General features: G+C 43.1%; 2 protein-coding genes and 1 non-coding gene across 4 annotated transcripts; 2 read left to right on the top strand and 1 right to left on the bottom strand.

The window, feature by feature from the left end:
- Nucleotides 1-11,496: 11,496 nt before the first annotated feature.
- On the top strand, nucleotides 11,497-11,603 carry LOC127783411 (small nucleolar RNA R71). Its single transcript, XR_008019315.1, has one exon. It is a non-coding gene; the product is annotated as a small nucleolar RNA R71 (small nucleolar RNA).
- Nucleotides 11,604-23,159: 11,556 nt separating this feature from the next.
- On the top strand, nucleotides 23,160-48,498 carry LOC127782079 (exocyst complex component SEC8). 2 transcript variants are annotated; one of them, XM_052309145.1, is made up of 26 exons: nucleotides 23,160-23,295; nucleotides 23,373-23,585; nucleotides 23,679-23,852; nucleotides 25,463-25,567; nucleotides 25,921-26,030; nucleotides 27,369-27,536; nucleotides 27,967-28,105; nucleotides 28,201-28,307; nucleotides 28,749-29,047; nucleotides 29,139-29,305; nucleotides 30,181-30,296; nucleotides 32,872-32,939; nucleotides 35,185-35,297; nucleotides 35,386-35,435; nucleotides 37,021-37,121; nucleotides 41,374-41,486; nucleotides 41,567-41,674; nucleotides 43,749-43,940; nucleotides 45,210-45,295; nucleotides 45,841-46,036; nucleotides 46,121-46,198; nucleotides 46,613-46,714; nucleotides 47,584-47,658; nucleotides 47,822-47,917; nucleotides 47,991-48,040; nucleotides 48,126-48,498. In XM_052309145.1, exons 1-26 carry the CDS (start codon nucleotides 23,233-23,235, stop codon nucleotides 48,211-48,213), a joined length of 3,177 nt encoding a protein of 1,058 aa, XP_052165105.1. In that variant the 5' UTR covers nucleotides 23,160-23,232; the 3' UTR covers nucleotides 48,214-48,498. The 2 variants fall into 2 exon arrangements, with proteins under 2 accessions (XP_052165105.1, XP_052165104.1); XM_052309144.1 differs by having other exon boundaries at nucleotides 35,179-35,297.
- Nucleotides 48,499-49,106: 608 nt separating this feature from the next.
- On the bottom strand, nucleotides 49,107-50,102 carry LOC127782080 (uncharacterized). Its single transcript, XM_052309146.1, has one exon. It carries the CDS (start codon nucleotides 49,784-49,786, stop codon nucleotides 49,214-49,216), a length of 573 nt encoding a protein of 190 aa, XP_052165106.1. The 5' UTR covers nucleotides 49,787-50,102; the 3' UTR covers nucleotides 49,107-49,213.
- Between the last annotated feature and the right edge of the window lie 17,940 nt (nucleotides 50,103-68,042).

The following is a 68,042-nucleotide window of genomic DNA, read 5'->3' as shown; positions in this document are numbered from 1 at the left end:
GTGGAGATCAGGCGGGCAACGGCGTCTGGGTGGTGGAGATTGGGGACGGCGTGGAGAAGACAGCCGAGGCGGAGATCAGAGCCGGCGCAGAGATGGGTGACGAGGACCTCGCTGAATCAGGCGATGCAGCTCTGGCAGTGGAGATCAGGGATCCGCAGTGCTGGCGGCGGGGTAGGGTTTGGGGATTGGGAGCGGTGGCGTAGTGGCGATGGGCGAGGGGCAGGGGCGTGCTGCCGACGGGATAGCGTTTAGGGATTGGGTGTGGTGGGCCAGTGGCGCGGCGACGATGGGCGAGGGTGACGGGCGAGAATCGCGGCGCGAGAGAGAAGGGGGCGCGTGCCACACGTGAGACGGTGAGAGGGTGGGCGCAGAGCAGATGATGAGGGCAGAACTAGCTCGGATATAACCATGACTACCTTATGTATTAATCAACCAAAAGTGCATATGTTCTACATTAGATTTACTTGTTATATATTTGAATAAACGTTGCTACACAATGAGTTTTGTGTGTTTTCGTTTGCAGAGGTACTTGCTTGGGCGAAACAAAAGAGACCGAGCGTAAGAAATGCATGGATGATTGAAGAAGTTGATTGGGGATCAAATCAAGACCTTTTCCAAGTCTTCTTTCATATCACCACATCACTTTTGGTCCATAGAAGACAAGATATAAAGTTCCACACGTTTTGGATTCGGATTCGGGCCTCCTGACAGCATCAACTTCAAACGGACCTAGCCGCTGATCTAGAAGGAATTTCGGGGCCCATAGTACTTGTTGGAATGCTTATGGAGTCTACTTTCAGATGGTTTTGGTCCCACGTCAAAATTTCTACCGAGCTGCCGGGAATCTGCAAAACAAGCCACGTATCTCATCCAGTCCGAATCTAATTTGGGTTTTGGGCCTTGTAATTGTGTCATGGGCTTAGCCCAAGGGGGTGTGCACCCTAGATAACCTTTCCAATGGTTTGTATATGCCTCTTCCTGTACCTTCTATTCCTAGGGCAGATATTTCTATGGACTTTGTTTTGGGGTCGCCTAGAACTAAGAGGGGGAGGGATAGCATTTTTGTTGTGGTGGATCGTTTTTCTAAGATGGCACATTTCATACCATGTCATAAAAGTGAGGATGTTGTTCATATTGCTGATCTGTTTTTCCATGAGATTGTTAGCTTGCATGGTATGCCTTCTACTATTGTTTCAGATCGTGATGCAAAATTCTTAAGACATTTTTGGAGCACACTATGGAACAAGTTGGGTACAAAGCTATTGTTTTCTACAACATGTCATCCACAAACAGATGGCCAAACGGAGGTAGTCAACTGTACTTTGGGTACCATGTTGAGGGCTATTTTGAAGAAAAATTTGAAGATGTGGGAAGAATGTTTGCCTCATGTGGAGTTTGCATACAATCGGGCAACACATTCTACTACCAAGGTAAGTCCTTTTCAGGTAGTGTATGGTTTCAACCCTCGTGCTCCTATTGATATCTTGCCTTTATCTACTAGTGAGAGGGTTCATAACAATGCTAAGGCACGTGCTGAATTTATTTTGAAAATGCATGAGACAACCAAGCACAACATTGAAAAGATGACTGAAAAGTATAGAATTGCTGGTAGTAAAGGTAGGCAAGAAGTTAAGCTTGAACCGGGTGATTTAGTTTGGTTACACTTGAGAAAGGATAGATTTCCAGAATTGAGAAAGTCTATGTTGATGCCTCGTACTGATGGTCCTTTTAAAATTGTTGAGAAGATCAATGATAATACATATAAACTTGAGTTGCCTCCCGAGTTTGGGGTTAGTCCCACGTTTAACATTTCAGATTTGAAGCCATACTTGGGAGAAGATGATGAGCTTGAGTTGAGGACGACTTCAATTCAAGAGGGGGAGGATGATGCGGACATCACTACCTCGGATACACACAACAATCCTCCAACGGTCATTCAAGGACCGATAACAAGAGCTCGTGCGCGACAATTGAATTTAGAGGTGAGCTCGTTCCTATGTTCTTCTTTGTATGAATTCAAGAATAGATTGCTACCTAATGATTATATTGTGATTAGGAACAATGGAGGGGATAAGGAGACACTTTGAGAAGGACTTAGAGCCATGGAGGATCATCGAGGACGTCCAAGTCAAGGTGGAGGCCCAAACCAAGTCGACCTTGGGTGCAATTCGGAGTCCAGGACCAGTTTGCACTAAAACGGGAGCCCAGATCGCATACGTGCTCGGATTGGAGTGTTCTTTATATGGATGGAAAGCTAAGAAGGTAACCTTTCCAATGGTTTTGGTTCCATGTCCAAATTCTTTCTAAGTCAATGGGAATTGACCGAACAAGTTGATGTCCAGAATCTGTCCCGGTGCTGCGTCACCGTATTTGGGCCTTTGGGCCATGTATCATGTTGGAACCCATTAGGGTTGCGTCGAGAGGGGGTTGCACGACCCTAAACTCTATATATCAGTACCGCTACCATCTTTAGGTTTTTGGGGTTTTGCTTAGATTATTCTGTCAAGAACAGTTTCGCCGCTAGATCGGTTTGTAGAACCCCAAACTCGTGAGCTTAATCATTCATCTGCAATTTTGGTTGTTTTCTATCTCGTTCTTGTTTGTGTTCTTCGATTGGCAAACAGGGATTAGCCTTCTCGGCGAGGTCATCCGCGTTTCGAAACGGGTGATAACTAGAGGAAACGTGGTGCTACGATTGCGGGGCTCAAGAGCGTGCGCGTTCAAGAAGTCGGATCGATTTGTGTCGCGACTCCTCCCAAATCGTTGTTTATCAGAACCTTTCAGAAGATCGGGAACCCTAGTGCACATCAAGTGGTATCTCATCCAGTCCGAATCCAAAACGCGTGGAACTTTATATCTTGTCTTCTATGGACCAAAAGTGACGTGGTGAGATGAAAGAAAACTTGGAAAAGGTCTTGATTTGGTCCCCAATCAACTTCTTCAATCATCCATGCATTTCTTATGCTCGGTCTCTTTTGTTTCGCCCAAGCAAGTACTCCTGCAAATGAAAACACACAAAACTCATTGTGTAGCAACGTTTGTTCAAATATATAACAAGTAAATATAATGTAGAACATATGCACTTTTGGTTGATTAATACATAAGGTAGTCATGGTTATATCCGAGCTAGTTGTGCCCTCATCAGCAGAAGGGAGCGCATGGGGGGAGGAGTGCGGAGGGAATGGGGAATCATCTAGCCCATTGGATTATACGTAGATGAGTATGAGTCGACGGATTTGATGAATAAATCAGTTGGTGAATTATAGGGTAGATGAGTGGCCTACCGGACCATCATCTGCAGCTTAATATTGGTGTCCCCATTGTGCTACTTAAGAATCTCGACCCATCCTAGGGATTGTGCAATGGAACAAGACTCATAGTCACACAGCTAACTCATCGCATTATTGAAGCAAAAGTAATAACAGGGAAAGCAACATGATCCACTTCATATATTCCAAGGATAATTTCTATCTCAACTGACCCCAAGTGGCCATTTAAAATAAAACATCGTCAGTTTCCAATTCAAGTTTCGTATGCCATGACCATAAACAAAAGTCAAGGACAAACACTTAACCGAGTTGGAGTTTATCTACCAAGCCCTGTTTTCTTCCATGGACAGCTTTATATTGCCCTCTCATGTGTTACGTCACCTAAAGGACTCCGTGTCCTGATCGAGAACAACCCACCTGGATATGAAATGAAGACTTACAATGTTTCTACCGTGAAATTTTCCATGAAATAGCAAGCTAACATTAGCTCTTATTTTCCCTCTACATGTTAACCAGTGTGCTCAGGTACTCAACTACATGAAGTTAGAGTTGTACTCTCTTTTGTCTAAACAATTTGGACATGTTATGTAGAATATTCCTTGCTTATGTTATGATTTCTAATCTTATGTTACTGTCCTAGAAATTTATTCCCTTCAATTTAGTTTCCGTATCCAGGTCCATTGCTTACAATCATCAATTATACACAAGTATTTTGCTAGAAGGATTGAATTGAACATTCCTGCAGCAAAAATAAAGGGCACATCCAACATCTTTTTATTGTTCCTAGGATGGTGAAGAAAACAATTCCTTTAAGTCCCATTTAGAGGTAAGCTCTTTCCTTTCTAATGGTCCTGTATCGCACTATTAACATAACAATTTGTATGCTTATTTCTTCTACCTCATTAGTTTTTGCTTTAACTTCAGTTTTCATTTTCTAGGTGAACTCCTTATGCCTAAATAGATCATCATATGTTGTCACACAGCTGTGTTTTTTCCCGCTCATTGTGAGGAGTAACAAAGAAAAGTTTGCTATAGGGCAAGGGATCGCTTTCCTGAATATTTTGTGCAACTTTTGAATAGGCTCATCTTGGTTGTGTGTGGATTTTGTATGAAACTTTCCTGCACTTTGCTGGTAGACTTGATTAAATTATATGGCACATGATGCCCTTTGGGTCATTATTATACAATGTAAGTTGTTTGTTGCAGTTGAAAATTGCAAGATATTTTTTTACGGTGTTGCAATCTGGGTTTCATATATATTGTTTGATTTGGTTTTTCATGTTCTACACCATTTATTTCCTCCGTCAGTTTGCAGTTTTCCAAGCTACATTCTACTAACATTGAGGATATGTTTTTCTTTTCTGCTTTAACCATGGATGTCACATTGGGTTTCTCCACTGGCTATGAAACCTGAACCATGCAACCTCATGTGCCACCCCAATTTCATTGTGTATTTTGTAGTATCATAAAACACCATGGTGACCATAGATATGCATCTATATGCCATGGTTTGCAGTTGGGAATAAATGTTTTCTCGCTGATCCATGGGTCTATGTTGAACAGCAAAAGGCCATAATACGATATGCCATGACCTTGGTAGACAAATACAATTAAGATGAGAGTGTACTTTCATTTCAAATTTCAATATTACTTTCATATCTAAAGAGGTTTAAGATTAAAAATAGTTTCAATGCCCTCTTGCACCCGTGGCAACGCGTGGGATAATAACTAGTAAAATCCTTAGTTTTCGTAACCACTTTGCCGATGAACCTAAGCGCACCTAGCGTTGCTATAGGGCAACAAATCTTGCCTACTTCTGCACCACTCGATCTGTTCCTCTCGGTTCGATCCATCTGTCCGTCATCTCCATGCGCACCTTATGGCATATGTTGGTATTTCTTAACGACATTACTAGAAATATAATTCCCAGCAATGACGCAGAAATACTTCTGGTATATTATGGTTACAGAGTTCATCCGCAAACGCACGGATATACCATTGTAGCATTTCACCCGAGAGTATTCCAAGGGTATCGTATTTATTTTATCCCGTGGCAAGATCATTTAGAGAGAACTTGACTAATAATTTATATATTACTTGTGATAATCATATTCTAAGCAAGGGTTAAAATAATCCAAGGGTAGAGTGACACACAAGCATTAACTACTCATTCTCATAATATATTATCTAAGCTAAGTATTCTAATAAAAGTACAAGGCTTACAAAAGAGAAGAGAAAAGCTACTAGAGCCATACCCGAACTCTTCCGAAGGCTTCCGGACTCCTGATTTCTACTCTATTCCTATTCCACCAGCTAGATACTACTAAACTAAACTTGAGAGAAATGAGAGAGCTATTGCTTGAGGTGTGTGTGTGAAGTGAGAAGAGGAACTCCTTTTATAGCTAAACTATGACCGTTGTGACGGTTGGAATGGTCGGTAATACCCTCAAACCATCATTGGGGCTTCATCTCAACCGTCCAGCCAAGACCTGGATCCAACGAAGGCAGGGGAGGTTCGGCCGAACCCCCTGGTTTGGCCAAACCTAGGGCTGGCCCAACCAGCCCATGGTTTGGCTGGCGGCCTCCTCTGTTGTTCTTCTCTGCAGACTTGTGAATTTTGGCCCAGTTTGTCGTGTCAATTCTGAGTTCTTAACCCATTCATACATAAGTCTGGTTCTCGACATCGTCCAATTGATTTATTGTCTGAGTTGATGTCAATTCTCCTCCACTTTATTGTTATTCTCTGCAAAAGGTTAGTAGACATAATACTAGTGGAATATTATTATTCTAACATATTTATGCATTGAAAGCATCACTAGTTCTCCTCCATTTTGGTAATATTGACGGTCGAAACTGATCGATAACAACCGTCAACAAAACCCCCCAAGCTTGAACCTTTGCTCGTCCCGAGTGAAGGACGAAAGGAAACAAAGACTTGGTTGTTGATCAGGAGTTGCTAGTATGCTGCATATCTCAAAGATACAGGTGCAAGGTATATGTACTCTCTCTCAGATTAAATAATCTTTGGCACGGTGGCTTACCCTTACCCCTGATTCCCACGAGACACTGCTTTTCCTTGCCTTGAGCGGTTGAAAGACAGAACAGTAATTAGAGCACCAATCACCCAATCTTTATTCAATTCTTATTCCGGAAGTTTTCAAATGATTTTGCAAAAGAAAGCCAAGTTCCTCAAATGATTCACTCAGTCTCTCCAAGTGTATCAAAATGAATTCCTCACCAATTGTTGCCTTTTTGATTCCTACTCTAAGGTTTTAATATGTAGAGCTCGGTAGGGATCAAACATGGCATACTTGCATTCACATTTATTACTAAGTCAAAAACTTAGATTAAAGCAGATAACTAAACATACTCAAAATCAAGATTGTGCAAAAAATGTGTGTGGTATATGGTGGAAATGATATATGAAGAATAAAGAAAATGCTTCTCCTTTGTGCTTACTTTCTTATCCCAAAAATCCATTTTTTATTAATTAGGAGAGGGCATGACTACATTTTTTTTTCAACATCATGCTCATGCTTGATGGAGCATAACTTTTTTTTTCATAACCATGCCTTTCCCTCCCTTTTTTTTCAAAAGGATATTTTTTTCTTTAGAAGAAGAAAGAACATGAAAGCATGGAGAATTTATTTTGGTGGTAATATGGGAATGGAATGGAATATTACCTAGCTCCCCATGTAGGAGTTTGGCATGTGCATATATGTGGGTGTATGATCTTGATCATAGAGCATGAGAAGTATCTACACAAATCACAAGAGTTTGAAAAAGTTCAATGGAATGGCAAGTAACCAAAGTGTATATGGTTTAATCATGATAGCACATTTTTGGCTCTGGTAGGAATTATATAAATGAGGAACTCTCAATTTATCATTTTGAAAAACAAAACATCTGGAATTCAAGTCAAACTAGTATCAGAATCATAGCAACTCATATTTACTATCTCATATCTCGCAACAACTTAGACTTAGATCAGCAAGTGCAGGTCATTTACCTCAGGTTCCCGGATAATTGTTGGCTACTTATATTTGACCTTTGAGAGAGCACTTACCAAGAACCCATATATCAGAGATATAAAACAGAGCAACTATTCATCATTTCAACAAAGAGAACTAGCTTGTCTTACATAGCATGACTCAAACCTATCCTAACTTTTTGGTATTTTCTATTTTGCAAATTTTTATGTTGTTTTCATTTTTATAAGATGCAATTGGAAAGTAAATATGCAATTGAAAAGGGAAATATGCAATGTGATACAAGTTACCTCAGTGGGGGGAGAGATATCTCCCCCAAGCTTGGCTTTCGCTCAGGGTCCTTGATAAGGATTGAACCCCTAAAAACGGAAGTACGCTTGAAGGTCATCGTGCTGTTGCTGCATCATGTTGTTGAAGTTGGTGAACTGCGCATCAACAGATTGTTGCCATTCTTGCGTTTGAGCTATGTGTTCCGTGAGGTTGTACTGGGTCTCTTCCGTCTGCATATCAAGGGTGTCCATTCTCCTAGTGATTTCACCCAAGTCCCAATGAGAGGAACTTGAGCGCCATTCACTTGGAGATGGAGGCACACCACTTGATCTGGAAGGTTGGTTGTCCCCCCATTGGATGTCATGAGGCGCACACCACCGGTCATCACTGGCACTCGCCTAGGTTGAGACTCCAATGTTGTGGCGTGGAGCTTGGGTCCATCCGGGTGCGTCCCTAGTTGGCTCCCAACCTACCTCATACATCTACACGAGTGTTGAGGATGATGAACTTTCTCGTTCATTTCTTGCCATGTTGCGCGTCTCCCTGTATGCTCCACCTGCATGATATTCTTCTATGGTCTGCAAGGGAATGGTTAGTTCACGGCAGTTGTACAAATGATACCTTGTATTTGGCAACGGGATTTCATTTGTACAACCGGGGAAAAAGTAAATAAAAAATCCATCTACTCCATGTTTCAAAATATGCCATTGCACTAGATAAGCCTCATCAGTTCACGGACGAGCGGCTGAGATAAAAGCAATTTGGTCGCTAACGACCCCTAGCCCTTTTGCTATCCGAGTAATCAGAGAAGTGCACTCAACAGGAGCAGAGGACTTTATACTTTCTAACCATTACCTTATCATACATTTCACAGGAGCAATTTTGATCTTTCTAACCATGGCAAACATGATAATCAATTCATCTCCCCTAATGGGTCTCAGATCACCTCTAGGAAACAAAGTCATAGCAATCCATTTGTGCATGAGCCTAAGTATAGGATTATGGATATCATTTGTTCTAGGTTTCTTGCAAATTGGAGCACCAGAAATGTCTTCCCAAAACCTATTTTTCTCGAACCCAGAAATTCCTTTCTGGAGATTGATTTTACAGGAATCATGAAAACCAAGAAGTGTACTTAAGCCTTTCCATGTTAGTGTAAACTCCTCACGGAAAAAGCGAAAGGAAATACCATCTTCTATTTCTTTCAAAGTGCACAGAAATTGCAAGGTAAGCAAACGAGAACCAGGCTCATCTACCACAGCAAATCTCTGCCAACCAACAGCTTTCCAAATAGAACAAAATTCAATATCCATACCTATCTTTTTCAGCAGCTCCTGAGAGTATTCTCGCGTATGAGCATACTCCCGGTCGCTCAGCATGTAGTAGGCTTGTCTCTCCCGATCACTGACAATGTCGAGGTCGGTGTCGTTAAGGAGTCGTTGCGGAGCTTCGGCGTCTTCCATTAAGGCATCTGCTGATGAACGAATACTAGACTCGTCATGATGACTTGATGAAGAGCCGGACCCCTTGAACAGACGAGACAGTCGCCTCCTCATTCTGCACAATCGAGCAAGAACGGACTAACTCGGCGGGGGTTAGGAATGACAAGAATTTCACCCGCCGGTTAGTTTCATCAAAGCTACTTGTATATATGCAACTAAGTGTTTGAATTTGAATGAACTTCAGAGCAAACTTTGGAGAGAGAATGAAAATGTCTTGAAATGGGGTGGAATTCCCTCTCTCGGCCGGCTGGCTTTTATAGGGTACCCACAACGGTCAGAAATGACATGTGGGACCCACTAGCCGTTACCCTGCCAAAAGTGGAAGGGAACCGTTGCCTGGCCGGTTCGGCCAAACCCACGGTGGGCCCAACCGGCCCTACTTTCGGCCGTTGGGTTCCAACGGTCAATGTGGCCGTGGCACAACAAATTTTCGTTGAAAACTTTATTTTGGTTTGCTCTGAAAAATTCGTTTGAAGAATTTCCTCAAAATTCAAAAATCCTAAATGCAACTTTGAAATTCAAACATGTGATGATGCAAAAATTCAAATTGTTGAAAGCAAATATGCAGATACATACCAATTTTCCTGTTGGCGAAGGTCGCGTCATTTAAAGTCCGACGTGCAAGACTGTACCTCCATCCAGTTTAGTTTGCGGATTTTCTACCCGTCTCCAGAGGTGATGGAGCGGGCATCTTTGGCTTCTCCCTCCACACCTTCTTTGGTTTTGGTGCGGACGGCGGCTTCTTCTTAGCCGGCTGCTCTAGTTTCTTGGCCGGTATGGGTGGTTTTACCGGCGTCTTCCAATAACGGTTCCTGGGCATCGTTGTTTCCTTCTCCAGGAAATTTTGCATGAATTTCACCAGGCTGTCCGTCTTGGGTGGCTCCACTTCGACCTCTTGAATATTCTATGGGTTCAGCCCGTACTTTATTCTGACCATGGAGCATTGTTCCGTCCTCGGTTGAAACTCAAACTTCTCTTCCTTGCCGTTGATGTGGAAACGGATACTCCCCGTTCTGACGTCAATGTTGGCTCCCACGGTGCTAAGGAACGGGCGTCCCAGGATGAGCGGCGTCTCTTTTCCCGTGTCCATGTCCAGCACCACAAAGTCAACCGGGATGAAGAAATCCCGTATCTTGACTGGCACATCATCCGCTATCCCTGCCGGGTAACGGACAGACGAATCAGCCAGTTGAAGGCGCATTGGTGTTGGTGCCAACACCGTGAAGTTGAGCTTGTCGAAGACGTCTTTTGGCATGATGCTGACACTAGCTCCAAGGTCGCACAAGGCCTGGTCGAACTGTTGTGCCCCGATCAAGCAGGTGATCGTAGGACACCCCGGATCTTTCTTCTTCTCCAGGAGCTCGTGGAGTATCACAGGTTGCTGCATTGTTCCGTCAGCTTGATCACCTCCGTTGTTGGGAGCGATCTCTTGTTGTTGAGTATGTCCTTGAGATAACTAGCGTATGTTGGCACTTGCATGGCGTCCAACAACGGCACGTTGATGTGGATCTTCTGGATTACTTCAACAAAACGAGCGAATTGCTCGTCCACTGACGGTTTCCTACTCCGTTGAGGGAACGGCAGCAACCGTGTGTCGCAGCACTCTTGCGGCACTGTCTTTTCTGGCTGAACTTCCTTGTCAGCCGAGTCATTAGATGGCGCTTCTTTTGATATCCCATTAGTTCCTGCAGGGTTAGGATACGACGGATCACGAGTGGACTTACCTCCCCTCGTCGTGATCGCCTTGACATTTTCAAGGGAGGAGTTGGGTTGCCCCAGAATCCTCCCAGTTTCATTTGCAAGGACTAAGGATGCCAACTGAGCTAGCTGGGTTTCTATCATTTTGTTAAAGCTCAGCTGATTTTGAAAAGCAAAAGCAAAGCCATCTAACTTGACATTTATGTTTTCTAGGACCTTGTCATTGGCCGCAAGCTTTTTGCTTAACGCATCAGTGGTTTTAGCTTGCGCAAAAACGAGATCCTTCAAGGAGGGCTGGTTTGAAAAGTTACCGTTGTTGTTACCTCCTTGATAATATGGGCGTGGTTGGTTCCACCCCTGACCTCTTTGTGGACGCTACCCGTTGTTGTTGTCCATGTACATCGCCTCCTCACGGGTTTCCGGGCAGTCATTCCCAGAATGACCCATGTTGCACAGACCTCACATGTGACGTGAGAGTCCAAGGCCTTGACGGTGCCTTGTGGCCGTTTCTCGTGGTCATCCAGTCGCTTCATGAGGAGGTCCAGCTTGGCAGCAAGTAACTCTATCTCCTTGACGGTGTGCATGCCTCGCTGACGGGTCTGGAGTCGTTTCTCGCTCCAACCCATATTGGAGACCATCTTCTCTATTAGATCAATGGATCCTTGAACCGTTTTAGAGAAGAAAGCCCCTCCAGCTGCCGCGTCGAGGTGATCGCGGGACATCAGGGTGAGTTCATTATAAAAGTTCTGCAGGATCAGCCAGTCGTCCATCCCATGATGAGGACAGGCGGCCACGTACTCCTGCAGACGCTCCCATCCTTCTGGAATAGACTCATCTCTTGTCTGCTGGAAACTGGAAATCCTTCCACGAAGGGCATTGGTTTTGCCCATCGGGAAGAATTTCGAGAGGAATGCCGTAGAGTATTTATCCCAGGTGTTGACAGCAGCACGGTTGGCATAGAACCACTGCTTCGCTCTCCCGAGAAGGGAGAACGGAAACAATCGTAGCCTGACGGCATCGGGACTGATGTCCTTGATGGTGTACATGCTACAGATCTCCAAGAATTGTTGTAGATGAGCATAGGCATCCTTATTAGGCTTGCCACAGAACGGGCTAGCCTGCGCCATCGTGATGAGGCTAGACTTCAAGTAGAAATCTACGTCCCCTATGTTAACCTGCGGCCCAATGGCCACATTGTCAGCAGAGGGAGCAGCGAACTCGCGGAGAGTCTTGTTAGCCATAGTCTTGAAGGTTGGTGGCGCTGGTACGACTGGTTTCTCTGTCGATAGGGTTTTCTACGGAGCAGCGACTCGCGGCCAGACGCTCCGGAATTGCTCAACGCCGATCACCTCGCCAGCAGACTGGTCAGGCGAGTGGAGGACCAAAAATTCGGTCTGATACTCAACCAAACACCTCGAAATCAGCCAGCCAGTCGGACTCCTGCAAGAGGAAATTGGTTCTGAGTGATGATGAGGGCGATGATGCTGGAAAATCTGGTAATAAAGAGGTGACTGGAAAACAACCAAGGCAAACCAATCCGAAGAAGAAAACGTCCAGTTGTCCCATGCCAAAAATCAGGAAATCTTCCAGGTACGAATCATTTGGCCATCTTCCTCGTATTGCTGCTCACCCACTGTTGAAATAACACTAATGGCATAACTCAAATTCGTAGGAAGCCATCTGATATAGATCCTTCCGGAAAAGACTCGGAGCCGACTGACATGGAGACAAGCCCTTCAAAAGAAACCAGGCCAACTGCAGAGGATTGTTCGAGTGACAAACAACCGGCAACCGACAATGTAGAAGCTAGCAATGAGCCCCCGACTGGGAACCAGTCGGCCGAAGCTGGAGCCGATGCTAATCAGGAGCCCCCGACTGGAAACCAGTCGGGTACAGAACCAAATAGAGATATTCCCGAAGTAGAAGCTCAAACGAATAGCCCTCCTAGAAAGGATGCCAGTGCTGATCCAGGGCCCAGCTCTCCTGTCAAAGTACAAGAGCCTGCTCGTCCTCGACCGAAAATTATTACAGGTAAACACATCCTCCGAACCTGTTTTGATCTGACAGACTTTCTTTTATTGTTTCACCTTTATTCATGAATGCCCAAGGCCTAATGATCAGCGACGAAGAAGAGATCCTTCGAATACAGTCAGCTGAAGATTCTCGCCCACCCATTTTAGTCAAGTGGTAGGATGACGACATGCAACCTCAGGGAATTGTAATAAACAAGCAAAAAGTAAGACGAGGAAGTATGCCTGCTGAAAAAGGCACGCAGCCAAGCCACTCGCATCATAAATGTAAGTCTCCTCATGCATAGCTTCAACCATCCTGTTTACTTCTTTGCTCAAATACCAACGAATTCGTATTGCAGAGAATCCATCTCAGGAACGAAGCGAAGACTGTGACTCTTGAGAGGTTAGTTCCCCATCTTGGAACCCTTGAGGCCACCAGAAATCAGCTGCACGAAGCTAAAGAGCTTGCCAGAAAAACTGAGCATGATCTACGGGACCGAATCGCCGAGCTTCAAGATTCCAACTTTGAGCTGAGTGGTTCGTCAAAAGGTAAATACAATCTCTATCCAACTTACTTATGCTGCCACTCTTGCAATATCAATTAACAAGAAGCAATACAGTGCAAGTTGCTAAGATATCTGAATTGGAAAAACGGATCCAAGTTCTGGAGAATGACAAGGCCGAATTGGCGAGACAAAGGGACTCGGCTCTGAAAGACGTCGAAGGTACTGATGACTAATACTCCAGAAACTATTCCTTTCCTTGTACCCACTCATTGATATAAATCTATTTATGCAGATCGCAAAATCAAGTCTCAGGCTCAATTCGATGTCTTGGTCAACAAAATCAAGAGGCTTGAAGGGGCTAGGGATGAAGTCGCCAATGCTGCTACCCCACTCGTCCAAGCCATGTTCTTCAATAACAATGGTCCGAGTACATTTGATGCTTCCGAAATCTTCAACAAGCTGAGAATTACTCCGGATACATACTTTAAGAATATCAAAAAGGCTGGAAGTATGGGAGCAAGCCTGGCGTTGGCAATGACCAAGTCTTTATACCCGAATATCGACATTGACGCCATTGATGGCTTTGCAGACGGGACGAGCGAAGAGGCCACCCTTGACCTCATCAACGATGCGCAGAAAGCCACCGATAAGATTGCCGTTGATGTAGTTGAGAGATTCCAGGACAAAGACCTTCGGCCGACTGGATCTGATAACTCCGATGATGAAAAAACTGATACTGATTGATGTCATATCATAACAATGATTCTGATGATGATGATGATGGAGGCACAATTTGTACAATACTGATGAATTTATGTTGTGCTTGATATTTCAAACTTAGCTCCTGATTTCTTAAAAGCTTTTGTCAAACCTTATTGAGCTTAAAACCAGTAAAAGTTATTAAAAAACTTTCAGTTCTCATTGACTAAGCCAAAAAATCAAGTACGGCAATGATAAATCAAGTAAGCAAATTGAATTGATAAAAATCACACTCCATTATTATTATAGTAGCCCCCGACTGATAACTCAAGGAGAAACTTGATGTTAGCAGTCAAAGAGGGAAATACAAAAATAATGCCTAAGTATAAAAACGACGAAGATGTTCAATATTCCAAGAGTTGTCAATAGGAGTACCGTCTTCACGCTTGAGTCGGTAAGAACCTGGCCGAGTGACTTCGGAGATTATGAATGGTCCTTCCCACAAGGAAGATAACTTGTGCCGATCCCGTGTAGTTTGAAATTTTCTCAGAACCAGGTCGCCGACTAAACAAGCTCGTGATCGAACGTTGTGATTATGATAACGGCGCAACCCTTGCAAGTACCGAGCCGACTGAATTAAGGCTGCTTCGCGGGATTCTTCCAGTCGGTTCAGATCATCTACTCGGTCTTCTCCGTAGCGCTCCGCGCTGAAGTTGTGAAAACGTAAAGATTCAAATTCCACCTCACTGGGCAACATTGCTTCCGCTCCATAGACTAGGAAAAATGACGACTAGCCCGTGGCCCGACTGGGAGTGGTGCGCAAGGACCAAAGTACAGATGGCAGCTGTTCTACCCACTTGCCAGCATAGGGATTCAGTCAGTCGAAAACTCGTGCCTTTATTCCTTGGAGCACCATGCCATTGGCGTGTTTGACTTGTCCATTGCTCATAGGGTGCGCTACGGAGGCATAACAAATTTTAATGCCGAAGTCTTCACAAAAGTCTTTAAATACTCCGCCAGTGAATTGAGTGCCATTATCAGTGATGATTCGATTAGGTACCCCAAACCGGTGCACAATGTTGATGAAAAAATCTCTAGCTTTGCCTGCCGTGATTGTGATGACCGGTTTAGCTTCAATCCACTTGGAAAATTTGTCAACAGCCACAAAGAGGTGAGTATAACCACCGACTACCTTTTTGAACGGGCCGACCATGTCAAGCCCCCAAACCGCAAACGGCCAAGACAACAGGATGGTCTGCAACGGTAGATGAATTTGTCTGGCGAAAAATTGACAACCTTCACATGTCCGCACAATCTTGTCAGCGTTGGACACAGCTGTGGGCCAGAAAAAACCTTGCCGGTAAGCCTTGCCAACAATGGTTCGTGCGGCAGCATGGTTGCCACAGATGCCTGAATATATATCCTTTAACAATTGTCCCCACTGTTTTCTTCAACAGCTTGAAAAAGGGCATCCCCCGCTCGCCGAGTCGCGAAACAAACCGGCTGAGCACCGCCATGCAACCAGTCAGTTTTTGAACATCTTTCTGGGAACTTGGCGGCTTCATGTTGAGGATGGCATTGATTTTCTCCGAGTTGGCTTGTATGCCTCTATGAGACACCATAAATCCAAGCAGCTTCCCTGACGGTACTCCAAAGATGCACTTTTCAGGGTTTAGTTTCATCCTGAAAGCGCAGATGCTCGCAAAGGTTTCTTCTAGATCTGTGATCAAATCATCCTTCTACTTGGTCTTGACGACTACATCATCCACATAAGCTTCAATGTTGCGGCCGATCTGAGGTGAAAAGCATCTCTGGATCATGCGTTGATAACTTGCTCCTGCGTTCTTTAATCCGAAAGGCATGGTGATCTAGCAGTAGGCCCCGAAGGGCGTAATGAATGAAGTCTTTAAGCAGTCGGATTCCTTTAGTCGGATCTTATAATATCCTGAATAGCAATCCAAAAAGCTGAGTAGCTCGCAACCGGCGGTTGAGTCAACTACCTGGTCAATGCGAGGCAACCCGAAGGGATCTTTGGGACAAGACTTGTTGAGATCGGTGTAATCAACACACGTACGCCATTGTCCCGTCTTCTTCCGAACAAGGACTGGGTTGGCCAGTCGGGATGGACTTCCTTAATGAAGCCTGCTGCTAACAGCTTGGTCAGTTCCTCCCTGATCGCATCCTTCCTATCCTGTGCGAAGCGGCGGGAGTCGTTGCTTGATTGGTTTAGCGTCTTCCTTAACATGTAAAGAGTGCTCAATCACCTCTCTAAGAATACCAGGCATATCAGATGGTTTCCACGCAAAGATATCTTTATTATTTTGAAGAAAGGTGATGAGCGCGCTTTCCTATTTACAATCTAACTCAGCGCCTATTACAGCAGTCTTAGTAGGATCAGAAGGATCTAGAGGAATTTTCTTGGTCTTGGCGTCGCTTTCTCCGCTCTTTGGCATCTTGGTCACAGGCACTTCTCCTTCGCTTGCTGTGGATGCAGCTAGTTGGATTTCTTCTCGGGCGAGCGTGATCTCACGGGTCTGGGCCATCTCGCAGCTTTCCTTGTCGCATGTGACGGCTTGCTTGATGTCGCTCCGCAGGGATATGACTCCTCGAGGACCAGGCATCTTCATCATCATGTAGGTATAGTGCGGGACAGCCATAAACTTGGCTAACGCCGGGTGTCCGAGTATGGCATGACACGCTGTCTCGAAATCAGCAACTTCGAAGCAAACGTTTTCTGTGCGGAAGTTCTCCCGGGTGCCGAAGGTAACCGGAAGAGTGATTTGGCCGAGTGGTGTAGCGGATAGCCCTAGAATGACTCCGTGAAAGGGCGCATTACTCAGCTTTAATTCCGTGCGAGGGATCTGCATGTCATCCAGAGTTTTAGCGAAAAGGATGTTGACTGCACTACCACCATCGATGAGGGATCTGCGAAGCTTGACGTTGCGAACCATTGAGTCTAGTACCAGGGGGTACCGCCCCGGGTGGACCACTCGGTCAGGATGATCCGAGCGGTCAAACTTGATTGTTGTTTCCGACCACCGAAGATATTGGGGCGTGTCGGGCTGAACAGCGTTAATCTCCCGTTCGGTCAGCTTTTGCTTTCTCTTAGATTCATAAGCAGGGGTCCGCCAAAGATGTGATTGAGTTCCTTGCGATGGTCTTGAAAACCTGTCGGGACATCATCGTCATCGTCCTTCTTCTTTGACGTGCTTTGATCTCCGTCAGAGGCCTTTTGTGCGTTCTTGGCGTATTGTTCTGCAAATTGTTTGTAGATGAAGCAATCTTTGGCCGCGTGATTGGAGTTGGGATGATGCGGACATTAGGAGTTTATGATCTTGTCAAAAGTGTTGACGCGCGAACGTTGTCGGGAGGAAGGTGTAGTAGTTGCAACAAGTTCCTCGGGCTTACGCTTACGGTCCTTGTGATTGGTACTTCCACTCCCTCCTGTAGTCGCCGTATCTTTCTTCGGCTTTCCAAGTGGTGCCCGACTGCTTGGACGCGATAATGGCTTCTTCGGCTTTGGCATACTCGTTGGTTTTTTCGAAAATCTGCTTGACCATCTTGGGGGGTTTGCGCCCGAACTTGCTGACTAGATCTTCGTGACGAATTCCCTTGGTGAAAGCAGCAATGATGATGTCATCAGTAATGTCGGAGATCTTGTTGCGTTGCTCAGAAAAGCGTCGGATGTAATCTCGAAGGGATTCTCCAGACTTCTGAATGACGTTGTAGAGATCAAACTGTGTACCAGGGCATTCAAAGGTGCCCTGGAAGTTGGCGATGAAGTGGTCGCGAAGTTCCGCCCATGATCCGATTGTGCCATAGGGTAACCCATGAAGCCAGGACCGGGCAGAATCCGCTAAAGCCACAAGCAAGTAGTTTGCCATGGCTTTGCTGTCTCCTCCTGCTGCGTGAATTGCGAGACCGTAGACGGTGAGCCAAGACTCCGGGTTAGTGGTGCTGTCATACTTCTCGATTCCAGTTGGCTTGAAGCCGGCTGGCCAATCCACTCGACGCAGGTCGCTTGTAAAGGCAGCGACTCCATCCACATCGTCGTTGTAGTGATCCAGTGAATGGTGGGGGGCGTAGCCTCGTGCCACACGGCGCTGGTTGATTGTATCACGAAGATCGACAGGGTGCCTGCGAGTTGGGGAGCGTGGCCGTTCAACTCGACGCTCTCTGTGTCGTTCGGGAGGCGAGTGAACAGATCGCTCGTCGTGACCCCTGCTCCTGCGATTGGATCCCGCGCCGGCGATGCTGAGGCTCGACTGGTGATAATCTTTAGATCGAAGATGGGGAACTCGGCTGCCAGTCGGCGTGCGGATGCTTGCGGAGTTAACCGGGACCGAGGCGGCGATCATGGTCTTGGTCTGGTTCAAGATGTTGACGACGTGATTAGCTTGGTTGAGTACGTCTTCCTTGAGGAGGGTGTCGAGGAGGGTGATCGCTGCAACCGTGTTCTGTTGAGGGGTGCGAAAGACCGCAGTTCCCTCGACGTCTTGCTGCCCGATAAGTTCTCGTGCTCGTCGCCCGGCGTCCAAGGCCCGTTGTCGTCGGTTCTTAGCCTCCTTTGCAGCCCGCTCGCGTTCCTATTGCTCACGCTGCAGCCGTTCTCGCTCTTGCGCTTGGCGCTCCTCTTCCAGTCAGCGTCGTTCGACTTTCTGTTGTACGCATAGCTCTTCTGCTTCTCGGGCTTTGTGTTGTTCCTCTGTCTCGTTGTCAGCCATGAAGACGCCGAAGTAGAGAGGGGTGTAGTTATCTTCAAAGCCCTCGTCGAAGTCGTCGAGGTTGCGGTTGTCGTAGCGATAGCCGAAGTCGTCATACTCCACGATCTCTGTTGGTCGTGAGTCGACGCCGGGGGAGCTGAGGTAGCCGTCCAGTTGGTCCGTCGAAACCGTGCCGAGTGGCTGGAGTATGTCGCCGACTTCCCTAGAGCTAGGCCGGACTAGGGCTGAAGCCGGATCCCGCCTAGGCCTACGGGGAGAAGACGCCCTTGTAGTGAAGACAGCAGCCAAATCGTCGGGGAGTTTCATCAGGATTGGCGGATAGGCCCCATCGTCTTGATCAGGTCGTGTTGGAGTAGATTGGATCTCGTCCGAGTGGTTTGAAGCCAATTCGGCGGAGATGACCTTGGGGTAGACCTCGGCCGAGTTCGGGATACCGAACGGAGCGGAGATCTGGCCTCTTCCCGACTGGTTCGAATCTGAGTCGAGGAGAGAAATCTTGCCGAAGTCGTTGGTGATGAAGTTGAGGCTACCGAACCGGAATGCCTGCCCAGGAGGGAAGACGAAGTCGTCGATGCCGGAGACGGAACCCATCGCTCTAGTCGGCGAAGAACTTGATGCTACCCCTACCTGGCGCGCCAACTGTCAAAACAAGATTTCGGCAATACTAAAAGGGGGTGGCTATCAAGTTGGAAAAGTGGATGGGTTTAGAGACAAGGAATTTTATACAGGTTTAGGCCTTCTTAATCAAGAAGTAATACCCTACTCCTGTCCGGGGATTGATCCGCCGAGTGTATTATTGATCATATGATCTGGGAGAAAATCGTGCCCCTAGAGGCACTCGGACCCCTCCTTATATAGGGGAAGGGGTCCGTATTACAAAATACAGTCCATATCCTTAACGGAATATATAGTTACAGATAAAATACAATCGTAACCGACTAAGATCTCGGATATTTCCTTGACATACAAGTTTAAAACTTAACCCGAGTCTTCTCGAAGATATTCTATCTATGCATGGCACCCCATACCCAGTCGGACTATACATGCCATGTAGGTATGGGGTATCCATAATCTCCACAATTATACAGAGGCAAATATAAAATATTGGTTCAAGTAGTCTCTATTATGAATCTTCCTTGGCAGCAGCGCCAGAAATGCTTGTTGGTATTCTTAACGATATTACTAGAAATATAATTCCCAGCAATGACACAGAAATACTTCTGGTATATTATGGTTACAGAGTTCATCCGCAGGCGCACGGATATACCATTGTAGCATTTCACCCGAGAGTATTCCAAGGGTATCGTATTTATTTTATCCCGTGGGAAGATCATTTAGAGAGAACTTAACTAATAATTTATATATTACTTGTGATAATCATATTCTAAGCAGGGGTTAAGATAATCCAAGGGTAGAGTGACATACAAGCATTAACTACTCATTCTCATAATATATTATCTAAGCTAAGTGGATAGAAAAGAGAAAGATAATCTATTCCTATACTTCTAATATACATAGTATACATACATTCTAGTTAACCGATATACTAGCTAATACCCTCTATCCGATGCCCTCCTGGTACTTCGAGAAGCCACCCCTGACTGCCGAGTTCCTTACAACAGCCCGTCATGACCATACAACCGGAGCTAAATACGGAGGAATACCCTCCCCAGGGAATTAACTTAGGATTATATACCGGCGCGGAGGAATATCCGTGCTGAGCTATCACCATCAGCGGCCCACCTCTCATCCGCAATATATAACCCCAAATAATGATATCCCGTAATCTAGACACCACGTCTAAACTACCAGATACTACTCTAATATCATCGTCATGACATAGAGTAATTGTATAAGCAAACACTATACCCGCACTAAAGCATCTCCCGGATAAGCTAGCCGTATATTCAGTATAACATGAACATAATGTAAAGTAGGTACTCATATACTCGGAAAGTATTTCAATATCATAAATGTATTTAGAAGAGTATTCTAATAAAAGTACAAGTCTTACAAAAGAGAAGAGAAAAGCTACTAGAGCCATACCCGAACTCTTCCGAAGGCTTCCAGACTCCTAATTTCTACTCTATTCCTATTCCACCAGCTAGATACTACTAAACTAAACTTGAGAGAAATGAAAGAGCTATTGCTTGAGGTGTGTGTGTGAAGTGAGAAGAGGAACTCCTTTTATAGCTGAACTATGACGGTTGTGACGGTTGGAATGGTCGGTAATACCCTCCAACTGTCATTGGGGCTTCATCTCAACCGTCCAGCCAATACCTGGATCCAATGGAGGCGAGGGAGGTTCGGCTGAACCCCCTGGTTCGGCCGAACCTGGGGCCGGCCCAACCAGCCCATGGTTTGGCTGGCGGCCTCCTCTGTTATTCTTCTCCACAGACTTGTGAATTTTTTGCCCAGTTTGTCGTGTCAATTATGAGTTATTGGCCCATTCATACATAAGTCTGGTTCTCGACATCGTCCGATTGATTTATCGTCTGAGTTGATGTCGATTCTCCTCCACTTTATTGTTATTCTCTGCAAAAGGTTAGTAGACCTAATACTAGTACAATATTATTATTCTAATATATTTATGCATTGCAAGTATCACTAGTTCTCCTCTATTTTGGTAATATTGACGGTCGAAACTGATCGATAATGACCATCAACAGCAGGCGAAGCCTCCCTCCTCATTCGTCCGGGTCGCTTCGCTGGTTCCACATCCCATTGAACAGATCGATGGATCCTCCCCCAAAATCCTCGCCACCATCCTCCTCGCCTCCTCTTGTGGAGCCAGCCGGCGTCGCTCTCTTCTCGTGGAGCTAGAGGCCAGCGCCGCCGCTATCACTGCCTTCAGGTGGAGCAAGTGGCTCATGCCACCTCCTCGCCGAGCTGGCCGCCGCCGCCGCTTCTCGCGGAACCACCGGCCAGCGCCGCCGCCATCTTCTCGTCGCACCAACAACCGGCGCCGCCGCCGCACCCCCAGTGTCTCCCTCATCGTTCAGTGCCCTGCTCCTCTTTATGATACAAGCTGGAACCTGCGTGCCTGCGTGCTTGACCTATTAACAGATCTGGCCAGTGCAGTATGTGCCAATTTAGGGGTTTCTTCGATGAGGGATTATAGATTGGGGTCCCTTATAGATTCTTTGTTACAGCTCGTGTCCAATTGGCCTGATTTGTTTGGCAGGTCTTCATGCAGGTCCCATTGTCTCCTCGGTTGCTCCTACTGGAGGCTTCTTTCCTACAATTTTCTTGATGATCTCTTTCTTAGGTGCTTCCCCTCCTTTCTTAGTATTTGTTTCAATCTTAGGAGGATTTGGATCTCATGTTCACCATTTCATCTAGGGATGTCCAAGTTGATTCGCCTATGTTCTTTTGTTGGCAATGTCGCGAAATGAACCAATGTAGGATATTGAAAATATCATTCGTTGAAACTTGGCTGCCATCGATGCATTTCCAACCACCATTCTTTGAGTACAGAAAGTAAAACATGGATGCCTATCATGACCTTCCGTGCACAGGTTATTTTTTCTTCTATAGAACATTTTCGGGAGCTATGTTTCAATGCTTTTGTGGGCCATGAAAAGTAGACATGAACAGATTGCTGTTATTAAATTTCCATGTAATCTTCTCTCTGCATTATGTTTTTAGTTGTTCATCTTCTACAGAGGTACAATTTTGTTTCCTTCCTTCATGCCGAATGTCCAATAGTTGGTATGTGTTTTGAAAGGTATTGTTGGGTAGTAATAGGCTTCATCTTACTACACCTTGGAGGAAATTTTACTGAGAGTAAACATTGTCAGTGATGAAATACTAATAGGACATGCCAAACATAAAGTTATGCCACCACAAGGTTAGCTCTAAATTTTCCAGTGACATGCATTATACATTATGATTTTTCATTATAACTTTTCTTTTCTGAATACCTATTGTAATTGGACCTACTTGAAAAACTCTTAACCATAAATTGTTCCGCGGAATCCCATATACACTGATAACCTTCTTTTCTATGGTCCTCTTCTTTTCTCCAACAAGAATAGGATGAAGATTAAGATTTCTGTGGCACACTTTTCAAACTGCTAAATGGTACGTTTCGTGCGATATCATATTAATATGTTTTTCAAGTTTGTAATAAATAAAACTCAATCAATCATACGATAATACCATCTCATTTTACGTAAAAAACTTAATTTTCATCTTCAGGAGAAAAGAACACCGCCTATGTTATCATTCTGCAAATTTCCAGGTTTCAGCATGGTTTTGGCATTAGTTGACCATCCTCTGGCTTGCAGGTCTTGCAGTAGCACTATGCAAGAAAAACAACAATTCGGATGTGGAACATAGGTTGTAACTATTTTGTAACTGTTGTACTTTATTTTTTCTAAACCTAAATACTGAATTGATTTATTTGGATCTATTTGTAAAATAAGTTTTCAAATGGATCAAAAACTGAAAAATCCAGCTGTGACTGGTATATTAATTATTTCCTTTCCTTCCTTTCCCTTCCGAGTTCGCCCGCATCCTCCCAACACCAACGGTTCCAGATCTCGCTTCGCCAGCGGCGCGATGAGCCGCACCGGCGGCCGCCGCCGCATCTTCGACGGCCTCCCCATCCCAGCCGACAAATCCGTAAGCGTCCCCTCCTCCCTCTCTTGTTATCCTGTGCCTCTGGGCGGCCGGAGGAGCCTGAATTGTTGTCGTTGCAGTACCTCAAGGAAGGGCTCTCGCGGATTGACGAGGGGTGGGCGGCGGCGCGCTTCGACTCGCTGCCGCACGTCGTGCACATCCTCACCTCCAAGGACCGCGAGGGCGAGATCCAGTTCCTCAAGGAGCAGAGCGACCTCATCGAGGACGTCGTCGACGAGGTCGTCCACGCCTACCACCATGGCTTCAACAAGGCCATCCAGAACTACTCCCAGGTCCGATCCCCCTCCCATTCTTGCCCGTATTGTGGTCTCGTTTGGTTTAATGATGAATATCTTTGCACTGTGCGGTGGGCTATGTATATATAGATCCTGCGGCTGTTCAGCGAGTCTGCGGAGAGCATCACCGGGCTCAAGGGGGAGATGGCCGAGGCCAAGAAACTGCTTGGGAGGAAGAACAAGCACCTCGGGCAGTTGTGGTACCGCTCCCTCACATTGCGCCATGTGCTCTCCCTTCTTGATCAGGTGGAGGATGTTGCCAAGGTCAGTGCATACGCTTCACCTGTTTCAATCATTCATTATGTTTCAGGCAGATGTAATTTGGAAACTGTTTGCCAGAAAAACTGTTGTTAGTTTCTATCGATATTTTTCAAACTTTGTGTATCAAATACGTGTTAGCAAATATGAAAAGGTTAGTCTTATAACAACCAGTTTTTTTGGGAGAATTGTCAACTAGCTACCTATAAGGGTCTCAACTCTGAAAACTGGGGGATGGAGCACTCGCCCTCTAATAGCAACGGCAGGGTTTCTCCCTGTTGGGCTAATACGGGCTTAGAGGTTTAACCCTAACTTTTGATATTCATGAATTGATCCCTAATAGAGTACTTGGGTAGCCAGCCACGAAACTATTCTCTAATATTATAGGAACAATGCAATCTCTATCTCTAGTTTACTAATAAACCTCATCTCTTTTCTAACTAAATAATGTCTCTACCTTTATTTGAATTATTATTCCTATGCTATCCTGCCTAACTTGCCACATACACTAGCCTATGACCATAATAGCATCGAACAATTGTTCTGCCAAAATACCTTAGTGCTGATGCTATCCACTCTAGCTAACTAGCATAACTAAATGTTAGCCTTCTCAAAACTCCCACAAAAACATGTTTTGGGTAAACAATTTAGCAGTGTTCTAAAAGTCGGCGCTAGGTGCCCTGTTGTTGTCGCGATTAGGCATTAGATGATGAGCAACCTTGGGTGCTCTTGTGTTGCTATTTTGGTGTTATATTGTCTAACTTTTATGTACATACCTGCTAATTTCTTGGGCTTTGCCGGTTGATCTGTTCTAACCTCCTAGGTGCCCGGTAGGTATCGCCTAGGCAAGGTCCTCTAGCACCAGGCGCCTTCTTGAACCATGCAATTTAGTTGCTATTTATTGTTATTTATGCTGTTGGATGCTCACATGTAGGTTGGATGGTCAAATAACTTTCACCCGGTATAATAAAACTCTGTTAAAAATGTGTTTTTGAGGATGAGGCTCTTCGTTTGAGCTATATGTCCCTCTTTTTTTTATGCAAGTATTCTACCAGTAGATTCTGTTTATATTATTATGTACTAGGACATTGAAAGTAGGATCTTATAAACAGGTTATTATTTTAACATTTACGAGAACCACATTAAAGCTCATCACTTTGGTATACCATGTTGTTTTTATGCATGAATCTGAATTGATTTGCATGTATTAAAGCTGAAAAACTGAATCTCATTAGTTGTATGATCTAATAATTAGCAGGTCAAGATTATATAGTAATTTGGGAATTCATTGTTTCTTGCTTTCATCTAATTGATATGCTGTTCACCTTATAAAGCTATGCAGTCAGTCCAAACAACCATTAAGCAATTTAAATAGCATTGTTATCTCTAAGTGGTTCAGGGCCAAAAAACATTGAATTAACTAAACAATAGCTACGACCCGATCTGTTGTAGGACTGGTTGGATGTCTGGATATGGTTAGCAGACTGCAAGGTTGCTTTATTCCTTTGCACATGGCAGCTCCTTTTATCCTTCTTGTTTCAATGTCTGACCTTATCTTGCGAGTTCACAAATTTTAAGAAATTGTTATATCCCTAAGAAATTGGTGAATCCAGCAGGTTCCTGCTCGAATTGAAAACTTGATGGCAGAGAAGCAGCTCTATGCTGCAGTGCAGCTGCATGTCCAGTCAATGCTGATGCTAGAGCGAGAAGGCCTTCAAGCGGTTAGTATTAATATACATTTCTTGTGATAAACAGGCTACTATTACCATTTGCACCATGCCTGTGATAATGCAGTGTGTGCACCATGTGCCAGAGTTTAGAAGGCGATAATGTTCTTTTTCTCTAACCGGGTTAAGTAGAGATTCCTTGTGACGGTGGATATTTCTTCGTTTTTTTCTCTCAAAGTGAGGATGGAGTGTATTTCAGAGGTTGATTAACTTAATTATTTGTACGTACCATCTTGGCTTTGTTTTCCTATATGCTGTACCTTGAGATGGCTATTAAAGCTATCATGAGCTGAGTGCGTATTATTTCTTTGATGATAGCAATATCACATACTAATAAAGTTTTAAAGGTAGGTGCTCTTCAAGATGTTCGCTCTGATCTCGCAAAGCTGCGAGGCGTACTATTTTATAAAATTTTGGAAGAGCTGCATAGTCATCTATACAACAATGGAGAATACAGGTACGTTCTTATGTCGGATTGTTCTCATTTTGTTATAACAAATTGCGGTGTGTGTCAACTTGCCAATGTGTGCGATTCAGTAGAAGTACTTGCAAAATGAGCAACCATTACAACTACTTGATGAATGGGTTGATTTAGGACAATAACTTTAGAATTGAGCAATCCAGTACTACATGGTTATTGGGTGCTATATTGTACAATGGTTTGCAAGTTGAAGAATCTAGTACAACATTTGTGTGAGTAGGCTTGGATGTGCCATATAGGATAATTGGCCATGCCAATAAGACACACGGGTGAGTTGGTTATGTGAAGCACAGTGTGTCAGATATCGTCACCTACCGTTGCAACTTGTTACCGCCATGCTGTGTCATGAAGGGCAACAATCAAGAGGCGAAACATAATATGAAAAACTGAAATAAAACCTACATGCCATTTTGTATATTAATCAAATCTATGGTAATGTGGCTTGGTAACCTATGTGGCTGTGCCTAGATGACCTCCTGACAATATACCGCTCATCAACTTGTACCTGGATTGTTCAATTTTCATGTTTGTGTATAAACTTTTAGCACTCGCCAAGTTCTTGTGATCACTCAATTTTTCAGTTCATGTAGCTAATTATACCCATGCAACAAGTTGTTTTACTAGTGCTTCTTCAATTTTTGGGCCATTTTGGTTTGATGCCCCACCAAAATTTTGGTAGTTCGAAAGTCTGGGCATCTTTTGGCACTACCGAAATTTGGTAGGGTAAAGTTGCTCTGATCTAATACATGGTGTTGGGAAAAATTGGCACCAATCCAAACATGTAGAAAAGTTCTATTGAAAGTGCCAAAGATTTGGTAGGGCAAATTTTGGCACCAAACCAAAACAGCTCTTCAAGTTCTCATACTAATGAAGCGGCACCTGCTTTTCAAGCTATTGTACCCATGGTGCAATTTACTGTCTTTCTTTATATGCTTGCAGTAACTATGAACTTGCTTATAATGGTGTGAACACCAATGACTATATATTGTGCTGTGCAAATATTTTTTTTACTGTTCACATCTTGTTAACTATTCTGGCATTGGTCACATCTGTTAAGTATCATCACTTTATTTGTCTTACTACATGTGTTGCTCTTTTGGTAATTATCAGTTTGTCACACTTATATTCAAGTTATTATCACTTTTCGATGTTGGTTTGACAACTCTCAATGGTCACAATATGCGTTAAATGATTATCTCTTTTAAATGTTGGCTTGCTAACTATTTTGCTAATGCCACTGCATGTTTCATATGCTTATTTCCTAAAATTCTGTCTCTGATCAACTACTGTTTATTCCAATATTTCTTTGTCCAGCTCGGTGACTTTAAGCATGGTTGATAATGAAGAACTACCAACATCTACGGCTACTGGTCGATTAGTAAACAGCATGCAACCTCTGTCCAGGAGAACTAGGTCAATTAAAGGTGATAATCACTTTGGTGCGTCAGCAGATGGGATTCCTAAAACCAGTTCTGTTGGAGGGTAGGTTCAACTCCCTATCTGCTTCCATGTAAATATGATAATGATTTTGTTTATCTCAGTGCAGAAGCAGATTTCGGCTACTTCATATTGTGCTCAGAGGTTTTGAATTTTGATGCATCATATGACCTTGAATATCTGCTACATGCGAATAGTACTGTTTTTGAAACTAATGCTTGACAAACACATATATCACCTTTCATCACTTAAAAGTTTAGCAGTACAACCTTATGCATGTAACAGGTGCGCGGAGTTGTTTTAAGCTATCCCTATTGTTTTATCTTGTGGGGTTTCTTTGACAAATTACATTAATCATTACTTCTTTTTTCTATGATAATGAATTACTCATAATCATATATGTAAATAGATGGAACACACTGACATCAGATGCTACCATATCCTGGATTTTCTGATTTTTCTTTTGTATTTTCAGTTCTTCATTTGATGGCCCAGATGATGATAGTAGCATAGACATGCATGAAAGTGATGGTGGGCGTAGTCGGAGGGATTCCAAAAGTATTTCTCGGGAAGTGCCAATTTTCCTTTCGTGTGCTACACCAGATGAGTTTCTTGTATGATTTATTTTTTTCTTATTACATCATGGTCAAACACTTTCCTTGGTCAATTGCCCGATTTATTTACTTATTGTTTTGAATTCTGCTTTTAGGAATCAGTGACAAAGGCAGATGCTTCTCTCAGTGTGAAATACTTGAGAACATTGGTGCAGTGCTTATCCATGCTTGGAAAGGTTGCGGCTGCAGGAGCTGTGATATGGTATACTTCTGTTTTTTGCTTTTTTATTTTTGCGCACTAAAAATGTTCTATCTTTATTAAGATTTGATTTTTGTGCTAATATATTGGATATGTGGTTTTGTTCCAAATAGTTAAGTTAAGCAAAAATGTAGCAAGGTTGAAAGTGCTGTATCAGTATTCCATGTTTCTAAAAAATTGAGATCCTCTTGTAGTATACTTATTTGGCATCCATTGCAACACACAGGCAAGATTAGGTATTACAAAAGGGCAAGAGATGTTTGGGGGATATAATTAAAATAGCACATTGAACAATTAATACAGAGACAAATTAAATATCCTGTCTTCTAGTATGAAAACATTGCCTTAGAACTCCACTTGGTGGTTCAGTCATCCTGGATCTTACTACTGCTGTTTTGATATTCACTTTACCTTTTGGTGGTTATGCCTGTATTTCCTTAACAGCCAAAGAGTTCGCCCTACAATCCATGATGTTATCACCTCAAAGATAAGAGCCTACTCTGAAGAAACTTCAAAGTCCAATGTAAACAAAGCTGCAAATGAAAATTCTGATGTGTCACACTCAAATGGACGTGCTGCTCGTTACCAACTGCTCAAACAGAAGACGAAAAATGGTGCATCACTAATGGCAAGTCAACTAGTTGTCAGTCCCATCTCTCCAGCTATGGCACCCACTGGAGATGCTCAGTGTGCAGCTAGTCAACTTCTTAGTGCAATATTTGAATGCCTGGTAGACATTCTTGGTAGGTGCTATGTTCTCAGTTACTTGGGTGACACTTACAAAACTAAATCTTGTGGACTATGCAAGAATGAAAAAGTGCTTTTGCTTGGCAGAGAACCATATTACTGTTGGAGAGCTTCTTGAACAGAAATCATCAACTGAAGTTGATAATGCAAACACTCCTCACATGGCAAATGGGGATGCAAGCTGGAATCCAGATTCTGAATCTTCCCAGGCTACTGGTGGTTTTACTGTCGCATTCTCTTTGTCAGTTGTGCAGGTAGTCTTTATTATATCTTATATGCTATTTTAATTCTGATGTGGTCTACTTATATATCATGCACGTTCATCTTTATATTGAAAATTTCCAACTTATTGAAAATTTTAGCCGTAACAAAAAAGTGAAAAAATCTGTCAGAATTTTGTCTTTTTATTACGGCTAAAATATAATGAATTTGAAGATAAAATTTCACATGTAGGTGTAATACTATTCGAAGTATGTGTACAATTTTTTGTAGAATTTTTCGTGACATTTGCTAGTTGGTGTGCATGGGAAGCTTGTGCATATATGTTTCCACCTACATGACTACACCTACTTAACTACTTTCGGTTTTGCATTTATATCCGTTAGAAAATTCTAAAAACCTTTAGGTTTTGCATTTATATCCATTAGAAAATTCTAAAAACCATACATGCAGAGAATATTAAAGTGCGCACCTGCTAAAAAGATGCTTAGAAGTATGGAGATCTGTGTTCTACAAAACAGAAAAAAAAACTCATCTTTTGTCCAAGAGAGACTACTCTCATGTCTTTTTTAAAAACTCATCTTTATGCTCATATTTTTGCACAATTTTGATTTCTGTATGTATTATAATATGTTCTGCACAGTTGCAAAATCCAAGACATAGTTTTAGCTACGCACATGCTTAGAAATCTCATAGCCTTTCTTTATAAAATCTAATGCGCCCCAGGCTCTTTTCGTTTCTGCTGTGAACCATCATACCTTTCCTTAAAAGGTCGAAACATAAAATGCAAGTTTTTTTTTTTTTTTTTGAATTCGCAAGGGAAAGCTTTTCAATCATCAATGGAAAACATGTGTTGTTGTGCAATGCTATTCTAATGCTATTTATTTCTTTGCCGTGTTTCTTCTGTTAGAGTGAATGTCAGCAGCTTCTGTGTGAAATTTTGCGGGCAACTCCAGAGGCTGCTACTGCTGATGCAGCTGTTCAGACAGCTAGGCTTGCAAATAAGGACCCAGTGAAGGAAAAGAGGCAAGTATCCTCTTATAAATAACCTGTTATAATGATTTACTGTTTTACTGAGAAAGGCACGGGGGTCTTCCGGCTAACACAACAAGATGGTGGGCTAGCCTCACCCCTCTTAATCAATTTCGATATGGGAGCCCCTCCTCATATCCAGTTCTTTATTTACTGTTCTAGTTACATATTTACAAGTTACAAGATTGTGATTAAGCTTCCTCTTGAAATCGTTGATCAGTGGTTAGTAATCATTTTACCCTAATGTTGTGTGCATCTATAATTGCTTTCTGTTTAAGTGTGATGTCGTGTGCATCTGTAATCAGTGTTATTGGGACATGGTCAGAAATTCTTTTGGCTTGCCAGCACAACACATTTTTCTATCTACGTACATCTGACTCTGGTGCCACATGCATCTGACACCTTGGCAATATCAGGCGTAAAACACACCAATGATGAGGGTGGTATTGATTGCTGCTCCGTCATGAAAAGGAAGCAATAGAAGCTAGGCTGCTGCCCTGTAGACTTTGTCTTATTCCTCTTTCTATTGATTAGGAACAGTCGTATTAATTCATACGCATTTGCTAAAGACTCTGATTGATGTCAGGCTCACAATCCTACCTAGCTGTGATTCTCTGTGCATAAGAATCCTTTATTTCTCTCTGCTCGCTACTTTGTGTTGCTACCTCTATGAGCTCCATTTCTCTGCAGTCTGTTGGTATTTGCACATACATGCATATAACATCCACTTCTTTGTGAGTCTACTGCTCCTACCTCTCTATTGCTCCTAGGCAGCAATATGATTAATGCTGAATACTCCTTATAAATTGGCAATACTATGTTATTTATGATAACATAGTTTATGTGGTCAACCCCAGGATCCTATTTTGTAGTGTCTGCTGAATCTGGCATCTGACCCTGAGTCAGAATCAGGGTTTGTATTAGTTTCTTTGTTCATATAAGTGGTTCGTTTTGAGAACCATAAGAATTTCTGCTGAACAATTTGAGGAGGTTCTGTAGGCTATACTACAAATGCTATAGCCTTTTGAACACACAAGTAGACAAATGCATTCGTAATGATAGGGATCTTCCTGCAAAAAGATTAAGAAGTCAATTGAGCATCTTGGTGATGGGATTGAGTGTGAATTTAATCAAGTTTAATTATTACACTGCAGGATTATATGATAGAAACAAAGTAAATAAAACAGTGAAATAACTCCTTTCTACATTTTTTTTTCTGTGGAACAGTCTATTTTCTTTGTAACCTGCTTTTAAAATGAATATGTGCATTTTTTTTATAAATTATGTTACAAAATAGGTTTTTGTCGTTCTTGTTCGGCTAATTAGACATAGCTTGGCTGGACAAAGCATTCCAGCGATACTAGCTTATACCCTTGCTTAGCAAGGAGAGGCATTTGGTACAAGGAAAAAGATACTAGCTTTCAAGGTCAAGGTGGCCAATAACTACCTTAAAATCCTTGCCAAGCAGGGAGAGCCAATTCTGCTCTCATCTAGTGTCAAACAAGGAACTTAGGCAGTTCTGTTTGAGCAGATATGAGACCAAATAAACACATCTGCAATGGAGTTAGTTCTTTTTTCCTCTCTTGAATGAGCGTCAAAGCTCCTATCATCCATTTTGAGAAAAAAAAGTTCCAAAGAGAGTGGACGGCAACACTAAAATTGTGGAGAGTGGTTGTGCAGAGTATTCAGGTGCATTTAGATCTAAAGCAAGTAAAGTTTATACCCTTGCTTAGCAAGGAGAGACATTTGGTACAAGGAAAAAGATACTAGCTTTCAAGGTCAAGGTGGCCAATAACTACCTTAAAATCCTTGCCAAGCAGGGAGAGCCAATTCGGCTCTCATCTAGTGTCAAACAAGGAACTTAGGCAGTTCTGTTTGAGCAGATATGAGACCAAATAAACACATCTGCAATGGAGTTAGTCTGACTTGGCTAATTAGACATAGCTTGGCTGGACAAAGCATTCCAGCGATCTAAATATTCCTGTCCTGATTTGATATGCCCTTTTGACTAGGCGAACTTACTGAATCTGGTACTTATGTTCACATAGATAAGCATGGAGAGAAAAGGGGAGTAATAAAAATAAAATTTCACATTATTGGTGTTGATTCAATCAAATTATAGGGTTAAGTCCATTGTTAACCCTCAAAACTCTATTTGGAGTTCAACTTTCACCCTGAACTAAAAATTTGGTTATTTCTCACTATGCCTTTAGAAACTGTACAAATTACACCCATAACCCTATTCCATGGTTGTTTTCGTTGAAATTGCAGGAGATTTTGCTGACATGAACTTGGTAAGTTTTGAATGATACACAGCTCTCATGTGTATTTGAGAAAAAAAATTAAGTTGTGTTGGTGCCATAAACGAAGCAAAACATGCATAATACAGTTTGCACAAGCGAAAACCACTGCTGTGAAACAAGATAAGGTGTTATTTGAAGGTTGAGGGTGAAAAGTTACCCATTTTTTTAGTGAAAACTCTGAGTTCTATAAGAGTTCAAGGGCAAAAAATTACAAGCGCTTGTTTTGACATCCCTAATTAGTAAATCACCAAGCTTTTGGACTGCAGGGATGGATCAGAAGGCCTTTCTTTTGCTTTTCGCATTACGGATGCAGCAATCACTGCGCCAAACGAAGGTACACACTGAACAGCTTAGCATGGTCTGTATGGACTCGAATCCTTTTCTTTTTCATGTTACATGTCCTGCCTTTAAATATTTTGCATTAACTTTTTTTTTTGAATACACAAGAGAATTACGTATCATTTCATTAAGAGAAGGAAAAAAGGAATGGGAAAGGATCAGCGCCTACCAACCTGATCCAAAACAAGCCGAAGCCTTTACAACGCACGCAAAAAAACCTCACCTCCAAGGGGCTACTGACCTTTCAATTAACTCCTTTAGCCTAGAAGCCCTGGCTAGCGACCACATGATACACTCATTTTCCACTGTTTGGAGGACAGTAGCTACACAAGAATTAGCACCATTAAAAACACAATCATTCTTATGCTTCCAAATCTCCCACAGCACCAGAATGATGAGAGAGCTAAGTTCTTTCTTGGTGTCTTTGTCTTCCTCTCAGCATCCTTGACCACCACCTTGATAAGTTAGCTGTATCTGGACCTGGGGTATATGGGCCAGCCCATCTTTTGGAGGATTATATACCAAACTTGTCAAGAGAAAGAAGGTGGTGGATGGTTTCTTCTGTCTGATCACAAAGAGGGCAGGCAGAGGGGTGTGACAGCCCTCTACTGGCAAGCTGGTCTGCTGGCCGACATCGGTTGTTAAACACAAGCCAAGGAAATAACTTGCATCTCAATGGCGCCCAATTCTTCCAAATCTTTCTCCAAGGTGCAATTCTAACTGTACCAACAAATAAGCACTTGTAGGCTGACTTGCAAGTATACTCACCAGTCTTGTCCAGCTTCCAGTGGTACTGGTCAGAGATGCCATCCTGTAATTCCACTTCAGCCACCAAGTCCCACAAGTGAAGATACTCCACGATGACTTGGACAGGAGGGCTCCTCTGATTTCTGTAGTCCATCTATGGTTTTCCAAAGCCTGTGCCACAATATGGTTTTTAATATCCTTTTTCTGGACCAAATTGATAAGATTAGCGGCCACCTCTGCAGTCCTGCCCTGTATCCATCTTTCTGACCAGAACAAGATGGATTGACCATTCCCAACCATTGTTTCCATGGCCATATTGAACATGACATGAGCATTGCTTGGAACTTGAAGGTCCAATCCTTGCCAAGCCCGAGCACTATCAGTCTTTTGCAACCAAAGCCACCGAATGCGAAGGACCCAATTCATGAGCTCCAAGTTGTGAATCCCCAAACCACCGTACATAGGGGGTCGACAAACCTGCTCCCATGCAACCAAACAATTACCACCATTAGCCCTTTTGTGCTTGACCCATAGGAAACCTCTTCACCTTTTACCTATTGCCTTAATCACCCATTTAGGGATATCCATTGCAATCATCAAATAAATTGGGATGGCTGATAGAACTACTTTCAGTTCACCGTGGTGAGTCTCCCAGCTCTGTTCATGAGGGAAGCCTTCCATGTAGGAAGGTTGTCAGCCACCTTATCCACCAAGAATTGCAGTTTAGCTTTGCTAGGTTTCTTAATATTGAGAGACAACCCCAGGTAGGTGCAGGGAAACTCTTTTACTCCACAAGAGAGAAGGTTGGAAATTATTTCTAGATCTTCTTCTTTGCACTGGATAGGAGTGACTGAGCTCTTTTGCAAATTAGTCACTAGCCCAGAAGCATGACCGAACACATCCAACAGTTGCTTGATGATAGTGATGTCATTCACTGTTGGCCTTAGGAACATAACCACATTGTCAGCCTAAAAAGAGCATCTATGTTGAGCATGCTGAATAGATAGGGACTGCAACCAACCTTCAAGAGAAGCATGACCACTGAGTTCAAGACATCCATGACCAAAATAAATAACATGGGGGAGAGCGGGTCTAAGGCCATGGTGATGGAGAATCAGATTGCTTGGCTCTCTATTAGCAAACACACGAGTAGTACAGATAGGACCAAGCATAAAAGATTACACCATTAACTTTGCTTTTACTCCCTCCGTTTCAAAATGTTTGACACCGTTGACTTTTTAGCACATGTTTGACCGTTCGTCTTATTAAAAAAAAAGTGAAATATGTAAAACTATATGTGTACATGAAAGTATATTTAACAATGAATCAAATGATATGAAAAGAATAAATAATTACTTAAATTTTTTGAATAAGACGAATGGACAAACACGTACTAAAAAGTCAACGGTGTCAAACATTTTGAAACGGAGGGAGTACATTTTAAGTAAATGGCATAAATACTTGATTCTAATGTTTAGTGATCAAAGTTGCAGGTCAAGGATGGCGAAGAAACTCAACAGTACCACAAGAAGGCTATGGAACAGCCAGTGTCATACCTGACCAAGGGATTTTCCTTGCAGCATCAGTTTACCGTCCTGTATTTGAGGTGACCTGTCTCATGGTTGTCTGTTGCACACGCATACCACAGCATATTTACCAAGTTATTCATGGAGATATCTATGTACTTTCTGCAGTTTATGAATAAAATTGGACTGATGCTTCCGCAGAAATATTGGCAACTTGGGTAATGCCTCAAATCTCTAACTTCTATTCTTGTTCACAGTGGAGACTGTGAATCTACAATTTCTTCTTCCATGCAAAGATTTCTTCTAATATCCTAGTGAACTATAGAAGTTGTATGATATGCTGTGTAACTTTAAGACTTTAAGTACACCACATTTTTTCCGTTATGTCCCCCCCTACGTATCGAAAATTGGTAGCACATGCACACGTTTCTGTATAGACTACAGAGTTCCAAACACTTCATTGTGGGTTTGTGTGCCAGTCACTTGTTATATGTTAGAGCACCTCAAGTACGTTTATTTCAAGATACACAATAGAGTTATTACACATGAGAAGGGAGAGAGAAATAAAGGGTGTTGTTTTTGGAGGATCTTGAGCTTCGATTTTAAACCTGTCACTAGATTATGCTGCCAAGTGAATTATTTTCTAAGTTCTGTTGTAGTAATCTTAATATTCATCTCTATGTCTAATTTTAATCAACTTTTCCCCTGCATATTGACCTAGCGTACGGAAAACAAAAATCATCTAAAAAGAAGCCTATAACTTGCTAGAAATGCCTAGAATTTCTTTGCAGATAACCTTAAGCCTTTTTTGATTTATAGTCATTTTCCCTTCCTATAACTTCCTGTTCCCTGTCTGCAGCAATTGAAAACATGCAAAACAGCTTCTCAGCATGATGTTTGTTCACATGTACCTGTTTATATAGTAGAAAGATTGGGTTCATATTATTAATGCAGAAACTTCAGCATTTAAGGACGGATGTAGTTTCTGTTCATACAATTACCTGGAATTTCTCCAAGGACATTCCTGTAGTGCACTGTGCGCAATTGTCAATATACCATACAGCTTTTCCAAAACAACACTGGGAAATAATGTTTTTCTTCACCCAAGAAAAAATTTCCTTACATAAGACAAATTTCTCCGCAACCGACTCTTTCTCCTCAAAAAAGGAACCTGTAGTTATTTATATGGAAGGAGGTACTATTTTGTCTGAACTTTATGTTGCAAAAATACTTCTGTTTTACTGCTTGCATAAATAACTCAATAACTACTCCCTCCATTCCAAAATACAAGCATTTCTACATCCCTCCATCCAGGTACATAGCCCCAGAAATGCTTATATTTTCGAACAGAGGGGGTAACTGAAATTACTTCTTTCATTTTATGCATACAAATGATAACACCTGGATGATCTAGATGACCAGAAAGCTTTTCTCAAATTTCTGGGATATATGGTTGTCTCTGTTCGCATCTACTTCCTATTATGTTCTCTCAAGTAGATGTCATTTCAGAATGTGTGCAGTAAAAAGAATAAAACTTGCCCACTAGTCTACAAACAAGTATCTGGTTTGTCATGGAAATTCTGCTATTACCATAAACAAAAAGGACTAAAAACCTTCCTTGCATTTTGTGATAAAATGACAAGTTAAAGACAAAAAAAAAAATGGTAAGAGCTGTTTGGTTCTTTTTCTAAAGCTCAATCCTTGTTTAAAAGAAAGCACTTGTACGGAATATTTGCAATTTCCAACTTTGAAATGTGAGAACTTTGATGAATTTGATTCATTATCGCTCTTAAATTTCTGTAGGAATGATGGGCTATTGGCTTTTGTGAACAAATTCTTGAAGGAGCACTTCTTGCCAGCAATATTTGTAGATTACCGAAAATGTGTTCAACAGGCTATATCTAGTAAGTTATCTGTTGTCTACCTACATATGGTCTAATGCAATTAAACATTTTATATATTGTTTTATTGGTCACTGAAAAATTTTCTTGTTCCATACTCAAAAGAAGTTTCTTTTGTTTAGATATTAATTGATATTGTAGTTAATATTGTCTTGTAAGCATGTTGCCTGCTCTGATAAGCCATGGAGCAATTATGTCATGTAAGGAAGCAGAACTCCAAAATCAGTCATGGAGCATGTAACATTATTAAAACAGTATCTTTTATAGTTATGTTATTTCACATATGAGTGATGTACACCGATAGGAATCTTAGTGACTAGGAGGGTTGCTTGTATGGGCTACCTTGACAACCTTGTTATGTAGTATTTGAGTACACACATGACAAAAGTCATTAAATAATGAATCATCCTCTAGGTGCACTTGGGTGTGGAACCCTAAGAGGGTCACCAAGAGAATTGCTCTAATCTGTGATGATTATTTTTTCTGGTAAAATAACCAGGAATATACTAAAGAATTCCACCCCTGATCCACCCCCTCTTTTTTCTCCTAGTACCATGCCTGTGCATTGCAACAGGCCCATATAAGGATGGGTTGCATGGCCCATAGACTGGGATGGATCTAACAGGTTTTTTTTTAATCAATCCATCCTTTTGGTTTCTTTTTAACCAACCGTTTGATTTTTCTGATTCTATCGAGGATGGGGTGGTTATGCATGCAACTTGAGAGGGAGGGAGGAGGACGATTGCGCTTTTATAGTAGTAGAGATATCCTTTATGTTGAAAACGATTTTGTTTGAGGTGATACGAGGTTCTGGTCAGCTGCCTCAGCGTTTTGCTGATCACTCAAAATTGAAAGAGAACGAAATACTCAAGAAACCAAAATTATCATTTTATTCTCTAATGTTCTTCAGTAAAAAAATGCCTTATTATTTTTTTCAAAATTGGATGTATGAATATTCATTTTAACTAAAATTCAAATTAGAAATTGTTTTTAGGTTGTGATTTTAAATCCTAGATATCAAAATTAAATCTTCTCAATTTCAAACAAGATTATATATGATTTTAAGAATTTTAGTTTATCATGATTTCAAGTTCGGGAATGTATTTTTATCATGATAAATGAATTCCCAATTCATGGTTTAAGAATTGAGGAACAATGAATTCATATTTCTTGATTAGAATGAACAAAGTCCAAATTCTAAATATGAATTTGAATTCATGATTTAAGAATTTTGACTTGAGAATTTAAATTTGGATCATCAAAATTTTTGAAATTTGAATAAAAACACTTTTTATTTTTTAATCTTTAATCTGTATTCATAATTGTATTGGCGTAAACTTCAATTCTTTATTTGCAGTTCATAGTTATACTTCAAAGTTCTGAAAGATCAAATTATGCTGTCCCAAATTGCGAGTTTTTATTTCTGGTTTATGAAATTTCGAACTGTTATTTAACTACTTTGTGGTTTTCAGAGTGCAACAGACATTTTGGTCCTATTTCAGTAACCACCTTACTGGTAATTTTTGCATTGTTTAGATTGTTCTATAATTACTCTAGTTTCGTTTAGAGCAACCAAAATGTTTCCATCATCTAAGGGGAGTATTAAATTAGTGGTAATGTTATAATGTGTTTGCAGCATTTGAATTGATGGGAATATTGAATGCATGGGAAATGTGACGTACAAACCAAACTCACCCCTGTTGTGTTCCCTATATGCATCTTTGAACCAGTGCACTTAAACATACTTTGTTTTGTGTTCCAATAGTGTGTTTACCTGTAACAGAGGCTGCATTATTTCTTATTATTCAGGAAAATTTGTTTAGTAGCATTCGAGATAAACATATTTAGATTGTTAACACTTAATCTGCACTATAGCTCTGTAAGTCTCGGGTGCGCTTGTTTTTCTAACTGTTGTGTTGCTGTGTGTGGGGGTTTTGTAAAGATTTCCTACCCTATTCTTCTGTTCACATAATGACATGCAGCTCTCCTGTGTGTTCGAGAAAAGAAAAACTGTAAGACAGTAAAGAATGAAGAGTCTTGTTTGTTGTAAAATAGCATTGCCGTTGCAGTTTCCATAATAATTTTGTGCATGCCTAATTGCTCCATGGACATTATGGTCTAATTTGTATTGCTATCCTACCAAATTCTGATAATGGTACGATAGCGACCCTACCAATACTATAATTGTCTAAACTCCTGCCACAGCAATTGTTGAAAGGATTCAAATCCCTTCAGTTGCTCTAGCGATACTTGCTTCCTCAATATTCAGACACCTAAGACTTCTCATCTGCTCTGGCGATAGTTGCTTCTTCTATCGCTACTCGCTCTCTAGCTTCCCCTACTTCAATGCACCACATATGAGCCTCCCGATGCAGCATATATTTCCTTTAACAATTGTTCTTTCTCTTTGCTCAAGCTAATTACCTTCTCTTTGCCCCAGCATCCAAACGAGGGATAGATTTCCCCATCCTATGCTGTATTCTGACAATAGCATGAACCTGCAAAAAATAGGCGTATGCCTTCTTTTACATTTTTGTTATTTATTTGACCCGAACTCCATTGTTAATTCTGAATTTTTGAAACGACCAATCCTTAGTAACAAATCTGAATCTCAGAATTCTCAATTCAATCTGTGCACACTATCCAGGATATCTATAAGAGAAGATATAGACTTACAATTTTAATATATATATATATATATATATATATATATATATATGTACGTATATATATATATGTGTATATGTACGTATATGTATATACTGTGTGGGGATCACGGTAGGTTTCAGAAATATTTGAAAAGCACACCTGAATGAAGTGAATCGAACTGGTGTCCCTTCTGTACAATTCGCTGGTGTCTCGAGCGAAGGGCATAACGGCAGAAGGGTGAGGCCTTAGTGGGTGGTGGTGGTTGTCTTTTTTTTTTTTTTTTTGGGGGGGGGGTGGGTTGTATGTCGGTAGCCCAGGGAAGGGTAGGCGACGATGCTGTTCAGGGCATTAGGTAACAACGGCGGCGGCGATGCCATGTGCACCATTCAGCAGGGACGATGGCAAGGATGGGGCGGAGTTCTAGGGTCAATCGACGGCGGTGGTTATGGGGAGGGTAGCATGGGGATGAGTCAACGATGGCAGCAGCGATGCAATGGGTGAGGGAGCCTGGTGGGTGGTCAAGGGGAAGTGTGGAGAGCGGTTGCCGGACGAGGGGGCGACGGGATCCTGGTAGGCTTAGATGCTTGTGTGGGCGGCTGGGCGCGCGTGCAGGGGCGGGGGGGGGGGGGGGGGGGGGGGGGGGGGGTTGGGGTGGATGATTGCGTGTTTCCTCCAAAGAATCCTAAAACTAATCCTATGCATTGATTAGAGTCGATCTGACGGATATAAAAGACCTATGTACTTTTCTGGGTGGAGGTAGGAAAGATCAAGTGGCTGCACCACAGTATAGATTTTGGTAATACATACTCCCTTCGTCCCAGAATATAAGAAGTTTTAGGGTTGGACACGGTTATTAAGAAAATAGGTTGAAGTGAGTGGTGGAGAGTTGTGATTGGATGAGTAGTGGAGGTAGGTGGGAAAAGTGAATGGTGGAGGGTTGTGATTGGTTGGGAAGGGAATGTTGGTGAAGAAGTTGTTATATTTTGGGACAAATTCTGATGACTAAAAGTTGTTATATTTTGGGACGGAGGGAGTATCATCTATCTCACATTTGCATAAATTTGGCATCAACCATACCCATCTTTTCAATTCAATCTTGGTACTGCCAAAACTTGTAAGGGATCAAACCAAACGCGTTACATTTGCCATCTTCTCCAAGATGGTTCTTGCCATCGTTAAACTGCTCGGATGATTGTCCTTGAAGAATCCCTGCATACAGAGCTTTCTGAGAAAGATGTGATTGTTGCTCCTCAATGTGGGACAAGCTACGCGAGCATAGGCAGTATATCGAGTTGATTCAAAGGGATCGGGGTTTAAGATGTACGCTGAGAGCTGGTCACAGAAGGATGAGGAAAGGAAGAGACAGAGGAGCGATGTTTGGGATCTTTTTTTCAGTAAAATGTCTTCTGGTGCCAGTCTGCCAGAGATTGGACAAGGAACAACAGTGCGATTTGGCATATACCGAATCATTACTATATTTTTTTGCAGCAGATTAAATGCAATGTTGTCCACCTAAATATGCTTCTTAGGGATGCTACTGAATTATTCTTCCCTTGTTTGTTACGGTCCTTACATTTTGAGCAAGTGATATTTCATCCTTTGGCAGGTCCAGCCGCATTTAGACCGCGTGTCCATGCAACCTCAGTGTATAGTCCATTAGTCGAAAATGGGCGTCCTGTACTACAAGGGCTTTTGGCTGTCGATATAATAGCCAAAGAGGTATTTCCCAAACAATTGATGTGTTACCTTATCTGCAAGTTCTAATCATATTTATCATAGTTTTCTCAAATTCTCCTTAGGTACTTGGATGGGTTCAATTGATGCCGAACTATGCCACTGAGCTTGTTGAGTATGTTCGCACATTTTTAGAACGTACACATGAAAGATGCCGTGCATCCTATATGGAGGTATGCTAAATTGCCAATTCACTTTCTGTATTTTGAGGATTTATTTTGATGCAACCTTTCTTTTTGTACATCAACAATTTTGTTGTTTGAAATGATTATGATTAATGTGTTGGGAATTTTATCGAGATAGAGTAATACTCCCTCCATCTATTTTTGATAGGCATATTTCAATCCAACAACCTATCATCTTAATGACTTTCTCGGATTTAATGCTTGACTCTTCATTCTTCCACACAAGATTGGCTACATGGGCATCGAGAAATGTAAATATTAATGAATTGCTTGTTTACGATGAATAATTAGTAGCATATTTAAATGGATGATAAGTAGAATTACTTATTCTTGGTCTGTGTGCAAAGATAAAATATGACTATCAAAAGTAGATGGAGGGAGTAAGTCCCATCCTCATATCAGCTCACATCTGTTTCCTGTTACAAAAGGTGTAGCCCTTTCTAGTTACAAAGTTGTAGTTCTTATCTAATGCACCATAAAACAGTAAATGGTTCAATGAAAAAAACCTCAATGATAGGAATGTTGTCAAGCACAAATACTATCAGAAAATATCCATCCAATATCCATCCTTGATGAATATTTTCATCAAACTTCTCTCCAATAGACAACATGCTGGTTTCATATGGTGCCATTCCTCCTTTTGCAGCTAAGTCAAAACCCAAATCCAGTGGGTGCACCTAAAGACTACCTGCATAGGAGAATTAACATTTGCATTCTCAAAAACCACATTATTACGACTTCTTCATATAGATCGACATATAGCACTTGCCAGTTGCCCCAACCAAAATTAGATTCTTTAGATTTTTTTTTTTAAAAAAATCGGTGGTGATTTTCCAAAAGCTATTTGAATCATGCACCCTATGAACCTAACACAGATACAATTTAAAATAGAAGATTCTGTACAGTTTAATTAGAATAAAAAACAACATTTAGAACTACATCTTCATTTTTGTTTTTACTAAAAATATCTTTGGCTAGAATTACTCTGGTTTGGAACCATAAGAAACTTTTATGTCTAAGGGAGTTTGAATTTTTCCAAATGTAGCAGTTACTTGGTATGACACCATTATTTATCAATGCTCTATTATATGTATTTGACTGAGAAGTGTCCACATTGATGTAAAGGTCATCGCATATTATCTTTTTGATCGTTGAGCTGTAATGTGCTGGAAACTATCTGTCATGTTGGTGCGTTTCTCTGTGCATTGTACATTGGCTTCTCTGATAGGTCATACATTGTGTGCCTATGTACTTTAGACAAATAAATACCAGAATGGACCTTTTGTTTGGAGATAGCACATGAAGCTATTCCGATATTCAGGGTTACAAGTTCAAAAAATGGGAAGTCTCTAACCAATCTCCTAGCTAGAACCATTGAAACTGCTATTTGCATCGTAGCACTCTTCTCTTCTGAAAGTAGTAGGCTGATACAACACATTTTGTAGTTCTGTTGCAGCAGGTGAACTTCTGTGTTTTGCTTCCATGTTTGTAATTAGATAATAAATGAGCATATAAAGGCTGGTTGGCACCGTGTCTATAGTTAGATAATTCAATAGTAAAATAAGAGAACATTGGTGGACTAAACATTTGAACCTTCCCTGTTTGAACTTTGAAGCACTACAACCATGGAACAACCCTATGTTAAGTTCTGTACTACATCATTGTTATAACTTAACCTATCTTCCTTGTGGTTATTATGGTTTAACCATTTTGGAACTTCATGTGAAAACAATTATTCTAGATTTTATAGTAGTTTTGTGAAACTTGTGAATAGGTCTAATGGTAAATGTTAGTTTTTTTTGTTCCGAATAATAATGTAAAACAAATTTGTATATGTTGCAATACCTAAGCATCAGTACACAGTATTGTATGTAAGAGGTGGCGCGATCCGATGTACTAGTGGCACCCTCCTGCCTAGGCCTTCTAGCCACCTACCTCTGCCTAGGCTCACCTAATCATTGATTTGGCTTACCACAAATCTTAAAAGTGGGTAGTTCATACTCTATTTTCTTCCTTGATGTATGTAGCTTCATGATCCTTTTATGTTGTGTAAAAATTGCAGGCTGTCCTTGAAAAACAAAGTTATATTCTCCTCTCAAGGAATGATGTTGAAAGTTTAATGCGCTTGGATCCAGCAAATCTATCTTTACAAAATTCTTTTGGTCAACTTGACCACAGTATTCCAGATGCAGAAGCTGTAGAAGTAGAGATTGAACTAAGTGATCTCCTATTGGATATGTGCCCAATAAAACAGGTATCTTCTACCACATTCAACCATGCTGAATTTTTTTTTACGGTTACCTATAATTGTCTGTAGCTATAATTACATTTTATTGGAAAAAATTCGTATTTGGTACCTCAACTTTGGCTTTGGACTGATTTTATCCCTTAACTATAGAATGGTCTGATTTGAGTCTCTTAACTCTCAAGACCATTTGTTTTCATCTCTCAGATCAATTTAGGTGGTTTTGCGTTGACATGGTAATGATGTGCCCCTCCTTACCTAACATGGCATTCACATAGAGTTGCTGATGTGCCCGTTAGCTAAAAAACATATCAGAAATATAGGGCTCACATGTCATACATTTGATATCATCTTTGATATCTGACTTCTGGTTGTTATTATATTTGCCTATTATATAACTATATATAAAAAATAAAAAATTGCACATCTATATATCCCACAAATATAAAAAGTGATGTAGAATGCCACTCGATCGTCATGAACTCCTCCTGCGTCCCTTGACAGTCGACATGGGTGTTGGCACCTTCTTCGCACACTTTCGTCACGGTGCTATTTGCCTGGGTTGGCCACTCCCTGTGTCTGCTTGAGCTGATGCAACATAGAGGCTGCAAGTGCTCAGCGAACTCTTGACATCCACTATTGTGCTGAGCTGAGAAGGATGCAGGGAAGGGAGAAGAAGAGGGAGAAGGGGAAGAAGATAACATGTGGGGCTACAGTTTTTTTAAAATTATTTTTATATGCTGCCAGGACATGTATGCTACTTCCTCCGTTTCATATTATAAGACTTTCTAGCATTGCCCACATTCATATAGATGCTAATGAATCTAGACATATATATGTGTATAGGTTCATTAACATCTATATGATTGTGGGCAATGCTAGAAAGTCTTATAATATGAAACGGAGGGAGTATGCGGCATCCTTGTCATCTAATAGCACGTCATCACATCGTCATAAAAACCACCTAAACTGTCAGGAGGATGAAAAACAAACAGCTTTAAGAGTCGAGGGACATAACTCCAATGATTTCAGAGTTTACATGTATGCCATGTGATCAGCTGTTTCTACATCACAGTTCTGGTGTGACCTTATCATGTGTATACGTTGCAAGCTTTTGGCTGATATGTTATGTCCGAATTGAGATACATGTCCATCTGCCAGAAAAGGATGGAAAACCTGTTTCTCGTGCTAGTTTTGTTCAATTGGCGTCAGAACAATTCTGGTTTTACAATTTTCTTCTCCTATTTGTTGAATGAAACCTTTTCTCTGGATATGCAGGAAAACTTGATCCATGATGACCAGAAATTGATACTGTTAGCATCTCTTAGTGATTCATTGGAATATTTAGCGGATTCAGTTGAAAGGTAAATCATCTTATGCTCAATACATTGAATGTCCATTTTGTCGAACTATTGTTCCGTTTCCAGTAGTTGTGAATGTTATGCAAATCTCTTTAGTTGTGAATGTTATGCAAATCTGCAAAGAGCAACATTGGCTCAGTTCGTTTCCCCTTGTTCCCAACTCCCCCTTCTCGTTTTCCGCGTGCACGCTTTTCAAACTGCTATTTTGGTGCTTTTTTAAAAAAATTTTCTATACAAAAGTTGTTTAAAAAAATCATATTGTTCCATTTTTGAAAAAAAAAATTAGCTAATACTTAATTAATCACGTGCTAATGGATTGCTCCGTTTTCCATGCGGAGGAGTTTGGTTCCCAACCATCCCAAACGAACACAGCCTATAATGCTTCAGAATTCAGCACCCATCTGATTCGGATTTATCCTAAACTAAGAGCATCTAGGAACGTATTACATTTTATACATCTGTTTTGGGACTTCTCATCCCTGATGATTTATTTACATGCACATTCATTAGTTCGATCCTTGGTACTTTTGTCTTGTTGGGAATTTCAGGCTTGGAGAGTCATTCATTAATTCATCTACCATGTTGGAGAACAAAAATCACATCCACCAGGGTCGCCATACTCGCTCAACTAGTGCAATTCCGAAAAGCCTTGCATCACTTGCTAATGAGTATAGAAGGCTAGCAATTGATTGTGTCAGAGTCTTGAGATTGGAAATGCAATTAGAAACTATATATCACATGCAGGTAATAGCACTCTTGTAGCGCCACATGTTTATTGATGGATTTATGTTATGTCAAGATTTTGATACTAGCATGATTTTTAAATAGGAAATGACGAAAAGAGAATATGTAGAAGATCAAGATGCTGAAGATCCTGATGACTTCATCATCTCACTAACAACTCAGGTATTGTTCTCTTTTAGTTTTGTTTAATTTTGATACCTTGTTGAGCATATTTCCTAATCTGATATATCCCACGCAAACTGGGAGGATGTCTCAGGAAACTAAGAAATGAAGAATCAACAATGTGTACATACAAGGCTGAGTGCATGGTATATAAACTTGTTGGATAGTGGCATAATTCTATACAAGGGAAAAATGAGCAACTGTTTTGCAATATTTAAACTCAAATCTGATTTAAGTATATTAGGATTGGTAAAATAATTTTCTGTAACAATAGGAGTATTGGTTCTTGTGCATAGGCATCCAGTTTTATGTACCATATGGTACTCTCATGTGTACACGGTGTGCAATGCTATCTATTCAACTTATGTGAGCCGTACAACATACGCTGACTACTGATTTTTCCAATCTGAACAGATCGCACGTAGGGATGAAGAAATGGCTCCTTATATTGCAGAATCTAAAAGGAATTATGTATTTGGTGGGATTTCTAGCGTTGCTGCTAATGCATCGATAAAGGTTTGTTATGCTTCTTGCTATAGTTCCAGATGTCATATTTGTGGTACTTGAATGGCAATCATTCGGTTGGTATGGTTGGTTGCTAGAGAACTTCAGACCAAACTATATATTTCAGTTTAATGATATTGAAACCCAAATTAGCCAGCTAAAAATACAAACCGAACCTAATTGACTGAATAACACTGTCGGTTTATTCAACTCTACTAAGAATGACAAACTATAGTGCAGTATGGGTTCAAGTATTTAACAAGTCATCACTGCTTGAGAGGGCACTACATGATCACGTATACAGTACTTAGTTCACGTGAATGTCTTCCAATAATTATCTGTCCCTGTTCTGAAGCTCCAAATGTTGTAGCATATGGTGACGATAAATAACAAATTTATAGGAGACAATGTCCATTACATGATACAATAAATGAATAAGAACCTTGCGGTAACCTATGTCACTTGTGGGGTCAGCCAACTGCTTGGGAAGCCGCCAGAAGAGTTTTGCCATCCTGTCGCGCAGCAGCATCTGCGCACCCTGATGGCCTGATTACGTGAAGAACTCTGATCTAACGATCTTTAGAACTTACAGACTTTGCATTTGAATTATATAATGTCTAACAACATCAATTTTAGAGAGAAGTTTAGAAAGTATGATTGTGTGTTTCTTAGTAGATTGGGTTATTTGGTTGGTTCGATCTCTGAAGCATCAAGACCGACCTGAACAATGATAGACCAACTTTATGTTCGTACCTGAGCCGAAGCTGATTTCTTTGCTAATCTGACTGCCTCGATTAGCTAATTAAGGCTGGTACGGTTTGGTTTCTTGGTACTATGATATTCTTGCTCACTGCTAACTTGAATTGTGAAATATTTTTCAGGCACTCGCTCAGATGAAGTCGATCAATTTGTTAGGGGTCCAACAAATATGCAGAAATTCTATAGCACTAGAACAGGTAGAATTTTTTTCTGCAGTATGATATAAAACAAATATGCCTCATCTGTATTTTGGTATAGTCCTTTATACTTTACTGCAGTTTGAAACGGTTTTTAATGGATAATAGGAGGCCTAATTCATTGCTCGCATTTGCAAATAAAATACCACTACTCTTAATGCAGGCTCTGGCAGCCATACCCTCAATTGACAGTGAAGCCGTCCAACAGAGAATAGATCGTGTTCGGACATTCTACGAACTCTTGAATTTGCCTTTCGAGGTTTACCACTAACTGCTTACATGCTACCCCTATTCGTACCTTCCATCTTTCTTACTCATTTCTCCATCTGCAGTCTTTGCTTGGATTTATTGCAGAACATGAATATTTATTTTCTGCAAAAGAGTAAGCCACTCATTAACTTTTTCATACCATTACAATACTGTTTTTGTGGACCTATGTTTGATTTGTATTCACTTTTGTTTCATAGATACTTGAGCGTGTTAAAGGTCAACGTTCCTGGAAGAGAGATGCCAATGGATGCTGAACGACGCATCTCTCAGATTTTGGGCCATTAAAACGAATTGGAATATGAGGATGGTTTCTTTAGCTATATTCTGTTGCTAACGTCTCCGCATTTTTCTTTATGTATCTTTTATGGCGGCAGTTATTATTATTTTTGGCTATTTCCCCCCTTTGTTTGAATGTATATCAGAAGTGTAGGTGGTGGTATCTTCTTGCGTATGCCTTCTCATTGATTGTAAATTTTCACAAAATTTCCTTTTTCTTTTGGTTCTTGTAAATGTGTAATTTATCTGGATGCTTTCGTAATAAAATCGTCATACTCCTGTTTTTATTTGTTATTTTAGTTTTGTCAGAAGTAAACCATTTTGTGTTTTCACTATTAGTCTTGTAGAATTCATATAGTTAAACGTAATAAGGTGTGTTTTTAGATTCACCATTAGAAATAAATTCATAATACAAAAATTATGAGTTAGACCATACAAATTTATCAAAAATAATGATCAAAGAAATATTTGACATAGGAGTATATGACAGATAAGACAACAACATATAACATGGTCTCCACCTAACATATAACATGGTCTCCATCTAACGTATACTTTATAAGATTATAAGATTTTCTTCCTCCGTACTGGAAAGAGTCGATTCATGGATTCCTGGTGCAAGTTTAAGGCTAAAGCGAAAATACCAAAATACCCTCATTAACTACATCTTTATTTAATTAGTAGTACTGCAGTACGTACAGAGGCATAAGTCGCATAAAAAAGGACAAAAAAAAAAGGTTGGATTTTTATACAACAGAAAGAAAAGACCTCTCCAATCTGAAAAGAAAAAAAAAAGGAAGATGCTTGCTAAAAATCCATTCTCCGCCAAAAGAAAAGATAATATCTCCGCAACCAAATAAAATGGATAAAATAAAATAAAATGGATAAAATCCATTCTCCGCTAAAAGAAAAGATAATATCTCCGCAACCAAATAAAATGTTTTGAATTCACCTGCATGAACTAGCAAGAACCAAGAACAACCAAGAAAAGAAAACTGCATCAGATCCATCAACAGCACCGCATCCATCGATCGCTAACGCCTTGCGCATCACATCTGCCGCTCAAACAATCACACTTTCTTCCAAGATCAACAAGAAGCAAGAAACCAACCGCCACGAAGCAGCACTGCAGCAGAGACCGAAATGCAGAGACACAACAGCGAGTTCCAGAGCTTGTAAAAAAGAAGAAAAGAGGACAGTTGGGGAAGCGTCTGCATCGCGTTGTGGCTTGTGCCTTGACCGTGTCACGCGGCACGAAACCACGCACGGAAGGACGTGGTGCGGGCGCCCCGCGACGCCGAGGCATCCACCGCCGACGACGACGCGCCGCATCTCCTCGTCGCCTCTGTCGCCGCCAACGCCGCATCTCCACGTCGCCTCCGCTGCCGACAACGACACCGCATCTCCTCGTCTCCTCCGCCGACACTGACGCCGCATCTCCCCGTCGCCTCCGCCGCCGCCGACGACACCGTATCTCCTCGTCTCCTCCTCCACCGCCGTCGTCGCCGCCGCCGCCGCCGCCGCATCTCCCCGTCACCTCAGCCGATGATGATGCATCCATCTCCCGCCGTCGCCGCAACATCCATCCATCGTTGTTGTCGCTGCATCCATCCACCGCATCTATCTCCCGCCGTCACCGTAGATGCGGGAGCGATGGGGAGTGGCGTGGAGCGATGGGGAGCGGTGTGGAGCGGGGAGAGATGTGTGGGGAGGAGCGGGACGAAGGTAGGGAGGGAGTCGGAAGCTTCGTAGGTCGCGCATACGCCGCCGCGTCGATGGAATCGATCGAGGAGGGGGCGGCGGGGAGAAACGCGAGAGAGATCTAGGAGGCGATAAGGCTCGTGTGGTGTGAAGAGGAGTCGCCGTCCATCTATGACCCACACACGAACGATAGAGAGGGAGTTTCTCGTTTGGTGTACAGGAATCGGTATTTTGTGGGACAAAGCCATCCCCCTAGAAATCGTCTTTTTTTTTTTTTTTTTTTTTACGGAGGGAGTATTTGAATGTGAGGATTGCTAGAAAGTCTTATAACTGAAACGGATGTAGTAACATATAACATGGTCCCTAAGAGGTTAGGTAAAATTGCTTTCCTAAAAAAGGAATAAGTTTACCTATGCTCTCTCAATTTTACATCGAGTTTGTTTGACATCCCTTATCTTCAGTACAAGAAATCTCGGTTTAGTTGACGTGGCATCCTAGTCAGAAAAAAATAAAAGAAGAATGTGGAGCCTACATCCTAGTCATCATGTCTTATCTTATCTTCTTCAACCGGCAGTGGCAAATGGGTGAGAGGCGGCGATGGCGAGATATGCACCTTATCTTCCGTTGAGGACAACACTCATTCTACCTAGTAGCCCTAGCTTTGTCGAGCCCTTCTCTCCTCTCTCTCTGGCTGTGGAGGCGGAAGCTGGCAAGACTACCGAGAAGGGCAAGTAGCTAGTTGTCACGTTGCCAGTGAAGGAGCGGCGTTCACAGTTAGTCGGGCACCCATCCATCCCATCCCAACCCGCACCACCCGCCACCTCGAGCGCCTGACACACCGGCGACTCATCCCTGGCCACGTTGACAAGTTGCGCGTGCACGACTCCGCTCGCGCCTTCGCCAACGTCCGCGGCACACGTCGCCCTGCTACACGGCTAACGGCTGAGATGTCGCAGAGCGTCTTCCTCCTCCCAGTCGCCCAACGCCGTGGGTATCGAGCTCACGCCGCCCGCTGCCCCTCTCCTCCCCGACACAGCAGTAGCAGCGGCAGCCGGCGGGCGAGCGCGGCGGCGGTTGAGGCGGAGGTGGAGGTGGAGGCGGCCTCTCCCCTCCCCATCTCCCGTTGGCTCGCGCGACGGCGATGGCCGGCGGAGCTTTCCCGCCGCCAATCCGCTCCTCCTCCGCTCGCCGCCGATCTGCCCCTTCTGCTCCGCCCACCCACCGCCCGCTGCTGGTTCGGTTGAAGAAAAGAGAAATGAAGAGCACAAAAACCCAAAAAAGAAAGGAGAAAAGAGAAAAGAAGAAGAAGAAAGAACGTGGGTCCCACATTTTTTCTTCTCACTCTTACATGGAGCTCTTTTTTTGTTTTTGCTGATTACGATGCCACATTAGCAAAACTAGGTGTCTATACTGCTATAGGATCTAAATTGGACGGTTTTGTACAGTTTAGGGGTGAAGATTTCTAGGATTGAGGATAAGGGATGTCAAACAAACTCTAAGTTGAGGGATGGCAGGTGAACTTATTCTCCTAAAAATTAAAAAGGTGTGCAACGATAAAATCTCCACCGGGAAATCTACTTTGGGCTCTATCCTCCCACCAGATCGCGTGTGAGATCTCTTCCCGCGCGTGAAGTGGCGTGATTGGGAGCCAAAGTGTGTCCCTAGAAAAAGAGAACGACAATCCCAGAGTAAGGAATAAAGAATTTCAAGAATGAGATTATAGAATCTGTTGGAGCAAATTTTTAACCATAAGTCCTCATATTTTCGGATAGGGAATGATATACATATTCTGTTGGTGATGCTCTTACAACTAAAAAAATGAGTCTCTAACTTATTAATCGATTAAGCCCATATTTAATTCATGTAGTAATTTTATGATTTTATTAAACAAATAGGTGACTTTGAAATTTAGGAAGAGCCGGTTGTAACAGCTCTAAATTTTGACAACATTTTAAATCGATTTAATTTACTTTAATTTTCGTTTATTTAAAATATTACCATCCATGTTTATTTCGTATTTTCTTTTCTCGTTCAATTTTATCACAAAGTGTATCTCACCCTTCAAATAATTCCTTTGATCCAAATTTAATGCTATCCCGAATATCACACCACTTAAATTTTACACCAATTCGAATTCCATCCATTTTATTTTTCTCCATCCTTTTCATTATCTATTCCTATATTTTTCCCCTTAATGTCTTTCTTCTTTCTTCCTTTTTCTTCTTTTCCCGCTCCTCTTCTCGGCCAGGCCGAGCCAGGCCGAAGCCAGCCCAATGCCCGTGCCACCTCGCACTGATCCCACGCTTCCCATGCTGCCCCGCCCCGTGCTCGCGTGCGTTCGCATGAGACGGCCGACGGACAAGTGCGGCCACAACACCTCCTGCTTCCCTCCACCGTATCTCCCTCTTCATTCCACTACAATACTCAACACCGAAGGCAAGAGAACCGCAACCTCAACCTTTTCCACCCTCTCCAATCCGCCCCAACCTCCATCAATTCTATCGTCTCCACTATTATACTCAACACCGAAGGCAAGAGAACCGCAACCTCGACCTTTTCCACCCTATCCAATCCACCCCAATCTCCGTCAATTCTATCGTTGTCGCCAGACCTAACTGGGTTGGAACCCTAGCTTGGTCTGCCGGCGTCGACCTCCAAAATCAGCCGCAGTCATCGACTCTAGTCCGAAATTGAAGGTGAAAATGAGTTCTCCATGTCACGTACTTAGGGCCTGTTTGGTTAGTACCATGACTAAAATTTACCTGGCCTGAGACTAGCCTGAGTGAATTTAGACCTTGTTTGGTCGCCACCCTGATCCTGCCAGAGCCACTGCCACCGCTGCACTCTCGCTTACCTGAAGCTCACCAAGCCCGCTGCCCTCCCCAGATATCGTTGGAGTCGCCGTCGCCATGGCCGCCTCCGTCTTCTCCCTCTGGCAGCCGCCATTAGCCTCACTGCCGACATTGGGAATGGAGTCTCTCCCACTTCTAGTCCAAAAAACCAATGCCTCTTCGCCCAGAACCGGTCTCCTCCACGCTAGTGTTACAAAACCGGCCCGATAACTATAGTCCACCCAGGTCACATTGGGCCTACTCTACCACAGGCCCAACCGGAGCCACAACTTTAGGTCCTGGGCCTACACAATCCAAAACACTAGTCTGATGAGTGAGGACCTCCCCCACCTTTCAAGTCGTGCTCCCCCATCATCAATTACCGATGTGGGACTAAACCCAACAATCTCCCCCGTCACAACAACCCATGTGACCCCAAAGACTTGTTACTTGGCCTCTTCGCCATGTGACCCATGGAAATTGTTCCGGGTTCCAAACCTAGGCTTTGATACCACTTGTTATAAAACTGGCCTGATAGCCGTAGGCCACCCAGGTCACATTGGGCCTGCTCTACCACAGGCCCAACCGCAACCACAACTTTAGGTCCTAGGCCTACACAACCCAAAAGACTAGTCTGATGGGAGAGGACCGCCCCCACCTTTTAAGTCGTACCCCCCATCATCAATTATCAGTGTGGGACTAAACTCAACAAGTGTCGAATATGTGTACGTAGTCAGTTACAGTTTAGGACTTGGAGTTGTACTAGGTATAGGACTAAAATATGAGTTGGACTCTATTCTAGGATCTCTCATAAATAGAGAGACGTGCCTGTTGTAGCCACGTGGCGACTTAGTATAGCGAGAGGGAGCGGCTACCGGCGGCGACCGGCCGTGAGTCGTTGTAACTCTAATATGCTGCATATGTTGGATCGGGGAGGAGCGCTCATAATCAGTACCCTAGAGATGTAGGCTACGGCTGAACTCCATTACCAATTATCTTGTCTCGGTGTCGTCATCATGTTTGAATCTCCTATGGCGTTTTCTTCCGTGTTTAGCTACCGATGTCGATTTCGGGGCTGGTTTTATAACATCTAGCGCTAGGAAGTTTCCGGCCGGCTCTTGTGTAGAGAGACAAGGGGAAAGTAAACCTTTTTTTGTTTAAAAATAACTAGCAAAACATCCGTGTATTGCAACGGGTGAAAACAATCTATCGATCATATTATAACAATGATAACTTGAAAATGACGCGATATTTGCTTTGGTCGCCTAAAAATTCTTACATTAATTAAAGAAAAACATATAATAGTTGTATATACATAATACAATGATTGTATATAGAGTAAATGTCACAAGACTACAATTATTTGGTCAAATCCAATCATATTTTTAAAATATGTTACAAATATATCAAAACTAATTCTATAATATATGTTGCATACAAAAATAATTGCAAAAAAAAGAGTACATGGAATCATATTATACTCTTTTAAATAAAAATATAGCTCCAGTAAATCCGTTGCTTGTAGGTACTCTTTTGAAGAAGGATGGATCATCGTAACTATAATTAAAATCGACTTCACGTATTACAACACACAGGTATTTGCTTGGCTAATAATACATAGTATTAACTTAAGTCTACTTTGAATGAGTTAGCTTTCCTCTAAAATGTGTGTATATCGAAAGAAGCCTTATATATTTTTATAAATAAAGTACCAATACTAAAAAAAACTCCCATCATCTCAATTTGATCATCACTAAGTAAAGAGCACAGAGGCCAAGGAAAATTAAACATTCATCACTTTGAAATTAATCCTCATCGGTCAAAGTGCTATGTTGCTTCATATTTTATATATTGCATGGAATTGCACTGATAAAAAATTATTTAGTTGGTTACATGCAGCACATTCAATGTTATCCATTTACCTTTTTCTTTTTAGAAATGATATCCATTTACTCTTTGCACAGAAAAACGAAAGGACACTTGTGATGATCATTTTGGGAAGACTTAAAAACCTTATATGATCAAATTGGGATGGGGGGAGTAATATATTTGTCAACATATGTTACTACATCTATTTATTTTCCAATTTATAATTTTAAAAGATGTGGTGGCACCAGAGACGAATCGTCCCTCTCTGAAAGAACAGAAAAGCAACGGAAAAAAGCTTGCAAGAAAAAAATAACGGAATAGAAGTTTGAAAAAGAAAAAACAAAAAAACCAAATGCCCCACCCAAAGTTTTTCAACACCACCCCCAGCCGCCAGCAACTCACAAGTCCCAATCTCGAATCGACCAATCCTCCGAGCAAGCAGCCGCTAGTTCGCCACCTCCACATCCGTCTTCTCCACTCCTTGTTGGGGTACGCGTAGGCTACGAAAGCATAAATCAAAATTTTCTATTGCGTAAACCAGGAACCATGCAAGTATTAGATCACAGATCGTTACCACTCGACGCGCTGTGCAGCGGAAGAAGACGCTGAGAAGTCGAAGGAACTCTCGCGAAGTAGCGCGCGTCGATGTAGAGGAAGTAGTCGATCGCACCGGCTCGACCTTCTCCTCCTCGTGCGTTCTCCTTACCGTACTCCCAAGCCGATCAGCACCGCAAACCAGCGGCGCCTCTACCGGTATCCACACGTACAGGGACGGAACGCCACGCGCAGATGTGCTAGCACCCACGCGCGGCTAGGGTTTTGCTCGGGGAGGGAAGTGACGGCTAGGGTTTCTCACGTGATGTTATGCCTCCGCCGGTCACGCCCCTCACGAATATATAGGATCCATCACTCGGGCCTCTAAGGCCCGTAGGACTCCTATTTGGATCCCTATCCGAATTAAGCTCATATTGGATCTCTATCCAATCCCCTTATTCCGGCCCATTAAGCGTGCAACCCTGTAGGTTCATATATACTCAGCTGTAACCCGAAAACTCCTTTTCGGTCCACGCGTCAACAGCGGCCCCTAGCAGGACGTATTGGCCCACCGGGCATACATAAAGATCATATCGGCTGAACCTCTAGTGTATACTTGTATGAATCCCTTTGCCTCACGATATCGATTAAGCTCAAGGCTAGATATGTGCCATCCTCTAATAGCTCAATCATTCACTCGAACCTGTTGATAGATTATATAACTTGTGATTGACTCCTCAATCACCTTTGGCATGACCATGCACTTCTATAATCTACAACATCGAGGGGCCCAGAGATATCTCTCCATAGGAAGGGCAAATCCAATCTTGACTATTCATATCCCACTACATGTTTCATAGCATACCCGAAAACTACTTTTATAGCTACCCATTTACGGAGTAGCGTTTAGCAGTCCCTAAGTAAGCTGCTACACATGTTGAGAACCATGATAATCTCAGGTCTAAGGATTCAACACCAATACTAAATGAGATCACTGATGACACAACACATATGGCTCTTGTAGTGTCTCATGTTGGGTCTATCCAACAACATGTTCACCAACATGTGTCCACATTATTAATTTGGTATCTCTATACCATGATCCATGAGACATGATCATCAATTAATACATGTGCTGATCATATAAACATATTTGTTCCACATATGATATTTGATCAGGGATCCTTTAGAAATAGTAACAAACAATATAAAGAGTCTCATAAAAGAATCACATATTCATTAACCAATAAGGAGTTATCTATTTCAAGGAACAATATCGGATAAATATGTAAACATAGTATGTGATACAATCATCTCTATGATTGCCTCTAGGGCATATCACTAACACTCCTCCCCTCATCCTTTGCCCTGAGCGTCCTCTCTCCTCCTTCCCGTCATGGTGTTGCTCCACTCCCGCATGCCACATGGCCGCATGTGCCGCATCAAGCTCAACGCCACCACCACATGGTCCATCTTGCCTGATGCCTGCGCCGGTGTCCGGGACGCCAGAACGACCAAGGCAAATAGCAGGAGATGGCAGCACCAATGGCCATAGTGATGGTGAATCTGGTGGAGGGCGGCCAGCAAGGAAGAGGCTGGCGATGGGTGGAGGGCAGCAAGCATGGCGGAGGCTAGTGACCACCTCATATCCTCTAGTTCTGGTGTTGGTGGGGAGGAGGAAGGTGCTGGCAGCAACGGCATGACCGCAACATCAAGTGGTCCCCAATAGGCAAGCACACAAAGCTCTAGTGGTTCCATTTTTATTTTCAAGAAGATTAGGGATCCACCTCACATGCCTCCAAAAGTTTTAAATTAGTGGGTCTTCAATTCAAGAAAGAGCAGCCCACTAACCTGTCATGTCTCAAATTTTGTTTTTAGCAAAAAGGATTTATAAAATGCAAAGGGGTTAGAAATTCAAACATGGTTTGGGAAGCAAATACACAAATGCAAGTTTGGAAAAATCAAATATGCAATTGGAAAGTAAATATGAAATAACTACAGAATTTACCTTTTGGCAAAGGACTCGTTATTTGAAGTCCAACTAGCGGGACTTCTCTGTTCCATTTAATTTGAAGCGATGTCTGACTCCGCAGTTGATGAGACAGATGATTGTTGTTCTTTGACTCGCTAAACTTTCTTAGTTTTCCTGGGTTTAGCTAGTGTGGACGACTCACCGGACTTTTGGAGTCACGACCTTGGCTGTGCCCCTTGCCTCTTCGGTGTCTTGACATTTTGATATTGAAGAGAGAGCTGCCTCCTCGACGCCTTTTCCATGAATGCTATGAGGATATCCTTCTTAGGGGGTGTCACTTCGACCTCCCGGATATACTTTTTGTTAGGCACGTACTTAATCATGGAGCATTGCTCCTTCCCGTGCTGAAACTCAAATTTCTCCTCCTTCCCATTAATGTGGAGTTACATTTTTTCGGCTTCCACATTGATGCGAGCATCCGCGGTACTTAGGAACGGACACCCTAGTATAAGTATTGTGTCCTTGTCGGTGGCCATGTCCAGTACTACAAAGTCGATGGGGATGAAGCAACCCCAAACTCTCACCGGAATATCTTCGGCAATTCCCACTGGGTAGCAGACCGTAGAGTCGGCTAGCTGCAACATCATGGGTGTAGACGAGAGAATAGTGAAATTCAACTGATCAGAAACTACCTTTGGGCATGACGCTAATGCTTCCTCCAAGGTCGCACAGGGCTTGATCGAAGTGTAACGTCCCAATTGCATTGTTGATAGTGGGACACCCCGGACCTTTCTTCTTTTTCAGAACTAGTTGAGTATAGCAGCGCTACACTCCTCTATCAGTTTGACGATCTTCGTGGTTGGCAGTGGCCTCTTATTGCTTATGATGTCCTTGAGCGTGCATACGTGGGTACATGCATTGAATCAAGTAATGGAATATTGATGCATATTTTCTGAATTACCTTGATGAACTGGCTGATCTGCTCGTCCACGGTTGGCTTCCTGTTGAGGCGAGGAAACGGCAAGATGTTTGTGTCCATAAATTCTTACGGAGCCGTCCTCCCATCTTGTGTCGTTTCGAAATTATCTGGAGTGGATTCCTCCTCCTAGACTTGCTTTACCTTAGCTACCCTAGTTGATGTGACCATGGCTACTAGGATACAACCGTTGCTCACATCATGGATCAACAAGAATACATAAAGATCAAGTACTCCAAGTGTTGGAATCCAATTCGGCCACCTGCTATATTGCTGACTTCAAACGGCCGCTAAATCTGCATACGAGCTCTATTTTCAACCCGAGTGTACTTGATGAAAAGCTCTCGGAGTCATCTTTCCAACGTATCCAGCCTCATTGCTAAATTCCTTCTAAGTCATCTGCAATTGAATAAACAAGGTGTTGTGTCACCTACAGTAGGCCTATGGGCTTGTAACTTTATTTGGGACCCCGTCCTAAGTGGGGTCCAAGTGGGGTGCACCCCAACCTAGTGGAGCACGATCCTAGGGACCCCTTGGTCATCCTCCAATCTCCATAAATAGCTAGTTACCCCTTCAGGGTTTCTTTGGTTTTGTCGGGATCATTACCAGCCGATGGAGTCTGCTTGCTCGACTCTTGCCGAGAAGGAGACGGAGAGCGAGGCGGCTAAAAAAAAGGGAGAAAAGATGAGTTTAACAGTATACGATTAGCAACGGGAGAAAACTGAGTTACGAAATTACCGGTGGGAGCTGTGTCGATGGCTTCTTGGTGGCCACCTTCTTCCTCTTCAAAACATAAAAGGGATGTGTAAGTGAGAGATATAGCCATACTAAAATAAAAGAAAAAGGAAGGGAGAAACAACATACCGAATGGCGTTTCACGGGGCTTTGAACGTTCTTCAGGCTTGGTGGATCGGCTGGAGGCGTTTGCCCTCCTTCTCTCGTTTCACTCACATCGGCAGCAGCCTCATCTATGGCCTCCTCCATCTCCTCGTTATCTAGACATTCCTCCACGTCCGGGTCTATGGTCGGCAAGTCGTCAGCAGCGGTTGCCTTCTGCTTCTTCAAAGCTTTTCTTTTAGGAGGAGATTTGGCGTCCGACGACTTGGCCCTTTTCCTCCTAGTTTCAATGGGATCACGAGGGAGACCATGAAGCAACGAAGACGTGATGATAGAAGGAGCAAGTCCTCCACCGTTCGGCATGATCCCCGCGGCATAATTTATGGGCTCCCCGCTTTGGCTAACATGAGGGGGCGAAGATTCTGTGGTCTGCAAAACGAATGAAATTGAAGAATCGGTAAACAAATATTAGCATCGGCTCAGCAAAGTGGAATAGGATAAAGGAAAAGAAACACTTACTTGCGGAATCTGATCCGGGAAGATGGTGGTCATGTACATCGAAGCCGATTGGTGGAAGAGATGCTTCTTCCATTCAACCCACCAGTGGTGAAAAGTCACACTCCTAATCAGGGCCAACTCAATGTTGTCAATGCTGCCCATTGGCGGCCTTGGGATATTCAGGAGTCTATCCATCATTAGGGCCGATGTGATTACCCCATGGTTTGGATCTTTGTTGGTATTTCTTAACAACATTACTAGAAATATAATTCCCAACAATGGCGCATAAATGCTCCTGGTATATTATGGTTACAGAGTTCATCCGCAAGCGCACGGATATACCATTGTAGCATTTCACCCGAGAGTATTCCAAGGGTATCGTATTTAGTTAATCCTGTGGGAAGATCATAGTAGAGAGAACTGGACTAATAGTTTATGTGTTACTTGTAATAATCATAGTCTATGCAGGGGTTAAGATAATCCAAGGGTAGCATAACACACAAGCAGAGAGCTACTCATTCTCATACTAAAATATCTAAGCTAAGTGGAAAAGAAAAGAGAAAGAGAATCTATTCCTATACTTCTAGTATACATAATATACATACATTCTAGTTATCTGATATACTAGCTAATACCCTTTATCCGATGCCCTTCTGGTACTTCGAGAAGCCTGACTGCCGAGTTCCTTATGACAGCCCGTCATGACCATACAACTGGGGCTAAATACGAAGGAGTACCCTCCCTAGGAAATTAACTTAGGACTATATACACGCGCGGAGGAATACCTATTCTGAGTTGTCACCATCAGCGGCCCACCTCTCATCCGCAGCATATAACCCCAAATAATGATATCCCATAATCTAGACACCATATCTAAACTACTAGATACTACTCTAATATCATCGTCATGACATAGAGTAATTGCATAAGCAAACACTATACCTGTACCAATGCATCTCCCAGATAAGCTAGCAGTATATTTAGTATAACATGAACAAAATGTAAAGTTGGCATTCATATACTCGGAAAGTATTTCAATACCATAATTGTATAAAGAAGAGTATTCTAATAAAAGTATAAAGATTACAAAAGAGAAGAGAAAAGCTACTAGAGCCATAACCGAACTCTTCCGAAGGCTTCCAGACTCGGATTCCTACTCTATTCCTACTCCACTAGCTTAAGAACACTAAACTAAACTTGAGAGAATATGAGAGAGCTTTGCTTGAGGTGTGTGGAGAGATGGAGAGAGTGAGGTCCTTTTATAGCTGCTAATGACGGTTGTGGCAGTTGGAAATGTCCTAATTGCCCTGCAACCGTCATTGAGGATGAATCCTGGATGTCCACGCAAAACCCCAGGATGGATGGCGCTGATGGGGGGTTTGGCTGAACCAGGGGCTGGGCCAAACCAGCCCATCCTCGGCTGGCGGTATCTTCCACTGCTTCTCTCTGTAGACTTGTGAAGTTTGGTCCAATTGGTCATGTCATTTCTGAGTTCTTGGCCCATTCATACATAAGTCTGATTCTCAACATCGTCCGATTGATTTGATGTCGATTCTCCCCCACTTTATAGTTATTCTCTGCAAAAGGTTAGTAAACCAAATACTAGTGAAATATTATTGTTCTAACATAAATATGCATTGCAAGCATAACTAGTTCTCCTCTATTTTGGTAATATTGATAGTCGAAAACTTATTGCTAACGACCGTCAATAAACCCCCCTAAGCTTGAACCTTTGCTCGTCCCGAGTAAAGGAGGAAAGGAAACAAAGACTTGGTTGTTGATCAGGAGCTACTACTATGTTGTATATCTCAAAGGTACATGTGCAAGGTATATGTACTCTCTCCCAAATTAAATAATCTTTGGCACGGTGGCTTACCCTTACCCTGATTCCCACGAGACACTGCTTCTCCTTGCCTTAGGCGGTTTATAGACAGAACAACAATTAGAGCACTAATCACCCAATCTTTATTCAACTTTTATTCTGGAAGTTTTCAAATGATTTTGCAAAAGAAATCCAAGTTCCTCAAATGATTCACTCAATCTCTCAAAGTGTATCAATATAAATTCCTCACCATTTTTGCCTTTTTGATTCCTACTCTAAGGTTTGATATGTGGAGCTCGATAGGGATCATACATGGCGTACTTGCATTCACATTTATTACTAAGTCAAAAACTTAGACTAAAATATATGACTAAACATACTCAAGATCAAGATCGTGCAAAGTGTGTGATATATGGTGGAAATGGAATGTTAAGAAAATAAAGAAAATGCTTCTCCTTTGTGCTTACTTCCTTCTCACAAAAATCCTTTTTTTATTAATAAGGAGAGGGCTGGCTATATTCCTTCTCTCTTTGTTTTAATATCATGCTCATGCTTGAGAGAGCATAACTTTATATTTTTTATTATTATTTTTCATAACCATGCCTTTCAACAAAGAGAACTAGTTTGTCTTACCTAGCATGACAAGACTTAACCTATCTTTTTTGGTATTTTCTATTTTGCAAATTTTTATATTGTTTTTAGGTTTATAAAATGCAATTGGAAAGTAAACATGCAATTGGAAAGGGAAATATACAATGTGATACAAGTTACCTCAGTAGGGGGAGAGATGTCTCCCCCCAAGCTTGTCTTTCGCTCAGGGTCCTTGGTAAGGATTGAACCCATGAAAGCGAAAGTATACTTGCAGGTCATCGTGCTGTTGCTGCATCATGTTGTTGATGTTGGCGAACTGAGCATCAGCAGTCTGTTGCCATTCTTGCGTCTGTGCTATGTGTTCCGTGAGGTTGTATTGGATCTCTCCCGTATGCTTATCAAGGGTATCCATTCTCATGATGGTTTCACCCAAGTCCCAACGAGAGGAACTTGAGCGCCATTTACCTGGAGATGGAGGCATACCACTCGATCTTGGGGTTGATTGCTTATGTCCTCCCACTGTATGTTATGAGGTGCACGCCACCGGTCTTCACTGGTACTTGCCCAGCTTGAGACTCCGATGCAGTGGCGTGGAGCTTGGGTCCATCCAGGTGCATCCCCAGTTGGCTCCCAACCTGCCTCATACATCTACACAGGTGTTGAGGATGACGAACCTTCTCATTCATTCCTTGCCATGTTGTGTGTCTCCCTGTATGTTCCACCTGCACGAGATTCTTCTATGGTCTGCAGGGGAATGGTTAGTTCATGGCAGTTGTACAAATGATACCCCGCATTAGGCAACGGGATTTCATTTGTACAACCGGGGAAAAAGTATACCAAAGATCCATCTACTCCATGCTTAAGAATGTGCCCTTGCACTAGATAATTCTCATCAATACAGGGACGAGCGGCTGAGATAAAAGCAATCTGGTCACTGACAACCCCTAATCCCTTTGCTATCCGAGTAATCAAGGAAGTGCACTCAACAGGAGCAGAAAATCTTATACTTTCTAACCATTGCCTTATCATACATTTCACAAGAGCAACTTTGATCTTTCTAACCATGGCAAACATGATAATTAATTCATCCCCCCTAATGGGTCTAAGATCACCTATAGGAAACAAGGTCATAGCAATCCATTTGTGCATAAGCCAAGAAGATAGAAAAGATTCGTGATTTCAAAGCGCCGACATGCAAGAAGGAAGTTCAAAAGTTGCTAGGTAAGGTGAATTATTCTCGAACCCAGAAATTCCTTTCTGGAGATCGATTGTACAGGAGTCGTGAAAACCAATAAGTGTACTTAATCCTTTCCATGAAAGTGTGTATTCCTTACGGAAAAAACGAAAGGAAATTCCATCTTCTGTTTCTTTCAAAGTGCACAGAAATTGCAAAGTAAGCAAACAAGAACCAGGCTCATCCACCACAACAAATCTCTGCCAATCAACAGCTTTCCAAATAGCACAAAAGTCAGTATCCATACCTATCTTTTTCAGCAGCTCCGGAGAGTATTCTCACGTGTGAGCATACTCTCGGTCACTCAGTGATGAGGGATGTTAGGTCCCGATCTTCCGATAGGTATTGATAAACAGTCGATTTGGGCGGAGTCGCGACACAACTCAATTCGGCTTCTGAACGAACACGCTACTGAGCCCCGCAATCGGAGCACCACATCTCCTCTGGTTATCAACCGTGCCAAAACCCGGTTGACCTCGCCGAGAAGGCTAATCCCTGTATGCGAATTGAAGAACACAAGCAAGAACAAGATAGATTGCAACCAAATTGCATATGAATGATTAAGCACACGAATTTGGGGTTCCACAAACCGATCTAGCGGCGAAACTGTTCTTAAAAGAATAATCTAAGCAAAACTCAACTCTAAACAATGACGGCTACTGAATTAATATGATTAGACGTCCTAGGGTTGCCCTAGGGCGCACACCCCCTTGGGGTAAGCCCACGACACAATTACAAGGCCCAAAACCCGAGTTAGATTCGGACTGGATGAGATACGTGACTTGTTTTGCAGATTCCCGTCAGCTCGGAAGGAATTTTGATGTGGGACCAAAACAATCTGAAAGTAGACTCCATAAGCTTTCCAACAAGTACTCATGGGCTCCAAAATTCCTTCTAGATCAGCGGCTGGGTTCTTTTAAAGTTGATGCTGTCAGGAGGCTCGAATCCGAATCCAAAACGTGTAGAACTTTATCTCTTGTCTTCTATGGACCAAAAGTGACGTGATGAAATGGAAGTGGACTTGGAGAAGGTCTTGATATGGTCCCCAATCAACTTCTTTGATCATCCATGAATTCGTTACGCTCGGTTTCTTTTCCTTCACCCAAGCAAGTACCTCTGCAAACAAAAACACAGGAAACTCATTGTGTAGCAACGTTTGTTCAAATATATAACATGTAAATCTAATGTAGAACATATGCACCTTTGGTTGATTAATACATAAGGTAGTCATGGTTATATCCGAGCTAGTTGTGTCCTCATCACTCAGCATGTAGTAGGCTTGCCTTTCCCGATCGTCGACAAGGTCGAGGTCGGCGTCGTTCAGGATACGTCGCGGAGCGTTGGCATCCTCCATCAAAACATCGGCTGATGAACGAGCACTAGACTCGTCTTGATGACTTGATGAAGAGCCGGATCCCTTGAACAGACGAGACAATCGCCTCCTCATTCTGCACAATAGAGTAAGAACGGACTAACTTGGCGGGGGTTAGAATAGCAAGAAATTTCACCCGTTGGTTAGTTTCACCAAAACGACTTGTATGTACGCAACTAAGTATTTGAATTTGATGGAAACTATCAAAGCTTGAATGAACTTGAGAGCAAAGTTTGGAGAGGGAATGAAAAAGTGTTGAAATGGGGTGGATTTCCCTCTCCCGGCCGGCTGGCTTATATAGGGTACCCACAACGGTCAGAAATGACATGTGGGACCCCGTTGCTCTGCCAAAAATGGAAGGTGGCCGTTGCCTGGCCGGTTCGGCCGAACCAGGGGTTTGGCCGAACCCCTGGTAGGCTCAACCAGCCCCACTTTTGACCGTTGGAATCCAGCGGTCAATGTGGTCGTGACACAATGAACTTTCTGAAAAATTCATTTGAAAGAATTTCCTCAAAATTCAAAATCCTAAATGCAAATTTTGAAATTGAAACATGTGTTGATGCAAAAAATTCAAATTGATGAAAATAAATATGCGGATACATACCAATTTACATGTTGGCGAAGGTCGCGTCATTTTAGGTCCGACGTGCAAGACCGTACCTCCTTCCAGTTTAGTTCGCGGATTTTCCACCGGTCTCCGGAGGTGATGGAGCGGGCGTCTTTGGCTTTCCCTTTCACACCCTCTTTGGTTTTGGTGCTTGAGACGACTTCCTCTGAGCTGGCTGCTCTAGCTTCTTGGCCGGTTTACTGGATTTCACCGGCGTCTTCCAATAACGGTTCCAGAGAAACATTGTTTCCTTTTCCAGGAAATTATGCATGAACTTCACCAGGCTATCCGTCTTGGGTGGCCGAGGCTGAGTCCGCCCTCCGTCTCTGCGAGGAGGCCGCCGCCGAGCACACCTGAACCACCGCAGCCGCTGAGGCCGCGGTGGCCCGTCGCGCAGAGGAGTTGCGGCTCCAGGAGGAGACATGGCAGAGGCGGGACGCCTCACTCGTGGAGCGCGAGGCTGAGGTCGCCCGTCACGAGGCTGCGGCGTGCCGGCTTGGCGACTAACTCTCCAAGCGTGAGGAAGCCGTCACCGGTTGGGAGAGCCGCCACCTGGAGAACGCTTGGGCCGAGCGCGCCACGATGGCGGAGCGGGTGTCTGAGCTGGAGGCCAGGGAGAAGGCGGTGGCGTCGCGCGAGCAGCAAGGCGGCGCCGATCTGGCAGACAGGCTCGCCGCGGAGTAGAATGCTCCCGCCGCCCTGGAGCGTCTGACGCAGGACCAGGCTGGGGAGATCGTGGCCCTTCATCTTGCCAACGACGTGGGGCTCGCCTCCTCCACGACGTCATCGAGCGGCTGGGACGAGAAGCTGCCGACCACCAGGCCGGCGCTCGCACACCGGCTAGACGAGATGGCAGTCGTCAAGTCGTTGTCGGCCTCCTTGGCGCGGGCTGCGGTGGAGCTTGTCCTGGTGAGCTACCAAGCCCGCGACCCCAAGTTCGTCCCCTGACGGCCGCTCAAGGACTTCCCCCCGGGCACCGAGGCGGCGGCCCGAGAGCAAGTCCAGGAGGCGGCTGACGTGATTGTGTCGAGCTTCGAGGGGACAGCCCCTCGGTTTACTCTTGCAGCACCCTCGGGCGGTGGCGGCGATGGCGATGGTGATGGTGATGATGAAGATTGGGATGAAGTCGTTAGCGGCGCCAAACTCGAAAGCCCGGCGCCCCGTGATTGCCCTTTTGATCATTTCCCTTGCTTTTGTGCTTTTGCAATGGACATGGTTAACTATAGGCCTTCGTGCCGCCCCCGATGGATGTAAATAAGCCTTCTTCCTCGTATTCCTGCACTCTTTTCTAATCGAATGCCTGCGACAAGGGAGAGAGGCGAAACCACTTACCTAATTTCTTTACGGGTGAACCGCTGTTTTCGTTCCTTCGCTCCCTCCTCGGGCTCGTTCGGATAAGGGAGAAGGATCCGCGCTTAGCCCCCGGCACCTAAACGGCGAGGGGCAGAGCCGTCACCCTGGGAGAGCCGCCCAGCGGGACTGGCCAGGCCGGGGCTACGACGACCGGGGGTCGGGGATGACCGTGCGTAGGTCCTTCTGAGCCCTCAGGGTTCGCCGCAGCTCGGGGCACAGCCTGCGTCCGTGCTCCCCTTCGGCGATTTTCAGGTTACCCGACACCACCTAGGGGCCATGGTAAGCGTGAACCACTCCTAAACCGAGACTGAGGAAGGGAAAGAAAAAGCGCACAATAGCTTTGATTAAATAGAAGGATTTACTGAGGAGAAAATGAGATACAAAATATTGACAATGGTAGCCCCGGCCAAGCCCGCACAACCCGAGGGATGTGCGTGGGTTGGTCCGAGCCCCAAAAGCAAAAACACTCGACATCATGGGTAGAAGCAGCGAAGATGTTCGATGTTCCAGGGTTAGGCAGCTCTGTGCCATCTTCCGTGGCCAACCGAACCAAACCCGGCCGGGGGACGCCGATCACTTTGTACGGTCCCTCCCACATTGGTGCAAGCTTGCTCAATCGTAAGCGCGACTAGACGCGGCGTAGGAAAAGGTCGTGGACTTGCAGTGATCGGGCCCAGACGTGGCGCTGATGATAACGCTGCAGGCTTTGTTGGTAGTGCGCCGTCCGAAGGGCCGTGCGCCTTCTTCGCTCTTCCAAATAGTCGAGGTCATCGCGACGGAGCTCGTCCTGGTCCGCCTCGTTGTAGAGCGCAACGCGAAGGGAGCCCAGGGAGAGCTCCAACGGTAGGACCGCCTCGACACCGTACACCAGGAAGAAAGGGGTTTCTCTTGTTGCACGGCTCAGGGTAGTCCGATTGGCCCACAGCACCACAGGTAGTTCCTCAAGCCAAGAGTCCCCGTGCTTCTTGAGGACGTTGTACGTCTTGGTTTTGAGACCTTTGAGGATTTCAGCGTTGGCGCACTCGACTTGGCTGTTGCTCTTGGGGTGGGCGGGTTAGGCGAAGCATAACATGATGCCCATGTTGTCGCAATAGTCACCAAACAGCTCACTGGTGAACTGGGTGCCGTTATCCGTGATAATACGGTTCGGCACTCTGAATCGGGATGTGATGCCTCTGATGAACTTCAGGGCCGAATGCTTATCGATCTTGATGACCGGGTAAGCCTCGGGCCACTTGGTGAACTTGTCGATGGCGATGTACAGGTGTTGGTACCCGCCATGGGCCGCTTTGAAGGGCCCCAGGATATCCAAACCCCAGACTACGAAAGGCCAGGAGAGCGGGATGACCTGCAAAGCCTAGGCCGGCTGATGGGTTTGCTTTGCGTGGAACTGGCAAGCCTTGCATCGCCTAACCCAGTCCTGGGCATCCTAGAGTGCGGTTGGCTAGTAGAAGCCTTGCCGAAAGGCTTTACCAACCAAAATGCACGAGGCCGAGTAGGCCCTGCATTCTCCCTCATGGGCATCGGCGATGTGCTCGACGCCTTGCTTCCGAGGGATACACTTCAAGAGGACTCCATTAGCATCGCGCCGGTAGAGGGTCCCTTCTACTAGCACATACCGTTTGGCGATGCGCGCGAGCT

This window comes from Oryza glaberrima, chromosome 8 (genome assembly GCF_000147395.1).
Source record: "Oryza glaberrima chromosome 8, OglaRS2, whole genome shotgun sequence".
In the NCBI taxonomy this organism is placed as follows: domain Eukaryota; kingdom Viridiplantae; phylum Streptophyta; class Magnoliopsida; order Poales; family Poaceae; genus Oryza; species Oryza glaberrima.
Note: the sequence above shows the minus strand (reverse complement) of the source record. Positions and strands in the feature narration are given on the sequence as shown.

Excerpts from the sequence above, each read along its gene's own strand:
- LOC127782079 (XM_052309144.1), top strand. The coding sequence starts at position 23,233 with ATGAGCCGCACCGGCGGCCGCCGCCGCATCTTCGACGGCCTCCCCATC. Across the intron at positions 23,853-25,462 it reads AGGTGGAGGATGTTGCCAAG|GTTCCTGCTCGAATTGAAAA; the intron begins GTCAGTGCATAC and ends TGAATCCAGCAG. Across the intron at positions 30,297-32,871 it reads GACCCAGTGAAGGAAAAGAG|GGATGGATCAGAAGGCCTTT; the intron begins GCAAGTATCCTC and ends TTTGGACTGCAG.
- LOC127782080 (XM_052309146.1), bottom strand. The coding sequence starts at position 49,786 with ATGTTGCGGCGACGGCGGGAGATGGATGCATCATCATCGGCTGAGGTG.